Source organism: Rhineura floridana, chromosome 4 (assembly GCF_030035675.1).
Source record: "Rhineura floridana isolate rRhiFlo1 chromosome 4, rRhiFlo1.hap2, whole genome shotgun sequence".
NCBI lineage: Eukaryota > Metazoa > Chordata > Lepidosauria > Squamata > Rhineuridae > Rhineura > Rhineura floridana.
The window spans coordinates 130057166-130118113 of NC_084483.1; the positions used below are offsets into that span (position 1 = coordinate 130057166).

A 60948-nucleotide genomic window follows, 5' to 3' on the forward strand; every position below is an offset into this window, starting at 1 on the left:
AAATGTGATAATGGAGATTCATACTCTCTTAATGTTCTTACAGTGCTATCCTGCACACGAATAATCAGGAGTAAGTCCTACTGCGTTTAATGGCAATTACTCCCAGTACAATTGGTTTAGGATTGCACTGTTCGTCTCCATACCCTATTATTTCAATATAATATTCCATATACTTACTGCAGATAAATGCTTATGTCTAGGTCTGTTAAGAAGAACTTTGCTGGATCAGGCCAATGGCATATCTAGTCCAGCATCCTGTTTTCACAATGGCTGACCAGATGCCTTTGGGAAGTCCACAAGCAGGATTTGAGTGCAATAGCACTCTCCGCACTTGTGATTCCCAGCAACTGGCATCTAGAGGCATAAAGCTTCTGGCAGGGGAAGCAGAATATAGCCTTCATGGCTAGTGGCCATTGATAGCCTTATCCTCCACGAATTTGTCTAAATCCCTTTTAAAGTCATCGAAGCTGGTGGCCATTATGACATACTGTACTATGGCAGTGAATTTCATTTTAACTATGTGCTGTGTGAAGAAGTATTTTCTTTTGTCTGCCCCGAGACTTCCAACATCCAGCTTCATTGGATGACCCCAGACTGGATGGCTATAGACAAGTGCATGGAGGATAAGGCTATCAGTGGCTACTAGCCATGATGGCTGTGCTCTGCCTCCACAGTCAGAGGCAGTGTGCTTCTGAATACCAGTTGCTGGAAACCACAGGAGGGGAGAGTGGCCTTGCACTGAGGTCCTGCTTGCAGGCTTCCCATGGGCATCTGGTTGTCCGCTGTGAGAACAGGATATTGGACTAGATGGGCCTTTGGCATGATCCAGCAGGCTCTTCATCTGAAAATGGTGTCTTGCTGGTGCACATTCCATGAGACACACCCAATGTGGAGAAGGCAGGAACAGTTGAGTTTTCAGACTCTGTTTTCCCTTCACTTTTGAAACTTGTGTCCTCTAGAGAGCTGACAAAACCCAGTTACCCAAGAAAGCCAATCAAATGTTTAGAAAGGCAAGTGGTACAATCCCCCACATGACTGTACCACTCCAGAATGCACATGGTTTGGGAGGGGCATTTATTTAAAAGTGCAGTAATACACATTGAATACCAATGGGCCTTCAGTCAAGCATTCTTTTTGACATGTACGTGTTTTACAGGCAAAGAGACTTTGAAGTGGAAGTGCTTTCAAATAAGCAACTCCTTACATTGTGTGATAGGGATATTGTTCCATGAGCTGATTTGTATGATATAACAGAGAGATGAGCAGAGTTTTTCTTTTCTTTTCAGGAGGCTTTTGATGGAGGCTGTTGAATATCTGTTATTTTTGTTTTGTTTTAAATAATTAAATGATTCAGTGACCAATTTCTAATAAAGTTAAGTTTACTTGGTCTAGAGACCATACACATTAAATACAGTATAGGGTTATCAAGACAACCATATTGAAATCTATATACATATACATGCTCATAAATTGTGCCTTTTAAAATGAGAGTATAACAATTCCTAAATTGTTACATGCAGGAGCCCCCTAGGTATACGGTGGTTTAAAAATCCAAATCCATAAACATTTAAAACTGTCAATAAACTAGCAATGTAATTTTTAAAAAATTGTGCTGACTTTTAACACTAATTGTGCTGTTTTTGAACCCGCCCAGATAGCAACACTTTGTCTTATTAAAGTTTTAACAATGGGGAACCCACTTTAAAAGAGCAATCAGTCATGCAGACCCAATATAGGCAAGGGGTTAACTAAACATGCATAACAAGAAATTGCCCTTTTGTAATATAAAAAGAATTTCTGTTCCAAATTCCATTTAGTTAGTCCACTGCAATAAAACATCTTTATGGACAAAGTAAGACAAAGGATCTCTTTAATTCTTGTGTACTCTCCAGGGAAGACTTAAATTGTGGCTTGAGCAATTAACTTTTTCCTCTTCATGGTGCGGGCATCTTTCTTTCTTTCTTTCTTTCTTTCTTTCTTTCTTTCTTTCTTTCTTTCTTTCTTTCTTTCTTTCTTTCTTTCTTTCTTTCTTTCTTTCTTTCTTTCTTTCTTTCAAAAAAGCTGGGTCGTTAAGTTTTGGGTCACATGTTAGAACTCACGGTTAGCGTACATGTACATCAGCTCAGGGTCAAGGAAGGAGGTGACCTTGCTGGAAGGAGGTAGCAGCAAAACTTACTTTTCATATTCTTCAGCTTGATGGTGAGAAAAGGAAGTAAGCTAGTCACTGAGTGCTCAAGCTAAGGGCATCATGCTGAGCTTTGCATAATGATACTGACACTGTGATGTCTTGGTTGCTCTTCAAAGGTAAGGAGGCAATGAGAACTGCATGCACAGCATCACTCATCAAGCCATCCCGGATGTTCTAAGAAGACCGTGTGTTTTGTTCAAGATAGGGGTGGAATCTAGAACCATTGTTCTCCTTCCCCTTTAATGTTTTTATAAGGCTGAGATTCCATATGATGGGTAGGGAATTTCAGACCTGGCAGCTGAATGTGGCCCTCGAGGCCTCTCTTTCCAGCCCTTTGGGCTCTTCCCAGGCCATGTCCCCTCTTCCCAAGCATATTTCTCATGGACCCTGCTCCACACCTTTGCATGCTTTTGCCTGGCTGGAATGTGTCATTGAACTGTGATAACGATTCTTGCTTGCCTGGGTAGAGAGAGGTGTGTGTGTAGAAACCTTTGTGTGGCTGGAATGCCGCCTGCTATGGAAAGGCAAGAGTGATATCTGTTGATCTACCCCTTTTTGTCTCTGGACCCGCCCATGACTGGCATGCAGCTCCCAAAAGGTTCCCCATGAGGGAATGTGGCCCTTGGGCTCAAACAGTTTCACCACTTCTGCTATATAGGTGGTTTTGAAATAGGATTAGACAAACTCATTGAAAAGCCACAAGTAAAGTAGGTGTGATCCTGCTTCACCCCCATGCACGTTGCCTACACTCTTTCTGTCGGGGATTGCAATGCTGTTCTGCTTATGTTCTGCTTGTGGGCTTTCCATAGCCATCTGGCTGGAGAATGTGAGACCAGAATGCTGAGCTAGATGGGCTCTTGGTCTGATCCAGCAAGACTCTTCTTATTCTTTCTTTTTTTCAAATGAGACTGCTTAGAAAACAGCTCTGCTTAGGTATCTGTGAATTAGGACATTGCATACATACAGCCTTTTGTGTTTGCTAAAAAACATCTGCACACGCTGCTTGGATTCATCACAAACCCACAAATGAATCATTAGAGCAAATCCTCACACGGAGGAGAAGCCATGCTTTTGTTTCTGCAGATGGTGAACATAAACAGTCGATCCTGAATCCCCTTTCTCATTCTCTATCATTCCATCACCTCTCTATCGCTCTGATATACTGACAGTGACATGTAACTGGGCCAGCCTGATGGCTGATGTAACCTCACTGTCTCCAGCAATACTGAAGTTGGTTACTAGTTTCCAGTTCCTTATTTGCATGAAACTTTGAAACACACCTCAATCAGAAAAGAAGTGTATATGTTCCTGAACCCCAAAATAAGCTTTGGTATACTCCGTATCATGTCTCTCCATGATCCCTTCGAGATCCACAATCATTTGCTCTAGTCAAAATTGTTGTGTCTCTGCAACACTCACAAATAAGGAACTAAGAGTGTACATCTCACAGTAAGCTTTGAGCCACCCCAAATAACAAATCTACATTTCCAGGAGTGTATCTTCTATAAAATAGCATTGAATGGCCCAATGTTTTTCTTGGGTGCAAGCCAGTATCAAATATGGCACCCCTATGCCAATCATAGTCAAAACAGGTAGAAATGGGTAAGGAACTGGGGGTGTACACCACAAATATATTTTGGATCACCAGAGATCTTATACCTACACATCCAGGACAGTGTCTTTTATGAGATGGCCAAAAACTTTCTTTGGGTGTAAGACAGTGTCAATTATATCAACCCCACACTAATAATATTCAAAATAAGTAGAAACAAATAAGGTGTACACTCTAAATAAGTTTTGAGCCAACACAAATCAAACACTGACACATTTAGGACAGTGTCCTCTATGAGATGGCTTTCAATTGCACCTGACCCAATGTTTTCCTGGGGTGCAAGACACTGTCAAATATGACCCCCATGCCAATAATACTAAGTATATGTAGAAATAATAAGGAAATGGGGTTTATACACCAAAATAAGTTTTGGGCCACCATAAATCATACACCCACAGATCCAGGACAGTGTCCTCTGTGAGATGACATTGAGTTGTGCCTGTCTTGTAAAAAACAGTTACTAAAACTGCATTGAAAGGTGGATTTCTGCCTTCTAGGATCCCACCAGCCTGCCCATAACAACATACATGCATTTCAGAAGCAAGAGCAATCACTTTGAGTACAAGTAGGAGTTTTTGTGTGTTGACTTCACTAATGCTTGCTGATTTTATCTGTCTGGAAAGGACAAGGTTTGATCAAAGGTTCTCTGAAAGATTTGTTGAAAGTTTATTTTGGGATGCTCACCTATATGTCATATTAAAAATAAAATATACTATACATCTGCATATTTTGAATGGTAATGGTGTGGATATATATCTTGGACAGTGTCTTCAACTCAAAGAAAGGTTTTTTTTACCTGGACATAATTCATGTTCATTACACAGATAAACTGGCTTTGCTGTATATTTTTTTTACATTCCCTGTAGAAAAGTGGCATGTCAGAGAAAAGAGACCAGCCATAACATTCCTCTTCTTTTCTGCATGTTTTGGCTATTGTTGGCATGGGTAAACACCCTTGGCGCTGTCTTGTTCCAAAGGACGCATCTTCTGCTTGTATGGGTATTTGTGGGGGCCCAAAACTTTTTTGGAGTACAAACCCCTACTTCCTTATTGTATTCTGAAGATTTGGGCTATTATTGATGTGGATTTCGAAGCCATTGACAGTGTCTTGCACCAAAGGAAAGCACTGGAATGGGCATAATTCAGTGCCATCTCACTGAAGACAATGAAATGGATGTGTGGCTGTATGATTTGTGATGACCCAAAGCTCATTTTGAAGTGTACATCCTTTGTTCCTTATTCCTTCTTGGAATGTACACCCTTATTCATTTCTACCTATTTTGAGTATAATTAACATGATGGGGTATATTTGACAGTATTTGGCATCAAACAAAAGCTTTGAGCAGATGCAGTTCAATGCCTTCTCACAGAAGGCAGTGTCATGGTTTTACATGCTCAGCTCTTTATTCATTTCTACAAACAGTGACTACGATTGGTGTGAATCACCACACTTGATAGCATGTTGAGTTCGAGGAAAGCTTTGGGTGGAACGTGATTCAGTGCCACCTCGTAGAGGACTCTGCTGTGTGTATATTATTTATTTATTTATTCAATTTATATCCCTCACTTCCTCCAAGCCCAGGACAGCAAACCAAAACACTAAAACACTCTAAAACCTCTTAAAAACAAAAGACTTTAAAACATATTAAAACAAAACATCTTTAAAAACATAATTCAAAAATGTTTAAAAACATTTTTTTAAAAAATAGCTTTAAAAACATATTTAAAAAAAACAGGTTTTGAAAAGCAATTCCAACACAGATGCAGACTGGGATAAGGTCTCTACTTAAAAGGCTTGTTGAAAAGAAAAGTTCTTCAGTAAGTGCCAGAAAGATAACAGAGATGGCGCCTGTCTAATATTTAAGGAGAGGGAATTCCAAAGTCTCAGTGCTGCAACACTAAAAGTCCACTTCCTGTGTTGTCCAGACCTTTCTTTGTGCTGTTTTTCGGCAGCGCGCCAGCACGTGCATGTTTGCCATCAATCAAGATGGCAGCCAAGGTTTCCCTAAGGGGCTGAAGCCTCTGTCGCCATCTTGGTTGATGGCACGCACACATGGTAGAAGCGCGCATTGCTGCTGTCAATCAAGATGGCAGCAGAGGCTTCAGCCCCTTAGGGAAACCTCGGCCGCCATCTTGATGGCAAACCTGCATGCGCAGTGCACGTAGCCGCAAAAAACAGCAGAGAAAAAGGTAGGTGAAGCGGGGGAATGGCGGGCGGCTCTGAAGCTCCTGCCCTATCCGCGGCAGCAATCCTGCTGCAGATTGTATAAGGGGAGCGCAGGGGCCCCCAGGGGGCCCTGTAGCCTCAGGGGCCCTCAGCCAGTGCCCCACCTGGCTGCCCTTTAGAACCGGCCCTGGCAACTATTAGCTGACAGAGAAAAAAAGATACATGGACATTGAAAACAAACAGGGCTAGCGCCAGGCATGACTGAACCCTTGGGCCAGGGTCTGTGGCGCATGCCTGCACACCCCACCTACCACTCCCTTTGCTTCATGTCAGTGCCCTGTGCACTGTGTGCAGGGCTGCCATCAACCAAGATGGTGGCGGAGGCTTCCCTAAGAGGCTGATGCCCCCACCAGCATCTTGGTTTATGGCATGCATGCGTGCTACACTACACACACACATGCCTGCCATCAATCAAGTTGGCAGCAGCGGTGTCAGCATCTTAGGGAAGCCTCCACTGGCATCTTGGTTGATGGCAGGTATGTACGCAGAGTGCACACAGCATTCATGGCAATGGGAAAGGTAGGTGGGGTGTGTGGATGGGAGTCGCTGGCCCACACAGTCTGTATGTGTGTGGCCTGGGAGCTCCCTCTCTGCGATTTGTGGCAGGGTCGGGAGTTGATGCTGCCACAGATTCTGGAACAGGAGCACTACCCTATCACCCTAAGGAGAGGGCCGCAGGGCCTCAGCCAGGACCTGACCTGGGCGCGCTCTGGCACCAGGCCTGAAAATAAATCTGTATCACGTTCAGACTTGAGGGTTTATTGAATTCTGCTGGCAAATGTATTAGTAAGTTCTTTAAGATCCTTCAACATTAGATCTACTAAAAAAATAACAATACAGTAGCAACATTTTAAAGGGCTCTTTTTAAAAATAAAAATAAAAAAAGATTATGTTCCGTACCGCATTTTGTTGTATAGATACAGAAAGGTGCCACAAGACTCTTGTCACTTAATTATAGCCTTTTGAATGGAAAATGCATCAGAAGGTCAACATTTTATTTATAAGATGGAGATATTTTTATGGACTCATCATTCCAGTCATTTATTAGTTGTGACTTGGTTATTCTCTCTGTTTCTTTGAGGGACCTTTTCCTTTAGTATTTTGATGTACAGACATAACAGGAAATAATTCCACTCCCTCCTCCCCAGCCTTTTGTTCAAATGAGTTCAGGGAACAACCTTTATTGAAAGTCCGAGGCCAATCCATTTTGAGCAACAGGAGATCATTTATTTGAAGTCTCCCTTTGTACCTTTCAAGAAGAGCTTGTAGGGTACAGGTGGGGAACCTGTGGTGCTCCAGATGTTGCTGGACTACAGCTCCCATCATCCCTGACCTTTGGCTATGCTAGAGAGTCAGGAAGCTAAAACTCAACATGAGCTTTGGCTTGTCATAGATATTGGTAGGTTCTAGTAGCTGTCGTGTACCCTTGACAGAAGAATGGTACACTCCATCTGGGATGGTTGTCCTCTTCCACCAAGCATGAAATTTCAGGAGGGATACAGATGGAGCAGTGAAGGAGAAAGGGGGCACCCGCACCCGCCAGTCAGATCAGCTGAATCAATCCTGACAATCAATGGGGTGACAGATGTTGCAACCAGATTGCTCTCAGATCCATGAGAGATATTAAAAATAACAGAGATCCCCCCTCTTATATTCAGAGAAAGAGGAACAACAACGGAAGCCAGAAGCCCACTGCATGGAGATGATGGAGGTATGTTAGTGGTGATAGAGAAGGCAGAACTGCTCAACTCCTACTTGCCTCAGTCACTTTCCACAAGGGAAACTGTGCTTGACCTGGAAAAATATACCAAAGGGTGAAGGGAACGAGGTAAACCCCAAACAGGTAAAATAAATGGTAAGGGAGCACCTAGTCACTCTAAATGAATTCATGACTGGGTTGTCACATAAATGATGGATGTTTTGTGTCACTCCAGAGTTAGGGATCCAAATAAATGTGTTCAAACTACAAGAAAAGACATTTAATGAAATGTTTAAATAACTTCCTGATGCTACAAACTGTATTGCAGTGGAAAAGACTGCATTGGAAGGTGGTGGATTCTCTCTTAGGTTTTTAAGCAGAGCCTGGATGGTCTATCAGTGGAGTTCCTACACTGACAGGTTGGGCTGGATGACCTTTGAGGTACCTTCCAGCTCTATAACTCTATTATTGATCCTGGGTCATGCTGCACACAAAGCATGTACTCTGCCTCTGAGCTTCTGGCCCCTTGCCTCCTTTCATTCATTGCTGCCCTTTAGGCTGGCATTGTGAATATATTTCATGGATAACACCCACATGAGAAGCTTTGATTTGTATGCCACAGAGAGAAATATACAGTGCATTCTATTTATCTAGAATGATCATGGCCATAAACATATTGCCAAAACTGTCAAATTTCATAGTGCAATCCACTTGGCAGATTCCTCCTTAATTCCCTTGTACTTGTCTTTTCCTGTTTGCTCTCCTGGTAAAGTGTAAGCTTTTGTCTTCAGCAAAGGAAGCACTTAACTGCCTGATACATTTCAGTGATGGATGACCTTCGATGGTGTCTGGCAGATACAATAGATGTTTCCTCTTGCAATGGAATTGCAAGATAAAGTTATGCCTTTCATTGACATTTGGACTATATACTTGTTAATGAAATGGCTGGAGAAGTGGCATGTTTCTCACCTCTAAAATGTAGCTGGCTAGGTGCTAGACATAGAAGCGAAACACTAATTGCTCACTACATTTTCTAAACATCCTTTCAGGATACTCAAGTCCCTGGAAGTTTTTCCCTAGTGGCTGACAATTAAAGTACCTTTCTATTCCATCTGATTAAAAAGCTGCTTTGTTAGTGCATTTATACACACAGAGATCATTTCATTAAAATAAATTACTTTACTTATAAGACCATCCAATATATCAAGGAAAGAGTAGAAATTTAAACTTTGACCTGAAGCAGAACTTTGTTAAGTCAAGTTAATTGGATGTATGTTCCACTGAATCCATGGGAAAAAACCGAGTCTTAAAGACTAACAAATAATTGTAAACAAAGTCATTTCTCCCTGACCTCACCTTTTAAATTCCCCTTCACCAAACCATGTCTATATATATTTGTAACTCAGAATAATAGCTTCTGGTTGGGATTGTAGTTCATGAAAACTTAAGCCAAAAGAAATGTGTTAGTCTTTAAGGTGCCATAAGAACCTTTGTTCTTTTTACTGTGGCCACCCCTCTGAAATCTTTTCTTATTACTTTCAAGAAAGGTGTTCAGGATTGGTGCACCAGTCAAAAATAATCAAGACATTGTATTGCAGAGGCGCTGCAAAAAGATATGGGCAGATACAAGCTGTATATAGGCTGTAAGAAACCCTTTCTTGAGTTGCTTATGGCTTAGTTACTAGTATATACCCATCATGCTGAGTCAGAAGTGGACTTGAACTGAGAAGACCTGAGATCAAATCACTGCTATGAATCTTATTGATTAGTGTCAAGACACCCAATTTCTGACATGATGATGTGGGACTTAAGGAGAGGCAGGGCTCCCTTTCAGAAGCCATGCTGATTCAGCAAGTCATGTTGTTGGATTACAACTCCCATGATCCCTGACTATTGGCCATACTGGCTAGAGTTGGTGGGAGTTGAGTCCAACAACATCTGAAAGGCCACAGGATTCCCAGCCAAATTCTATATGCTTAGTCTTTCTGCCTTTAATAATGCTTTCCACCATTTTACACAGAACAAACGCTAACTTATCTATACCTGCAGGGCTAGATTGGGGAATATGTTTGTCTAACCTTTCCCCTTGCACCATTTCCCTAAGCAAGTAGCTGCAGCGCAGCCTGGAGGGGGACAATTTTGATTGGGAAACTAGGATGGGAGAAAAGGATTACGCATCCCCTTCCCCAGCACCACCACTGATAACAGATCTGCTGCATAACATGTAGTTTGGCCCTGATGCAGAACCAAAGAGCCACAATCAATTATCTGTTTCCTGACTTCAGACCAGAATGACCTTCTCCTAAATGTCCCAAGGCCTCTCTTCTCACCTGGAGGTATCTTTGTGCAAAGAAAGATTTTCAGTTCTCCACGTCAACTCTGCCTGCTCCTGCTATATTGTGTGTCACCTTTGATTATCATTGCTGTCCTAGCCATGTCGATGTTATGAAACAATCAGAATTGTGCTTTATATTATTTATTACTATTATTTTGCTTGTTGTATTTTTTTTAATTGCTTGTTGTACAGCACTTTGTTTTTTTAAAAAAACATGAAGCAAATAAATAAAATGAATCATATTGGTGTGCATGTGCACTCTTTTTAAGTTAGGGGTAGCAAACCGCAAGCCTCTCTATTTGGTCCTCAGGAGTCTCCCTAGCCACATCCCCTACCGGCCCTGCTTTGTAATTCTCCTTCAATGCTTTTCTTGGCTTGAACTCCGATAATGCCTCTTGGTTGCCTGGATGGAGCAGAGAAATGTCCGTGTCTGTGTAGAAACCAGCCTACTTCACAAAATTTACATTCATTGCTCTAACCACTTTTGCCCCACCCACATCTGGCATATGGCACCCGGAAGGAGGCAGAAAAAAGGTTCCCCACTCCTAGTTTAAGTTTTTAAAAAAATCATGGCTAGAACATAGAAGCAGCTGGCAGTGGCAATGGCAGCAGTGACACCAGTTAGCTATGGGCCAAGAGTTGTGGCTTGCCATACAGCCCCAAAATCATTTAATAATCTGTCACTTAGGCCACATTCACACCATATAATTCTTCCACAATCATTCCACTTTAAACAATCATGGCTTCCCCCAAAGAATCCTGGGAAGTGTGCTTTGTGAAAGGTGCTGGGAGGTGTTAGGAGACTCTTATTCTCCTCACAGAGCTACAGTTGCCAGAGTGGTTGAACAGTCAGCCCCTCTTCTCAGAGAACTCCGAGAGTTGTAGCTCTATGAGGGAAATAGGAGTCTTCTAACAATTCTCAGCACCCTTCACAAACTACACTTCCAAAGATTCTTGGGGGGAAGCCATGACTGTTTAAAATGGAATAAATGTATGGTGTGAATGTGGTTTTAAGAGTGAGTTTGTGTAGTGAAATACTGTAGGTCAAACAAGTTGTAATTAACAACAGGTGGCTTGGGGGAAAAGGACAGAGTAATTTTCCTTGGAAAACCATCACTTAAAATGTAATCTTAGACATGCCTACTCAGAAGTAAGCCTTATTTTAAAGAAGATGTACTCCCAGGTATGTATGTACAAAGGGTAACAGCCACAGTGACAAGAGGTCTAAGCAATCTTAGAAGAAAACACCGTAACACTCTCAAGAAAGCATTTCCTTTTAGATCATTTTAAAATAAATAAAAACTAAATAGCTAAATGACACCCAGTTTTAACACAACAAAATCAAACAGCTGTTTACAGTAGTAGATCACCATAACATTTATTGAGCCTGCAATAAATCAGAGTAGAGCCACTCCGCTCTCAGCCACAGCAGCTATTAATGCACGGTGACGCATTTGGAATGCAGTTGACCCTTTAAAAAAACAACACCCACATAAACATCTTCATATAAAAAGATTACAGATGTAATGGTCAGGGTTAGATTTTACTTAATCCCTTGAATTTGTAAGTGGGAAATAGTAATATTGGAGCGTTCCTCTGAGCTACGTACAATTGTCCTGACCCTGGCCCTCATATTTAAATGACATCTCTCAATGACAGCCAGCATGGTGTCTTCTAGATGTTGCTGGATTACAACTGTCATCAGATCAGTCACTGGTGAGGGATGATGGGAATTGTAGTCCAATACCATCTGGAGCACCACATTGGCAATCCCTGGCATATCCAGAGCCTGGAAAAGTTACTTTTTTGAACTACAGCTCCCATCAGCCCAATCCAGTGGCCATGCTGGCTGGCATTGATGGGAGTTGTAGTTCAAAAACATAACTTTTCCAAGCTCTGGGCATATCAAAGAAAAATGGATGGAACTAAGGAGCGAGCTTTATTGGATAAACTATACTAACAATGGATGACTGTGGGGGAAAAGCATGTGAGTTTCTAAGAGAGCTGTGACAGTGAAATCCAGCCTTCCCAGCAATGCACCCTCCTGATATTTTGGACTATAACTCCCATCAGACCAAGTAAGCATGGTCAATGGTTGGGGATAATGGTAGTTGTAGTCCAAAACATCTGGAGGGCATCATGTTGGGGAAGGCTGGTATAGCGAGTCCCTCTGAATATAATCTTCCAAAAAAAAGGGAGAAACTGCAATGTCATCTTTTGCAAGGAACTCCCCTTCCACCCTGGAAACTTTGGGAAATCTTCCATGCATTGCAGGCTGCACATCTACTTTCCAAAGTAACTATTAGACAGGACCTAGCTGAGTAGGGCACGTCATCTAAAGACTTCATACTTATCAGAATGGGGCAGGGGACGGGGAGGTATAAAGTTACATAAAGTCACATAAACATACACTTACAAAACAGAAAGAGGATATTAGTAACAGTGTCACTTATACAGGCATTAGCAAATGAGAAAAGATCCCTTGCCTTGAGACCTAGGGATTTCATTGCCTTTCATTTAACAGAATCCTTTTAGAGATCAATCCTCTTTTGTTTTGCACACTGAGGCAGCTGATTCTCACTCTCACTTTAAACCATGGTCATCACTTTCAGAGAGGCTGGTTGGAATCTCCTAATCTTCTTCTTGAGGGCCTTTGAAGCTTTGATACGACAGAGTTTGGGCACTGGTGGAAGAGGCTTGGATGAAGCTGTTGGCTGCCTGGCTGAAGAGTCTGGCCAGATCAGTTCATGCTCATTGCCCTCCCCATCATAGTCAAGAGTCAGGTTGTTGCCATTGCTGCTGTCCCCCAAATCACTTTCACTGGACTCGCTGTCCCCAAAGCGGTTGGCTGTATAGTCACTGACTTCTCCTTCACTGGTCTCAGCAATGGTGGAGTGGAAAAGGGAAGCACACTCTGCAGAGTATTCAGAGTGATCAGACTCACTTTTAGCATATGACCCAGGGCGAAAGGGGTGGTGGTTCTTTGAACGGGTCCTCATCATTACAGTACGCGTAATCCCAGCTCTCCTCACCTGCTGTCTTGGTGGCCCGAGGGCAAAGCCACTTGAAAGGGTGGCAACTTGGGTTTTTGCTGAGATTTCCACCGTGGACTGCCATTTGCGTTGCTTTTTCTTGGTTGTGTCTATATAGGCCGTTTCAAGAGAATACATGGCAGATGCCTGGTAGAGTTCAGGTTGAGAGGGTACTTGAGGGATTCTGAATGGTGCTGGGTACAGGCTGGATTCTGAGCAAGACCTCCCTGTAGCTTCCCCAGCAAAAGTCGGCCTCCTAATGAGGTTCCTTCCTCTGAGCTGTCTCTGAGGCAGATTCCACTCAGCAGGCAGCCTGGCAGGAACATGGTGAACTCCCCGTGGCTTCTCCACAAAAAGAGCTTGCTTCCCAGGCCTTGGCACCTTCTCGCTGTTCCTCCTTTTTACCTTCACAGGCTTCATTTTAGAGTTTGCAAACCTTACGCTGACTTGATGGGATTCTGCAGGGACAAACTTGGCATGAACAAAACCACCCTGAGGCATGGGTTCATGACTTCCTCCCTTGACAGGTTTCTTGTGCGATTTTTTGGCTGGGACAACATTTGTACTTGGGGGACTCAGACTGGAATCCTCAGTTCCTAGCTGTGAGCTGGAAGAGCTGCGTTCCAGGCTGCTTTCCCCGGCTTCAGTCAGAGGAGAATCCCGTACAGATGGCCTGGCAAGATAGCAGCCATTCACAGCCAATGAAGACTCTGCATGAAGCAAGGCAGCCGTCTGCTCGGTGCTCATACTGTGCGCAGACCCCTGCTGTTTGACACATTCCCCTTCAGCCATCTCCCTCTGCAGTTTCCCCTCAACTTTGTTACTATGCATTGAGCTCCCTTGTTTTTCCAGCTGGCTGCCACTGCTATTAATTTTCACTCCGCCAGGACTGGGGATTATAATGAGTCTCTGGAGCATTGTCAAAGGCTGGCTCTTTGTTGGACACCTCTCACTGGCGTCCGCCTGATTGTTTCCTCTAGAGCGTGTCAGCTGGAGCAGTTTGTTGATGTAACCTCCTGGCCTGGATTCTATGACTGGCCGAGTCCTAATCAAACTGGGCCCAACAGCATTAGGTGCAACCTTGTTAGGCAAGGGATGACCCTCTTTTTCTGCGGGAAGTCCTGTCAGGGAAAAAAGTGGACTTTGTAAAGCCACAGCGTGAAGAGGGCTGGGGTAAGGATACACATCATTCCCACTTTTAGAGACCAAGTCACTCTGGTATTTGGGATCAACACAGTAGAATGGGATTTCCCCTCCTGGAGAAAGCAGAGGAAAGGATTTCAGATCGGTTGCTTTAGGATATCCTGCTTCTGTCAGGGTGAGTCTTTCAAGGTCACCTGGTTAGAGCGTGGAATAAAAAAAAAAGGCAGTCAACAACATAAAAACATATGTTTGTCTCAGATGTCAAAGGCTAAATCCCTTCTCATTTTTCTCTGAGCATTTTTACTGAGCAATGAGAGGAAATGTTGAAATGTTATTGCACCAAAACCTTACAAGCATCACAGTGCTAAATTTTATTTCACTTATTGAACACTTCCTGCCATAAACCTCATTCCTGTGTCTTTAATAACGCATCCAAATAATTGCTCATGTACCTCACCTGTGGATCCATGTACTCAAGAGGACTTGTGGAGCTCATTACAGAATACACAATTACACACCAATAAGGTCTTTCAGAAATACATGGAACTGAGTATTAATCAACTTGCGCCTAAACCACACACACACACATGAAAATGAACTTTCCTTATTCTACAAGAAGAATTAAGATGAGACAAAAGAATTTAGACCAGTTAAGGGTTGGTTCACTAATAATGAAAAAAAAAAAAAAACTAGAGGGAGCCCCAGCTGACAAAGCGTCAAGGCGAGTTAAGCAGCAGAGCGAGTTTGGCAGCAGGGCGAGGAGGCCAGGGCCCCCCACTCTGCCCGTCTGTTCCCTGACCTCAACTAAACCACAGTCTCCAACCCATTGACGTAATAAACCTTAAACAAAACTATGCAGGTAAGAAGCCAGCAGGGGTGTGGGGGCTTTCCAGTGTTTTGCACTGCCTGCAGCATGTACGACTATCTGCCTGTTGGACAGAAGTCGTGGGTGTGCTCCCGGTGCAATGAGCTCCTGGCTCTCCGGGAACGACTTCATTTCCTTGAGGCCAAGGTGGCGGACCTGGAAAAGCTGAGAGAGGCAGAGAGGTGTGTGGAGGAGGCCTTCAGGGACGTTATAGCTGTGTCCCACTCCAACGATGATAGCTCTCCTGCTATCATGGAGAACGATGGTCTCGGGGAAGGAGAGCATCCAGCTGAGGAAGAGGGAAACGATCCCTTAGAGGGGACCCATTCCTTGGGGGATGAGCAGCTATCCTCTCGTGCCGAGGATATATCTCCAGGGGGTGGAGGGATCCTTGCAGTGGGTGATTCGATCATTAGGAACATAGACAGTGGGGTGTGTGATGGGCGTGTAGACCGCAAGGTGTTTTGCCTGCCTGGTGCGAAGGTTGCGGATATCGCCCGTCGTTTAGATAGTTTGGTAGACAGTGCTGGGAAGGAGTCAGTGGTCGTGGTGCACGTTGGCACCAACGACATGGGGAAATGCAGCTGTGAGGTCCTGGAAGCAAAATTTAGGTTGCTAGGTAGGATGCTGAAAGCCAGGACCTCCAAGGTGGCTTTCTCTGAAATGCTACCGGTTCCATGCGCAGGACCAGCCAGACAGGCCCAGCTTCGCAGTCTCAATGCGTGGATGAGACGATGGTGTCGGGTGGAAGGGTTTGGATTTGTTAGGCACTGGGGAACATTTTGGGACAAGCCGGGCCTGTACAAAAGGGACGGGCTCCACTTGAACCAGAATGGAACCAGACTGCTGGCACTTAAAATTAAAAAGGTAGCAGAGCAGCTTTTAAACTGACTGAGGGGGGAAACCTGACAGGAGCTGAGAAAGGTCCGGTTCGGAATAAACCTCCCCCCTGGGATAAAAACCAAAGAAATGATGAAATTTTAAAAGGGGTAGGCCTAGAAGTAGGCATTGTGAGAGCAGGGGCACAGGATATAAATTCAGAAGAGCAAAATTACCACAGGCCTAACCACAAGTGCCAAAGACACTTGAAGAGAGACACTGCTTACAAGTGCCTGTACGCTAATGCTAGGAGCCTCCGAACCAAGATGGGAGAACTGGAGTGCTTGGTCTTAGAGAAGAGCATTGATATAGTGAGCATAACCGAGACCTGGTGGAATGGAGAAAACCAGTGGGATACAGTTATCCCTGGATATAAACTATATCGGAAGGACAGGGAAGGACGTATTGGTGGCGGAGTCGCTCTATACGTGAAAGAAGGCATTGAATCCAGCAAGCTCGAAACCCCAAAAGAGGCAGACTCCTCCACAGAATCGTTGTGGGTGGTGATACCGTGCCCCAGGAGGGACTTAATACTGGGAACGATCTATCGTCCCCCTGATCAAAATGCTCAGGGAGACCTTGAGATGAGATATGAAATTGAGGAAGCATCCAAACTAGGAAAGGTGGTAGTAATGGGTGACTTCAACTACCCGGACATAGACTGGCCGCATATGTGTTCCAGTCATGACAAAGAAGCAAAGTTTCTAGATATTCTAAATGACTATTCCCTAGATCAGTTGGTCATGGAACCGACCAGAGGGACGGCAACCCTGGACTTAATCCTCAGTGGGGACCGGGACCTGGTGCGAGATGTAAGTGTTGTTGAACCGATTGGGAGCAGTGACCACAGTGCTATTAAATTAAACATACATGTAACTGGCCAATTGCCAAGAAAATCCAACACGGTCACATTTGACTTCAAAAGAGGAAACTTCACAAAAATGAGGGGATTGGTAAAAAGAAAGCTGAAAAACAAAGTCCAGAGGGTCACATCACTCGAAAATGCTTGGAAGTTGTTTAAAAACACTATATTAGAAGCTCAACTGGAGTGCATACCGCAGATCAGAAAAGGTACCGCCAGGGCCAAGAAGATGCCAGCATGGTTAACAAGCAAAGTCAAGGAAGCTCTTGTCCGAATGAAGAAAATAAAAAAGAACACAAACTCTGGCAAAAGAAATGCAAGAAGACAATAAGGGATGCTAAAAAAGATTTTGAGGAGCACATTGCTAAGAACATAAAAACCAGCAACAAAAAATTCTATAAATACATTCAAAGCAGGAGACCATCTAGGGAGACAATTGGACCCTTGGATGATAAGGGAGTCAAAGGTGTACTAAAGAACGATAAGGAGATTGCAGAGAAGCTAAATGAATTCTTTGCATCTGTCTTCACAGTGGAAGATATAGGGCAGATCCCTGAACCTGAACTAACATTTGCAGGAAGGGATTCTGAGGAACTAAGACAAATAGTGGTAACGAGAGAGGAAGTTCTAAGCTTAATGGACAATATAAAAACTGACAAATCACCGGGCCCGGATGGCATCCACCCGAGAGTTCTCAAAGAACTCAAAGGTGAAATTGCTGATCTGCTAACTAAAATATGTAACTTGTCCCTCGGGTCCTCCTCCGTGCCTGAGGACTGGAAAGTGGCAAATGTAACACCAATCTTCAAAAAGGGATCCAGAGGGGATCCCGGAAATTACAGGCCAGTTAGCTTAACTTCTGTCCCTGGAAAACTGGTAGAAAGTATTATTAAATTTAGATTAACCAAGCACATAGAAGAACAAGCCTTGCTGAAGCAGAGCCAGCATGGCTTCTGCAAGGGAAAGTCCTGTCTCAGTAACCTATTAGAATTCTTTGAGAGTGTCAACAAGCATATAGATAGAGGTGATCCAGTGGACATAGTGTACTTAGACTTTCAAAAAGCGTTTGACAAGGTACCTCACCAAAGGCTTCTGAGGAAGCTTAGCAGTCATGGAATAAGAGGAGAGGTCCTCTTGTGGATAAGGAATTGGTTAAGAAGCAGAAAGCAGAGAGTAGGAATAAATAGACAGTTCTCCCAATGGAGGGCTGTAGAAAGTGGAGTCCCTCAAGGATCGGTATTGGGACCTGTACTTTTCAACTTGTTCATTAATGACCTAGAATTAGGAGTGAGCAGTGAAGTGGCCAAGTTTGCTGACGACACTAAATTGTTCAGGGTTGTTAAAACAAAAAGGGATTGCGAAGAGCTCCAAAAAGACCTCTCCAAACTGAGTGAATGGGCGGAAAAATGGCAAATGCAATTCAATATAAACAAGTGTAAAATTATGCATATTGGAGCAAAAAATCTTAATTTCACATATACGCTCATGGGGTCTGAACTGGCGATGACCGACCAGGAGAGAGACCTCGGGGTTGTAGTGGACAGCACGATGAAAATGTCGACCCAGTGTGCAGCAGCTGTGAAAAAGGCAAATTCCATGCTAGCAATAATTAGGAAAGGTATTGAAAATAAAACAGCCGATATCATAATGCCGTTGTATAAATCTATGGTGCGGCCGCATTTGGAATACTGTGTACAGTTCTGGTCGCCTCATCTCAAAAAGGATATTCTAGAGTTGGAAAAGGTTCAGAAGAGGGCAACCAGAATGATCAAGGGGATGGAGCGACTCCCTTACGAGGAAAGGTTGCAGCATTTGGGGCTTTTTAGTTTAGAGAAAAGGCGGGTCAGAGGAGACATGATAGAAGTGTATAAAATTATGCATGGCACTGAGAAAGTGGATAGAGAAAAGTTCTTCTCCCTCTCTCATAATACTAGAACTCGTGGACATTCAAAGAAGCTGAATGTTGGAAGATTCAGGACAGACAAAAGGAAGTACTTCTTTACTCAGCGCATAGTTAAACTATGGAAAATGCTCCCACAAGATGCAGTAATGGCCACCAGCTTGGATGGCTTTAAAAGAAGATTAGACAAATTCATGGAGGACAGGGCTATCAATGGCTACTAGCCATGATGGCTGTGCTCTGCCACCCTAGTCAGAGGCAGCATGCTTCTGAAAACCAGTTGCCGGAAGCCTCAGGAGGGGAGAGTGTTCTTGCACTCGGGTCCTGCTTGCGGGCTTCCCCCAGGCACCTGGTTGGCCACTGTGAGAACAGGATGCTGGACTAGATGGGCCACTGGCCTGATCCAGCAGGCTCTTCTTATGTTCTTATGTTCTTATGTTCTAATGCTATACATTCCTTATTCTCTCAGTTCTTGTTAGGTCTCACATAAAGGCACAAACCAACTCTGTTGGCAAGCACTGTGTCTGAGGAGATGCAAGGTGGTATGATAGTTCTGTGTGTGGTTTTATCTGTGATGGTTTATTTGCATATGAAAATCACCAGTCAGTGCTGAAGTCATCAAGTGTGAAACAGCCCTGGTGACTAGGGGTACCTTGTGCAGCACTGGGACTAATCTGCAGCTCCATTCATGTGTAACACATGTAAATGGGACTCCATGTGTTGAAGAGGTGGCAAAGCCATGATGGAGGTTCCACCCAGAAGGTAATAGGAACATAGGAACCTTCTTTATACTGAGTCAGACCATCTAGCTCAGTACTGACTGTCTACACTGACTGGATTTTGGAGAAGTACCTCTCCCTACCTGGAGATATCAAGGATTAAACATGCAAAGCAGATGCTCTACAAGTGAGCTATGTCTTTTAAGCATGGGTGTCTGCATGGGAGAAGTCTTCATGCATAGCCCTCTGTGTGAGCTGGAAGACTGCACAACTGGCATTTCAGCTCACATAGAATTCTGTGCACATAGGTGTCCCCAATGCAGATGTCTGTGCTCAACATGTGGACACTGGAGGGCGGGAGCCATACAATGTTAGGGGCTGGTCCAGTGGTGCAAGTGGGCTTGGGTGTTATCAGAATGAACATGATCACAGTCTCCTCCTCCATTCTCTCTTCTACTCTAGACTGCAAACCAAAGGGCCTGTTCTGTCATTCTCCAAGTGGAGAAGTAGCCACCACAATACAGATCCTTTCTGTGCTACTTGGGTAACGTCAAAGGCTTCTGGCCACACAGAAGGAATTCACAATATAGCTTCTTCTCAAACCAGCTGTGCCCAGTTGTGGGAGGGCTGACACTGGTTTGGATAGATTCCATTTTATTCCTGCCACATAGGTCAGGACTTCTGACATTGTCCCAGCAGTTTGGGAAGGAGCCACATGCTCAAAAACTGGAAGAACTGGCCTTCAGACTGACTTTACCCTACTATGGACTCTTCTTAACACTAGAATAATTATCCAAATGGTTCAAGATGGCCATGACTGGTCTGAATTTCACACAAATCAAACACTCTGGTTTAACATAGAGGTGGAATGAATAGAAACTTTCCATTTCATAGAAACATAGGAAGAGCCTGCTAGATCAGTCCAATGGCCCATCTAGTCCAACATCCTGTTCACACAGTGGCCAACCAGATGCCCATGGGAAGCTCGCTAGCAGGACCTGAATGCAAGAGCACTCCCTCCTCCTGCATTTTCCAGCAACTGGCATTCAGAAGCATATTGCCGCTGACTATGGAGGAACAGCATAGCCATCATGGCTAGCAGCCATTGATACTCCATGAATTTGTCTAACCCTCTTTTAAAGCCATCCAAGTTGGTGGCCATCACTGTGCCTCTTGGAGGAGCAAATGCCATAGTTTAACTAGTTGTTCAATAAGAAAAGAACTTGGGGATAATTTCCCAAAGCAATTCATGGCACATATAGCCGCAGCTCCTCATTACTGAGCTCCACCAAAGGCTCTCCCACTGAGGCACTGCATCTAACAGGCAAACACCACCACAGTTTTATTCCTGTCAGTAGATTAGAGATAGTCAAGCTAAAAAGCAGACAACTAAAGAAGCAAAAAGTCCATGTTTCCTCCTCTGGTTCTTTCTACTCAGACCCCGTTGCATGCCTTCCCTTATTTCCTTGCACTCTTCCTAACTCTTGGGTAAACTGCCCCTTCAAAGATTGTTTACTGCCCACGGTTCAAACTGTACACCTCCCTTTGCTTTATCTGCTACTTCTTCTTCATCATCATCACCACCATCCTTTTTATTTGTATGCCACCTTTCTGCAAAAAAATTGTGCTCAAAGTGGCTTACAACAAAGTAAACAATTACAAAAACAGTTTCATAATAAAAATAATAAAACAGTAGTAATAAAACAGTAACATAACAAATATCACAGCAAACGTAAACCCCTTTTCAACACTATAGATATAACAGCATTATATGTTAGCAGGCAACTTTACACTTCTTGGTCCTCACTTCCCATAGATGCTCAACTACTTAATAATGCTTAATTTATTAAGTAAATAAATGGTGTAGTGGTTAGAGTGTTGGACAGGAACTTGGGAGACCAGGGTTCAAATCTCTGCTCGGCCATGAAGGTCACTGTTTCTCAGCCCAACCTACCTCACAAGTTTGTTGTTAGGATAAAATTAGGAGGGGGAGAACCATGTTTGTATGCCACTTTGAGCGCCTTGAAGGAAAGGTGGGATATAAATGTAATAAGAATAAGAATAACGTTTTCAGATACAGTATGCTTTTTTAATTTTGCTCTACAGCCATGAGGGTTACACACTGTGCTGTTACTTTATTCTAAGACCTTGTTCCAGAAACACTTGCTTCTTTCATGATAAGGCTGGAGAGAGATCCTACACATACTTACGTGGAACTAAATTCCACTGAAAAAAGCTGACTTTACTTCTGAGTGACCACGCATAGGATTCAGCTGCACATCACTTCCCAATGTCAGCAAGATAGCAGCTGGGGCCCCTCAGTCAAAAAGCTGGCATAGCATTATGCCTACAGGATTTACCACTTTTGCTACCACCATTAGCACTCCTGCATCAAGCCTTTTATAGATCTATGTCAGGCAGAAATTTAACAGGGCAGTTCACCAATGCTGCACAGCCATACTTTGAAAGGCTAAAACTGTTGCATCCAGTTGTGAAAGGCACAGAACCTTTATCAGGACAAAATATGTCCTCCTTACCTGCTATAAGTTTTACTGATCAGAAAATAAGTTTGCAGCCCTCACGCCACCCAATCTAGCATAGCCTTGGTATTATCCACTTATTCCTTCAGAAGGAGTGGCTAAAGGATTGCACCCGCAAGACAAAGTAGAGCCAGGCAATAAGCACTGCTATCAATGTTGCATACGTGCTATTTTTATTACTGATGCCATTGCGTTTTGCTCTTTGCTCCATATGTGATGCTAAGCAGACATACTTTCTTTCTTAATAAGTTTCAACAGGATAGATGTGCAAGTAGTTACCTGTGGAAACAGGCCTTGGCCTGGACCTGGTGGGAGTCCCTGAAATATCAGGGCAAACTTTGATATGACATTCATCACCAGTATAGGCTCCCTGCTGTTGGAACTGGTTGTGTACTGTGGTTTCATCTGCAGATTTGGGACGGTAATCAAAGATGGTGAGATGGGCCTTGGGGTGCTGTAAACTTGGCAACAGACTGGCATGGGAGGAGGAGATGGATTCACTGAAGACCGATGTACAGGAATTGGATAGGGAGCAAGAGCCACCATCACTCAGTTCATAAAAGCCTGTGAAGAGACATAGAAGACATTTTATGTGTTACAGAGAACAAATGTACTGGCTAGTGAAGTATTCCATTTGACAGAAAAGTTAGTCTTGTGGAAAATTTAGATACAGAGTGTTCCTTTAATTGCAATTATGTAGATGTTTCTCAACCATAAATCCTCAAATTACCTGAGCTGGGTCTGCTGTCACTGTCGAGATACTCAAGGGAGGTTTTGCCAACATCCAACTTCAGTTCACTAATTTGTTGGTCCAGCTGATCCAGGTGGCTTTTCAGTCCAACATCTTGTCTCCTCAGACGTGACTGTTAGCAATGGGAGAATGGGAGAGAGATAGTTTCAGATAAGTTCTAAGAGACCGGACCAGATGTTGTCATCTTTTGGGGTTAAACTGATCTTTGTAGGAATGACACATGTAAAAGGGCCATGTGAAGGATCTCATACCCAGAACAAACTAGGGGCACTAGAGTAAGCAACACAAAGGGAATCAAGCTAGACTGAAAGAAAGGGTTAGTTAGAACAGTGGTTCCCAATTTTTCTCCCCCAGGGGACCACTTGAAGATTGCTGAGGGCCTTGGTGGACCACTTAATGATTTTTCTGCCTGTTACGGCAATTGTAATATGTTGTGCTAGATGCTGGATGATTTTTCATTGTATTTCTTACAGATACACTGCAGACTGCCTGAATAAAGCTCGTGAACCACTTGTGGTCTACAGACCACAGTTTGGAAACCCCTGGATTAGAACACTTGTGAATGGAGCAAGAAACCAGCTTGGTTGGCAGGATGTATGGTGATCATCATCTTTGCAGTTCTGGAAGCAAATTTTATTTTGTATATTTATGTAAACCAGTATAAACTAATGTCATATTCCATCATATTGCAAAGATTTGGAGCAAGGAATGTTTAAAACTGGTAGAAACATTTTTTTTTACAAAGATACAATAGCCTATTATCTTCTAAGTCTCAGTGAGATTTACTGCTACATATATATACGCGTGTGCACACACACACATGGGTATGATTGCACTGTTATTTGCTTGAATTCTGGCCGAATGTCCTCTAAATGATAACTTTGAAAACACTGATCTGGTGTGAGTTCCTGGATCACACCAGGAGATTTTACATGTTCATAGGAGTTCTGAAGCCAGAATTAGATCTTTTTGGTGGATTTCAGCCAGCGAAAAAGGAGCAGTTGCCCTTCTCCTCTTCATCCCCTAACATCATTATAAATCAAGCTATCATGCAAAATGCATGATGCAAGGTAGTCAATGTTTTCCCACCCCGACCCCACTTAATTGTCTTAGTGGGAAAACTCCCTGAGGCATAAAGCATCACATCATGCATTTTACATTATCACATATTAAGGAGAGAGTGACAATGAGATACAGGCCTATTGTTTTTGAGCCTCCTTCTTAATAGCTTCTCTTTCTGTCTGGAGGGCCCCCTTACACCGTGTTGCCTAACAAACCACACTAGAAACTCAGACAGCAACCTGTAGCAGCAAAAAAAATCCTGGAATTTCGAAGGGGGAAGAAAGCAATGTCCTGATGTGTTTGCTTAAGAAGCACTTTGGATCTCAGCTTAGGCTGGAGAGCGCAGAGACTCAAATTCTTCAGAGACGTAAAACACAGTGCATACAATAAGCAACAACCCATTATTTGCCTCACTAAACATTCTGTTAATTCCACACTCATGGATTAAGTTTTCTTTTCCTCACCTGAACACTTGGAGCCCTTTTAATTTCCAGGAAAATGCAATGAGGAGGTTTTCAGCGACTTCAAAAGATCTAGGGCAGACCCATAAAGTCAATGGGCCTAAATGGCCTTACATACAATTATATACTGGCTTAAAACATTTCTAGATCAAAGACTTTTAAAAACAAAAATCCTGTTCCTGCCTTCTTGGAAAACAAATTAAGTTTTAAAACATAATTCCTGAGAAGGCTTTTCACTCCCAAACCATGTTCAAAAAAGGGACAATTTCTCAATTTACAGTTCAGGAATAAAATTATTAAAAGTGCTGCCATTTCGTGAGCACAATACTATTCTACAGAGCCTGCTGTTAAATTCAATGGGAAAAGAGTGGGCACTCAATCTGCTTACTCTCTCTCTCTCTCTCTCTCTGTGTGTGAGTGTGTGTGTGTGTGTGTGTGTGTGTGTGTGTGTGTGAGAGAGAGAGAGAGAGAGAGAGAGAGAGAGAGCGCTTACCTATGGGACATGGGTCTTGCCTGCCCCCCAAATGATTTGTGGTACTCCCCCTGCCAACAATTTGGGTGCTGTGTCAGCAATTTTTTCAAATTAAAATTTTAATTTCAATTCTGTTGTTGTTCCTGAGCATTAAGCGTTGTTGTTGCGCCTTCATCATGTTGGTCTGTGAATCATAGAATAATAGAGTTGGAAGGGGCCTATAAGGCCATCAAGTCCAACCCCCTGCTCAATGCAGGAATCCAAATCAAAGCGTTCCCGAAAGATGGCTGTCCAGCTGCCTCTTGAATGCCTCTAGTGTCGGACAGCCCACTACCTCTATAGGTAATATGTTCCACTCTCATATGGCTCTAACAGTTAGGAAGTTTTTCCTGATGTTCAGTTGAAATCTGGCTTCCTGCAACTTGAGCCCATTATTCTGTGTCCTGTAATCTGGGACAACTGAGAAGAGATCCTGGCCCTCCTCTGTGTGACAACCTTTCATGTACTTGAAGAGTGCTATCATATCTCTCCTCAGTCTTCTCTTCTCTAAGCTAAACATGTCCAGTTCTTTCAGTCTCTCCTTAGGGCTTTGTTTCCAGTCCCCTGATCATCCTTAATGCCCTCCTCTGAACCTGTTCCAGTTTGTCTGCATCCTTCTTGAAGTGTGGAGACCAGAACTGGATGCAGTACTCAAGATGAGGCCTAACCAGTGCTGAATAGAGGGGAACAATACTTCACGCAATTTGGAGACTATACTTCTGTTAATGCATCCTAATATAACATTTGCCTTTTTTGCAGCCACATCGCATTGTTGGCTCATATTCAGCTTGTGATCAATGACAATTCCAAGATCCTTCTCACATGTCATATTGCTGAGCCAAGTATCCCCCATCTTATAACTGTGCATTTGGTTTCTTTTTCCTAAGCATAGAACTTTGCATTTATCCCTGTTGAATTTCATTCTGTTGTTTTCAGCCCAATGCTCCAGCCTATCAAGGTCCCTTTGAATTTTGTTTCTGTCTTCCATGGTATTAGCTGAAAGAGGCTTAGAACTTAGAACATAAGAAGAGCCTGCTAGATCAGGCCAGTGGCCCAGCCAGCACTAGCCACTAGTCCAGCATTCTGTTCTCACAGTGGCCTACCACATGCCTATGGAAAGTCTGCCAGCAGGATGTAAGCACAAGAGCACTCTCCCCTCCTGCGTTTTTCAGCAACTGGTACTCAGAAGCAAACTGCCTCCAGCAGTAATGGTAGAACATAGCCATTGGTGCTAGTAGCCACTGATAGCCTTATCCTGCTTCAGCCTCTCCACTTTCGCCTCTTCCACCGGACCAGCACAATGGGGATATGTATCTTCCCTCCCCATAAGATCAATCTCATGAGCAGAAGAAAGGGAGATGTTGTCCTACTGTTGTGCTGGCATGAGCCCGGATCAGCCTAAATATGGAGACACAGATCTTCCCAACCCTCCTCAGATCAACCTGATGGGAAGGTGGCAATGTTGAGCTCCATTGTCATGCTGATGTCAGTGGAGTGGTTACCCTATATAGTAAAGGTGGGCTGAAACTCGCTTCCTAATTTTGCAGGTCCATTCATCCTCTGTGAACTTGGGTAATGAACTTCTGCAGCTTTCTTGGGGCATGGGAAAACTTGGAAGAGATTTTGGTTAGTTTTCTGCACTTTATCAACTGCATGAGGTGGCTGAGGGTTCTTTATTGCTGTTAATTTTTTAAAAAAAGGGATGTCATGTCCTTAAAGGCACATCCCAGGATGTGCTCCTGCACTGGAAGCCTGCATAGAGAGAGCGCCATACTGCTGCAAGCAATAAAGACCCCTTGGCCAACTAGTGCAATTAATAGGGTAAGCACAATCCTCTCCCACAAAATTTATTTGAAGTTTTTCTGCCCACCTTTGATTCCCTTCAAATTACTGGGGGAAAAGTTCAGCCAAAAGGACTTTCCCAGCAGTAACGTAGTCTCATCAGCATACACAGAATGCATTTCTATAACTTCAGTTCCCTGCTTAGTCAAATTAACTATGCTTAGAAATACAGGTTGGGTAACACACTTAGGATTCTCAACTCTTGTGTTTTTCAATAAATTAGAAGTGAAGAGGGAATATTTGCAGAATAGCAGCGGGTCAGTCCTTACCCCCATTTTCCTCTGCAACCTCTCCACTTTGACCAACCAACTGCAACTGGGAGATCAAATTCTTGGTAAAATTCATCCATGCACTTTTAGAACTTTTACCCCATTGTGCAGATTGATTTACACCGAAGTAACCCTCGGCATCAGCCTTCTCCAATGTGGTACCCTCCAGATATTTTGGACTACAACTCCCATCAGGCCCAACCAACCTAATGGTCGTGGATGATGGGACTTGTAGCCTCAAGAGCATCTGGAGGGCCCCAGGTTGGGTAAGGCTGAACTGCCCCTACCAAGAATGTGTAGCGGAGGGAACACAGCTGTATATGCTGGCCTTGCCCCCAGCATCCTCACCCCTGTGGGTCCCACCCCCACACTGTCACATGCCAGGCAGCTAAATGCATTCAGCTGAATCCGCACAGGGTCCTCCAAACTGTTGAGAGCCCAGTGCAATTTGGGTTCCCAATCACATGAATGAGCCTACATGCATTCAACTGAATGCACAACGGTTCCCACTTCAGACCTTCTGCCTGATGCACAACAGTCTGCAAAAGAAGTCAGAGGGTATGGGGATATTTGGGGTCAGTCCAATGCAAGCAGTCCCACTCCACTCACCATATATTCCAGAACATGAAGTAGAGCATAACTTCTGTGCAGGATTTGAGATTTCATCCAGATCACTAAAGTACCTCAGGGAGAGGCCTCACTGGTTCGCTCATCTGTACCCCTCCACCCAGCAGTAAGGAAGACCACCTATCTCGTGGGCTCTCCTTTCAGCAATCTCAGTTACAAAGATAAATGTGTAGTGAGGTTATATGTCTCTCAGCACCTGCATACCACTGTGCACAAGGAACAGCACCCTAAAGCTTCCTTACTACAGGGTATGGTGTCATTAGACCTGCTCCTAAAACTTTGTGATTTTTACATTTCAAACACAAAACTGTTATTGTTCACACTGGAAATAAGAAAGATGCCAATTTAATATTCTTGCATTACCTTTCTGAATTTCCTGCAATGGGGAGCTGGGGGGCAAAAGCACTTTATGCTCCCCTTAGTCTCACCCCTTCAGGAAGTCAGTTCTGTTTTCATGGCTGGAATTAATTGCTTAATGATTAATGTTTTGCTAGCCAATCCCTCCCTTTGTGGTTTCTGATTAATGACAGAGAGACCACAAAGCGTTCAGCAAAGCTCTCAGGTATTCAAAGATCATTTATTGCACCTCCAGGATCTGTTTGTAATTTTACAGCACTTTAACCAACATAAAATGATTTACATCAGCCTTGTTAACCCTTTCCTCTTCCCCCATTGTCTCCTACCATTGGGGGGAGGGTGGGTCTCATGTTGCTGGGAGACCCAATACTTCTCATCAACTCCTAACTGCTAAAGACCAAACTTTGCTTAAATCACTCATCTGAGTCTTAGATATTCTTCATGATGATTCCTGGAGTCAGTTAGCCCCAAATGGAATTTTGTTAAAGAGAACTTTGTGTGAATTACTTTACCTGGCTCATTTAAACAGTCAAAATGCAAAATCTATGGGATCCTTATGCAGCACAGAAAATGTAAGCCAATATCAGAAGAATCAAGCAAATATTTTGGAAATCCAATGACAGATTCACCACAAATCAATACCCCACCCCAAGTGGACTTAATTAGAAGTTCCATGACTGACACCTCTTTGTGCTATCACAAATTGTGCATCTCAAAGTTATTTACTCAAGTTTTACATTTTTAAGGTTTTTTTTTTTAGCATTTCCTGGCTGTCGGCTCCTACTGCATTCTTCAGTAAGAAATTCACAGAAATAACTAGAGGAGAGAATCCGCTGAAGGCTAAAGGAATTTCACAATAGCCTTGCTTTACATCTTCTGGATCAACCTCTCATCTCTAGGATTGGAAGAAGATTTCAGGAAGTGCAGCTTGTCCTGTCAGTGTTGTAGGGGTCTGCAAGTACCTACCCAAATACAAACAACTATTAAAGGTTTAGGCACGGCAGGCCCCAGGCATGCCGGGGCCCTTGGGCACCAGACTTCCCCCAGCCCCTCCGCTCCCCTTCTGCGATCCGCAGCAGCAGCCATGGATCGCAGGACAGGAGCTTCTGAGCTGCCTGCCATCCCCCCGCTTCACCTACCTTTCTCTCTGCTGTTTTTTGCGGCTGTGCGCACAGGGTTGCCATCAATCAAAATGGCAGCCGAGGTTTCCCTAAGGGGCTGAAGCCTCTGCCGCCATCTTGGTTGATGGCACGCATGCACACGCATTGATTGATGGCAACCCTGCGCCAGCAGAGAGAAAGGTAGGTGAAGTGGGGGGATGGCGGGCAGCTTGGAAGCTCCTCCTGTCCTGTGATCTGTGGCTGCTGCCACGGATCACAGAAGGGGAGCGGAGGGGCCCCTGTAGCTCCAGGGGCCCTCGGGCCAGTGCCCCACCTAGCTGCCCTTTAGAACCTGCCCTGGGTTTAGAAACCCAAACATTTGAAAGGTTGACAATTTTATTCTGGATGCTGCCTAGGGACAAACCGATTTCTAGTAGAGTTGACTTCTGTTCCTGCTCTTGCTGAATATTACCTATTGCCTAGTAATCTGCTTTTTCAGTTAAGTTTCCTATTTGTGGTGTTCTAACCCAAGGGTAGGTAACCTGTGGCCCTCCAGATGTTGTTGGAACCAACTCTGATCATCCCTGATCATTGGCTAGCGTGGCTGAGACCGATGGGAGGTATAGCCCAACAATGTCTTGGACGGCCACAGGTTCACCATCCCTGTCCTAAGCAATATTTCTATTCCCTGAAAATTCTACCCTTTATGCCATTATACTGATGTTTTTAAGGATTTTATGGATTTGCTTATGTATTTTTTTTGGTATGTTTTGTATTTTTAAATCTCTATGGTTTTATATATGCTTTCTGTTTTTAAAATCTATGTAATCCACCTCGGGACCTGCATTGTGGGTGAGAGCCAAATAACAAAAATAAATTTATTATTATTATTACCTATTCCCTGGTAAGGTTTGGATTGACTGTGATGGTACTCCCCTGCAGGAGTGAAAGACCTACTGATGTGGTCCGTTCCCAGAGACTAATGGAATGCTCCAGGAGCCGACAGACACAACTATTGAAGGGCTCTGGTTTTGCTCCGGAACAGTGAGATACACAAGGCCTTCAATGCAGCTGCTGTGGAGTGTCCTTGCTGTACCTGTCGAACACACAGAGCTTGCAGGTACACTTGGGGAGTTTCACAACATGAAACAGGATGGGTTAAACAAGTGCAAGTGGTACAAATCCCAAGGTGACACTGACTAGACACAGGCAAGAGTACATTATCATGCCTTCCACACAGTGATGGTGACAGCAAAAAAGGTGCACTTCCCTACCATTGTGTCCTCAGGCAACCGTCTAGCAGAGCTGCTATATCTGGCCAGCTGCGATACTCCTAGAAGCCTTGGCATCCTACTGTGACAATTGTGTAGGACACTTCAAAGATAAAATCATTGGCATTCACATGAAATTGGGCACTCAGATACAGCAACTCTGGAGGAGGTGTCCAGTGTACCGTCTGGTCCAGTTTTGTTGGGTTAGTTTCAGTTGTTGCAGCATGAGGCAGGCAAGCTGCTTGTAGGGGTTCAGCTGACCACACGTGCTCTTTTGGATTCTTTCCTATCATGGTTTATATAAAAAAAGTAGCTGGAAGGGACTGATGGGGTAGGTGCAAGGAGTGACTAATGCCTTCCTGCATAGGGGGAGGTACCATTTGTTTTGAAGGAGAGGTGGGGCACCCACTCCTTAAGGCTACCCCCTGAACCCAGAACCATTACATAACTACTGCCCAGTCACTAATATGGCCTTCTTGGGCAAGGGGTTCTAGAGTAGTGGTTCCCAAATTGCAGTCCATGGATGAGCAGTGGTCCGTGAGCTTCTTCCAGGTGAGCTGTGGTGTTCTATGGAATTCATTTTGCAATACAATATAAAAGAAATAAAAGAAGCAATACAAATACATTTAAAAATCATACAGCATCTAGCACAGTGCATAGCAACTGGTACAACAGGCAGAAAAACTATTCAGTAGTCTGCCAAGGTACTCAGCAATTTCCAAGTGGTCCACGGGAGAAAAAGTTTTGGAACTACTTTTCTAGAGCATGGCAGACCTAGTTGCAGGCATGCCTGGAGGAAGATTATCTAGATCCACTTAAACCAGCTTCATACCTGGATATGGAACCAAAACTTCATTGTTTGCCCTGACCTCTGCCAGGAGAAAGACAGGGGAGTGCAATTGTGTGGATTATCATCTACTTCTCTGCAGCTTTTGATACCATTAACCACATTGTTCTTCTGGACCAGCTCCACGGGTTGGGCGGGGGTTGGGTATGGATCCCTGTGGGACTCCACCAATTTCCATGGTGCCAAACAGTACCCCCCCAATTTTCACCTACTGGAACCTGTCCTGTAGGTAGGAGTAGAACCACCTTCAGTGTCCAATGTGGTGCCATCTTATCATCATCTGAATCTGGAGAGGCAGTTTAGGTTCTTGACTGATGCTTGGAGGTGGTAATGGGCTGAATAAGGGCCAATACATTGAAACTGAAACCAGATAAGATGGAGGTGTTATGTGTGCAATTTCTCAAGTTTGGGAGGTGGACAGGATCTTGGACAGGGTCACACTCCCCTAGAAATGGCAGATCCATAGCTCTGAGGTGCTTCTTGATCCACTTTGTCACTTGAGGCCCAGGAGTGCCTATTTCCAGTTATGGCTATTTGCCAGCTACAGCTCTTCCTAGAGAGTGAAGACTAAGCAACTGTGATGCATGCTCTGGTAACCTCTTGTATGGATTCATGTGCTCTACATGGACTGAGAAGCTGCAACTATTGCAGAATGCATTTGCAAGAGTGCTTACTGACGTGCCTGGGAAGGATCCTGTAACACACATTCTGAGAGAACTGCACCGATTACCTAATTGTTTCTGGGCCCAGTGCACAATGTGGTAATGGCCACCAATTTAGATGGTTTGAAAGGGGAATTAGACTAAATTATGGAGGAAAGGCTATCAATAAGTATTAGTCCTGATGGTTATCTGCTACTTGCAGAATCAGAGGCAACATGAATACCAGTTGCTGGGGAATAACAGCAGGATAAGATTATTGCCCTCATGTCCTGCATTTGGGCTTCCTATAAAAGATCTGGTTGGCCACTGTGGAAAAAAGGATGCTGGATTAAGTAGGTTTTGGGTCGGATCCAACAGGGCTCTTATTATGTTCTTAGGAAAAGACTCAGATCCATTGTCTGACTTGAGCTTCTGCACCTTAATATGTTGGCTTTTTAACATAAGGTATGGATATTATCTGAATAGATGGAAACTTGCTGCCAGTCCTAGGCATGTTTACTTGTATATTCATAGTTGTATATTGAGTTAGTAAGAGTGCTTAGGATTGTAGCCATAGTTTTACTATTTTTTTTCAGGGCAGGGCAGGGGAGGAAGTGGAGATTTATTTATTTATTTATTGTATTTATATACCGCCCCATAGCCAAAGCTCTCTGGGCGGTTTACAGTAACTAAAAACATGTTGTTTTCTATTTAAAAGCAACTGTCTTTGAACTGAGTGGGATTTACTCTGAGTACATATGCACAGGGTGGGTTGCATGCACGTTAGTGAAAGATGCCATTTAAACATCTGGGGTTCCAGATGTTGGCAGCTATGAATACATTTGACTGTCAAGAGTGTTTTGGAAGGCCAAGAACTCAGTGGTTTCCTCCCCAAACACCACATGTTACTATTCCTTTGCTGAAGTGAATGATTTCTTATGATCAAATCTCTTGTTTTTCCTAATAAAAGGGAAACCCCTGAACTCTATTTTTACCTTGCTTTTTACCGTGGTCAAGTGTCTACCATATCTTGGTATGACTTGAAAATGGAGGATTAGCTTATTCGGAACAAAATACACATACAAATGAGCTATTACAGCCCAAAGCACCGTGTGTCAAATAGGAATGGATTGCTTTGGTCAGAGGTCACTGGGTGTTTCCATTAACCTGCTGGCCTTGAGCAAGCAATAAATGCTTTAAATCATATTCTCTTTGGGGTTCAATAAAATGAAGTGGAGTCATTAGTTAAAATTATCAATGACAGGTAATCAAGGGGTTGGCAGTACACTTGTGCTGCCATTTTGACTCTAATCAAGATATGCTTGCTGCAATGTTTCACAAGTGGGGCTTAAGCATCCCCTGAAGGTTAAAGCCAATTTTCACTCTGAGATGCCTTCTGATAATGCTCCCTTCAGTTAGTGAATACCCTTTGTGTTTTCACACCTGATTGATAACTGATGGCCAAGTCTAACACCAATAAGAGGGAGGGGCAGGGGAGGTGGGAATTAACTTGAAGTTTACTGAAGTGTGTAATTGCCAGTACTAGAGAGATTAAAGTATATAACATTTTGATTGCACTCTCCCCACCCCATGAAGGAATTCCAATCATAAGATATATTTGCCATTCCACAAAAATGCACCGTGGGTTAAAAAGAAGAAGCTGATGTCACACAAATTATTGAATTCTCTTATTTTGATCATGTAATCTATTAAACAAAGTATGTAGAAGTTGCAAGGGTTTTTTCCCCATGATTTAACCATTTTGCACAATATACAGAAAACACACACACTGCTACAATATGTGTAGCAACAGTAACATGCCAGCTTTATGAAGACCAACTGAAAGGTCACAAAGTGAGTAAGCTCAGAGTTCATCAGAACACTTCATCAGGCTCCATATTCAGCAAAAAATAAAGCCCCAAAACAAAGTGTAGGGAGGGGAAAAAGAGAAATAGATGATGGGAGGGAAATTCTGCAATTTGTAATACTTTATGGTGGAATGGAGGAGGTGTTATGCAGACAAGCAAGGTTAAGTCATGCTTTGGTACAACGCTTTTGCACAAAGCTATGAGCAGAGAGAAACATGACTACTCTTCCAGCAGTTATTCACATTGGCTTCTACTTTCTAGCAAACAAATTACAATGGCATTATGCTACTTTTGGATCCCCAGCTCCCAAAAGGACCAACATGACTGATATTGGCTTAAGCATCTGGAGGGCACCTGGTTGGCAAAGTCTGCTGTATTCACTATATCCCACTGGCACATCACGCTGAAGAAATTCTCTGAGCTATTCTGGTATGTGTTGCTACAATACATAGTATATGTGCTACTTGTGATCAGAGTAGGCAGTGCTTGTTGCCAGTTTTTGCTCAACCTTACTGAATGGAAGAGCTCTGCTGGATGAGACAAAAGTCTCTCTATTCCTGCATCCCATATTTAACATTATCCAGCCACGTGCCTCCAGAAAGCCCACAAGCAGAACCTGAAGGCAGCAACCCTCTCTGGTTTCTCCCCAGTCTCTACTACCCAGAGATATACTCCTTCTGAATATGGAGGCTCCATTTTTGTCATAACTAATAGCTGGGAATAGACCAATCCCTCCTTAATTTTGTCTAATTGCCTTTAAAAGTCATCTGAGCCAATGACCATCATCACATCTTGTTGCAGTGAATTCCATACAGTACTTATACATTGAGTGAAGAAGTACATTTGTGTGTGTGTGTGTCTGTCCTGAACCTATTGCCAATCAATTTCACTGGGTGACCCCAGCTTTTGAAATATAAAGATGTTCTTTATCCATTCTCTTCACAACATTCCCAGCTAGACTACAGCTTAAATGTGCATTGTTTAAATCAACAGGAATGTAAATTGGTAATTGTGTTGTGTTGTTTTTCTTCTTCCTTTGAATGAGTTGGTCCCCCTCTGGGATGCAGGATGTTGTCCAACTCCAGCTCTAATCAGTCCCAGCCAACATAGCCAATGGTAACGGAGGATGGGCCCTAGCCCTAGATGATTCTATATGTCATGGTCTAAATGGCTACTAAGATCCTCCATGGCGCAGAGTGGTAAGTGGTGGTAACACAGCCGAAGCTCTGCTCATGGCCGGAGTTCGATTCCAACGGAAGGAGGAAGTCGGAAGGAGGAAGTCGAATCTCTGGTAAAAGGGGTCGAGGTCCACTCAGCCTTCCATTCATCCGTGGTCAGTAAAATGAGTACCCGGCATATGCTGGGGGGTAAACAAAGGCCGGGGATGGAACTGGCAATCCCACCCCATATATATGGTCTGCCTAGTAAATGTCGCAAGACGTCACCCTAAGAGTCGGAAACGACTCGCACTACAGGTGTGGGGACACCTTTATCTTTACCTTTAAATGGCTACTAATTCTCTTCCTGCTTTACACACTGCAGATCATCACTGTATGTTTAGTATTTTGTAATATGTTCAAGTGGACTGAAATATATAGGTCCCTTCCAGCTCTACCATTCTATGATTCTATTTGAAGTGTGCAGCATCCAATCACCCTGTCAAATGATACTTCCGGTGGTAAAGTTTTCAACATAATTTTGCCCCCTTTTCTTTCAAAGAGAGAGCCAGTGTGGTGTAGTGGTTAAGATGTTGGACTATGACCTGGGAGACTAGGGTTCGAATCCCCACATAGCCATGAAGCTCACTGGGTGACCTTGGGCCAGGCACTGCCTCTCAGCCTCATGAAAACCCTATCGACTTGAAGGCAGTACATTTACATTTTTTTATTTCAAAAGGAAGGCAAAGGATGCAATTTACAGGTGTTAATTAGATGACTTCCGTATAATGTGAATTGCTCTCTTCATTTCCAGTTACAGTTAACAACAAAACATGCTCTTGAACGTCTTCAAATACTTATTTTAAGACGCTTGGGAATATGTTTCTTAAAAATCAAGCCAAACCTCAAATCAAAAGTCATTAGCAGTGCAATCCCATACATGTCAAAAGTAAGCCCTGCTGTGTTCAGTGGAACTCATTCCCGCTGGTAATTGAGTATAGGACTACTGCCTCAGAGTGAATTTACTATGTCTCAAAAGAGGAATATTTGAAGATAAAGCCTCATTATTAATTAATATACAGGTTTACATAGGGTTACAGTTACTGTAAGTATTCTATGAAACATTTTACAATCTTACATGATTAATTTGAATAGAGAAAGAAAAAAATCACAGGTCATATGGAAAGAGTTTGGAGGCTGTTAGAGCAGATGATTCATAAAATTGGTTTTATTTATAAAACCTATTTTCATGGAATGGAGAACAGGCTCATATACTGTACATACACATTAAAAATATGCACTTGCTAAAACTCTTTCTGAAGTCATCCCATCATCTTCTGTGTGCTAGCCATAACAATTTAATGAAAAAGGGATGGTGGGGGACCTTATCATTCTTTCCTGGTGTCTACAAACTATATTTTATTTGTTTTTATTTATTAAATGATTTCTAACCCACCTTTCCGGGCACAGCCCTCCCAAAGTGATTCACAAACAACTTCCATACAACCACGTGGGGTAACAAAGAACAAAACTACCATCCGAACCTTTGATAACAACTTCTATACTGTCTACGCCTTCCAGATGTTATGGACTACAGTTCCCATCATCTTTGATCATTGGCCATGCTGGGTGTGGCTGATAAGTTGTAATCCAAAATATCTGGAGGGGACAAGGTTGGGGAAGGCTTGTCTAAATTCATGGATATGGATATTAAAATTAAAGTCATAGGCACATGGTATAAAGCTCCAATATGCCCCAAATGTGGAAACTGCCAGGATATCCCAATATGAGAGGTGTTACTTGCAACCCAGTCTTAATGCATGTTTACTCAGAAGTAAGCCATGCTAAGTTCTGTTAGATAGCTTCCAGTATGGCTATAATCATCTGCAAACTTATTTGAAACAAATCCCCAAGTCAATGGTATTTTAAATGCACAGGGTCATGCATGTTTAAGATTTCAGCCCTGTTTCATCAGTGACATCAAAACAAAATATCTCCCCCCTCTGTTTTAGCGATCCATTCTCCATGAATTTCATGAGATTTCACAGGATTTCAGTGAATTTATTCACTGAGATCTGGCAACTGATGTAGCAAAGTCTCATTTTTTAGGACTGTAGAATAATCTGCTTACTCAGAAGTAAATTCCACTAAGTTTGATATGTCTGACTCCCATGGACTGGGAGATTGAGAGATTTAAAAAACAAAATAACAAAACATCAAGTAATGGGTGGAGTAGATCAAAGGTAATTCAGTTTCCAAGTGCACTTACCCAAAAGAACTTTCTCACTGACAAGAATGTACAAGATCCTAGTCAAAACATGTAACTGCTAATGGAAATGTGTTACTACACGGATTTAGAGCCACTTGAAACGTTATATCTGAAAAAGCATAGAAGATTGTCATTTGTGATAATCACACATGGTGACTGTATCACTACGAATGTAACTGATAAAGTGCCAAATCTGAAGCACCTCTTAGATTAAGGCAGAAGATACAGCTTTGTTACATGTCTGTAATTTAAGAAACTGGTTCCACCCTTCATATATTCTATAGTGGACACTAAAGATTAAAGAGGGAAAAACCTTAATTTGGAGGTCGATTACAGAATTGTGTCTCGGAGATAAATGTCCTTTGCGCAACACATGCTGTCAGTAAAAAATAGTATGTCTAAACATGAAATAATAATAAATTAATAATACATTCTGCCATCGTGGACTCGATGATAGCTATATAACTGTCATTGAGCCATTTAGGGAAAATAAATCATCAGATGATTTAAATATAACAAATCTCAGTCCGATAACCTGAGCAGAGAGGAATAGGAAACAACAGAGTCAGACCACTGGTCCAGCTGACCTAGCATCACCTACTCTGACTGGCAGCAGCTCTCTCGGCTTTCAGGTACAGCCTTTCCCAGCCCTAGGTGGAAATGCCGGCGATCGAAACGGAGATCCTTTGCATGCCAAGCATGCGCTCCACCGCTGAGCCACGGCCCTTCTGAAGAAACCCCGTGCCCATACACGCCGAGAGCCGACATACCCGGCACAAGAGAGACCCGCTTTACTTCGGCCCGCATCCCGTTCCCCGCCCCAAAAGGCAGCTGTACGGCTAGCAGCGACGGGGGCTGGCGTGACGGGCGCCCGCCCTGCCTGCGCCTCTGCAGCGGCTCCCTTACCAGTTGCTCCTTCAAGGCGGTCAGGGTGGCTTCCAGACGCTGCTCCTTGTTTGGCGGGTCCTGCATGGCCAAGGCGCCGCTCACCAGAGCCCGCTGCTTCTCCCGCAGCACCTGGAGTTCCTGGAGGCCAGCCAGGGCGGCTTGCAGCCTCTCGCTGACCCTGCAGCGGTCCCAGCCGCCCGGCCGCTGCTGCCTCCCCAAGAGCATCTTCACACGCCGTTCAAGCCCGGGCCATGCCGGAGCGAGGGGGCTGCGGAAGGAGTGAGACGGAGCCGGCGCCAAGGCAAGAGCTGCCCTCACCGTTCGCCTCCCCCAGAGGGAATGGAGCCGAGGAGCTGCTGCGGCTGGGGACGGGAGGAGGGCGGCGGCGGGAGCCGAGGCTGCAGTTCGACGCCCTCCCCAGCACGGGGCAGCCCCTGGGCCGCCCCTGAGGCGCGCAGACGGAGCCGGCGACGGCTAGCCAATCGCAGCTCGGCCTCATTCATTCCCTCCCGGTATCCCCGCCCCCCTCGCTCGGAAGGTTCAGCCACGGGACTAGTGGCCCGGGTGATAAGTAGCCACTTTTCTCGGGGAGTGTGTGAGTCCAAAGGCACCACACGGCCGTTAAAAGTCAGGCTGCGATCCTAAGACAGGAACACATACTAGGAAAGATTGGAAGCGCCTTTGGACTCAGTGGGACTTTCTTCCGAAACAACCCGCTTACAGAGACGGTCGCGCTGGGCAGACACCGCATCGACAGTAACAACCAGTGTGCCTCCAGATGTTGTTGGACCACAATTCCCATCTTTCCTGACCATTGGCAATGCTGGCTGAGGCTGATGGGAGTTGTGGTCCAACAACATCTGGAGGCACACTGGTTGGGAAAGGCTGGATGCACTTGCAACTTCAGAGGCCGATCCTAAATGAGAAGAACGGAATATTTTACACGTGATCTCACCTTTCCTCCAAGGGGATCAGCTCGGAAGCTAGGTTCTTCGAAACTGATCTCCATGAAACTGACTTCTGAGAGTGTGCTTAGCGCGGGGCTGTTGGCAAGCTTAGGATTCAGCGGTTATTTGAATCCCTTCCCCCCCATTTCAGTATTATTTATTTATTTATTGTATTTATATACCGCCTCATAGCCGAAGCTCTCTGGGCAGTTTACAATAACTAAAAACATTAAAAACAAATATACAAATTTAAAAACACATCTTTTAAAAATTATTTAAAACACAATTTAAAACACATGCTAAAATGAGGAAAGTCTTGACCTGGCGCCGAAAAGATAACAGTGTTGGCACCAGGCGCACCTTGTCAGACAGACCGTTCCATAATTTGGGGGCCACCACTGAGAAGGCCCTCTCCCTTGTGGCCAGACTCCCAGCTTCCTTCGGAGTAGGCACCCGGAGGAGGGCCTTGGATGTTGAGTGTAGTGTATGGGTGGGTTCGTGTCAGGAGAGGCGTTCCATCAGGTATTGTGGTCCCAGGCTGTGTAAGGCGTTATAGGTTAAAACCAACACCTTGAATCGGTAACATAGAGGCAGCCAATGCAAGCGGGCCAGAATCGGTTTTATATGTTCAGACCGTCTGGTCCCTGTTACCAATCTGGTCGCTGCATTTTGCACAACCTGCAGTCTCCGAACTGTCTTCAAAGGCAGCCCCATGTAGAGTGCATTGCAGTAATCTAGCTTGGAGGTTACCAGAGCATGGACAACTGAAGCCAGGTTAACCCTGTCCAGATAGGGGTGCAGCTGGGCCACCAACCGAAGTTGGTAGAAAGCACTCCGTGCCACTGAGGCTACCTGAGCCTCAAGTGACAGAGATGGTTCTAGGAGAACCCCCAAGCTACGAACCTGATCCTTCAGGGGGAGTGCAACCCCATCCAGGACAGGTTGGACATCCACCATCCGGTCAGAAGAACCACCCGCTAGCAGCATCTCAGTCTTGTGTGGATTGAGCCTCAGTTTATTAGCCCACATCCAGTCCATTGTTGCAGACAGGCATCAGTTCAGCACATTGACAGCCTCACCTGAAGAAGATGAAAAGGAGAAATAGAGCTGCGTGTCATCAGCATACTGATGGCAATGCACTCCAAAGCTCTGGATGACCGCACCCAACGGTTTCATGTAGATGTTGAACAGCATGGGGGACAGAAATTACACCTGCGGAACCCCATACTGGATAGTCCAGGGTGCCAAGCAATGTTCCCCAAGCACCACCTTCTGGAGCCGACCCACCAAGTAGGAGCGGAACCACCGCCATGCAGTCCCTCCCACTCCCAACTCAGCCAGTCTTCCCAGAACGATACCATGGTCAATGGTATCAAAAGCCGCTGAGAGATCAAGAAGAATCAATAGAGTCACACTCCCCCTCTCTCCCGACAAAGGTCATCATACAGAGCTACCAAGGCTGTTTCCATGCCAAAACCAGGCCTGAAACCCGACTGAAATGGATCCAGATAATCAGTCTCATCCAAGAGTGTCTGGAGCTGGCCCGCATAATTCCCACTAAAGAATGAATTAATAGTGTGTTTAAGACTAAAGTCTGGTTGTTGGAAATGAGGGAAGGGAGAGTGGCAGGTCCCAAGTATGTCATCGAAGGATCTCAAAGCTATGCATGTTCTCCCGCTCTCTCCCCTTATCCAACACACTTTTGGTGACTTTTGACACTTTTGAACAGACTACAAAATGTCATTAGTTTGAGAGATCATGCCTGCATCGCTTTCCTATAACAAGACAAAGATAGCCCCTTCTCTCAGAATGCAAAACTAGACCTAAAGAGAAGGGACAGCACAGCTCCCTAATACAGGATGTACATTTCATATTCTGTTCACTTTATCTGTATTTTGATAATTTATTTATGTATACTTGTTTGTAAATGTTAGTAATTCATCTGAATTTTTGATAAGTATGTAAGCTGCTTAGAAATCTTCCTATTTTGATTAAGCAGTCTATACATTTTGTTAAAAAAACATTCAAATACATAAGAACATAAGAAGAGCCTGCTGGATCAGGCCAGTGGCCCATCTAGTCCACACAGTGGCCAACCAGATGCCTCTCCCCTCCTGCAGTTTCCAGCAACTAGTATTCAGAAGCATACTGCCTTCAACTATGGCTAGTTTAACTATGACTAGTCGCTCTGGCATAGTGAAATTGGCTTGTAGCCATTGATAGCCTCATCCTCCATGAATTTATCTAATCCTCTTTTAAAACCATCCAAGTTAGTGACCATCACTGCCTCATGGGGCAGCGAATTCCTTCATTTATGCAGTGTGTGAAGAAGTACTTTCTTTATCTGTCCTAAATCTTCCAAGATTAAGCTTCATTGGATGTCTACAAGTTCTAGTGTTCTTATGAGAAAGGGAAAAAACTTTTGCAGCTGCACCATAGATTTATATAACGGCATTATGATATTGTCAGTTTGATTTCCAATACCTTTCCTAACGATCCCTAGCACGGAATTTGATTTTTTCACAGCTGCCACACACTGGGTCAACATCTCCACTGAGCTATCTGCTATGACACCAAGGTCTCATTCCTGGTCAGTTATTGTTAATTCAGACCCCATGAGTGTCTATGTGAAATTAAGATTTTTCTCCCAACGTGCATCATTTGTTTACATTGAATTGTGTTTGCCATTCACTCAACTTGGAGAGATCCTTTGGGAGCTCTTCAGAATCCCTTTTTATTTTAACAACCCTGAACAATTTAGTATCATCAGCAAATTTGGCCACCTCACTGCTCACCCCAACCCTAGATCAGCCTTTCCCAACCATTGGATCTCCAGATGTTGTTGGACTACAACTCCCATCAACCCCAGCCAGCATGGCCAGAAATGACAGGAATTGTAGTCCAGCAACATTTGGGTATCCAAAGATTGGAAAACGCTGCTCTAGATCATTTATGACAAGTTAAAAGCACAGATCCCAATACCAATCTTTGGGAGACTCTACTTTCTACAGCACTCCATTGGGAGAACGGTCCATAATGATCCCTAGTGTGGAATTTGCCTTTTTCACAGTGGCAGCACACTGGATTGCCATCTTCATTGAGCTATCGCACTACAACCCCAAGGTCTCGTTCCTAGGCAGTCACTACCAGTTCAGACCCCATGAGCATATCTGTGAAATTAAAATATTTTTTTGCCTGACACGCCTCACTTTACAGTTCCTCACATCAAATTGCATTTTCAATTTTACCGCCCATTCACTCAGCTTGAAGAGGTCCTTTTGGAGTTCTTTACAATCTCTTTTTGTTTTAACAACCCTGAACAATTTAGTATCATCAGTACACTTGTCCACCTCACTACTCACCCCTAATTCTTGATAATCCATGAACAAGTTAAAAAGAACAGGCCCCAATACGATCCTTGGGGGACTCCGGTTTCCATTGGGAGAACTGTCAATTTATTCCTGTTTTCTGCTTCCTGTTTCCTAGCCAGTTCCTGATCCACAAGAGGATCTCTCCTCTTATTCGATGACTGCTAAGCTAACTCAGGAGCTTTTGGTGAGATACCTTGTCAAAAGCTTTTGGAAAGTCCCAGTACACTTATGTTCACTGGATCACCTCTATCTATATTCTTGTTGACACTCTCAACTAACTAGGTTAATGAGAATCCATGCTGGTTCAATTTCAGCAAGGCTTGTTCTACTATATGTTTGGTTATTTTATATTTATCAGTACTTTAAGCTAACCGGCCTGTAATTTCCAGGATCCCTCCTGGATACCTTTTTAAAAATGGATGTTGCATTGGCTACTTTCTAGTCTCCAGGTGGATCTGAGGGACAAGTTACATATTCTTGTTAGAAGATCAGCAATCTCACATTGGGTTGTATACAACCAAGTCCTACTCAGAGCAAACCCACTGAAATTAATGAATGTAAGTTGATCATCTCCATTAACTTCAGTGGGTCTACTCTGAGAAGGACTACCACTGAATACAAACCATTTTGTTTTTTGAGGGGTAGGTTTTTTTTAAGCAGACTTTAAAAAAGTATACTTGTGCAATTGGACAATAGTGTGGTCTTAATCGTGCATACACACCTATTACAGAGCAATGATGAAATTCTTCACACCTGATTCCAGCAGATTGCAAGGTGGAGAGAGCCATTTTCCAGTCTCTAATGCAGATCTCTGCCTGGGACAGGTGGGGGGCGGGAGGGAGAACTCCAGCTGAGAACAGGAGACACTTTTTGCTTTTGTTTTGCTTCGGTTTTTGAAAAAAGCCTAAGGCCAGGGCTGGCATCATAGCCCTTGGTCACCAGCCTCCTACGGCAGCCACCTATGCACCCCACCTATCTCATCTCATGTCATGTCACGTGAATGACATGTGTGTATAGTAAGTATGCCTGCCATCAGGCAGATCGTATCTCCCTACATGAACCTGCCCGGGATTTGAGATCTTCAGGTGAGGCCCTTCTTGTGCTCCCCACACCTTCACAAGTACATATGATGGGGACACGAGATAGGGCCTTTTTGGTGGCCACCCCTAGGCTATGGAACTCCCTCCCGAGTGAGGTGCGATTGGCTCCCTCCTTGCCGTCTTTCTGGTGACAAGTAAAGACTCTTTTATTTCAACGGGCATTTGGGATAGAGAACGACTAGGATTAAATGTCCTAGGATTGGTGACTACATTATATGGTCTTGTTATTTTAAATTGCCTGCTGTTTTTAACATATGTTTTATGGTTTTAATTTTTCTCAAAGTTTAATTCTATTTTTAATTGTATACTTTGTATGTTTTAATGGTGTGTTGTTTTTAGTTGTAAGCCGCTCTGAGTCCTATTGGAAAAAGGGCGGGGTAGAAATAAAGTTTATTATTTATTATCAACCAAGTTGGTGGCAGGGGTGGCAGTCCCTAAGGGAGGCTCCTGCCACCATCTTAGTTGATGGCAGGCATGCACTCACGGTATTCTCAGGGATGGGAGAGGTTGGTGGGACATTCATGCAGCCTTATTATAGCCTGTGCTGTCTGTGTGTGTGTGGGGGGGGGTGCCTGGGAGCTTCATGATCTGTGATCCATGGCAGGGTAGGGAGCCGATGCTGTGGATGGCGGAACGGAAGCACTACTCTCCCACCAAGGGCCCCTCTGGGCAGCAGTGGCCTTCGGCCAGGGCTTGACCTGGCTGCCCTCTGGTGCTGGCCCTGTCTAAGGTTGTCACCATACAATTTCATAGAATCATAGAGCTGGAAGGGGCCTATAAGGCCATTGAGTCCAACCCCTTGCTAAGTGCAGGAATATCTGTTCAGAAATAAATCCAAATGTCTTGACACCTCCCCCCCCCCAAATCCAACAGGAGGGAGCAACAAGGTATTTTTGGATTGTGGTAAAATCACTGAAAGCCAACTTCTGAGCAAGGTATTCGATTTTGACAGGATGAACAAATCTTCTGAATGCCACATCTTATGTCAAGATTGCAACTTGAGCACCTATCAGCCTCACACAAGAGTGATTTCCTGCACTGATGAAATCTCTTCTGTGTATGATAAATGCACATGTTTCTCATGTGTCCAAGCATGATTTGAGTTGTTTCCCACACCAAAACAACATTTGCAAAGCAAGTATTTTGCATGAGGTGGCTCTTAGTCTGAGGAAGGATTCACACATGCATGGGTATCACTTGATGATTTATCAACTGAAGACTTGTAGCTGAACATGTGAACTGTTTCTACTGAAAAAATATGTTTAAGGTGAGGTAATAGGAAAGCTCAGTCTGGTGGAAAATTGAGGAACCTGCGGCTCTTTTTTGTTGCTGGACCACTGGCCGCATTGGCTTGCCCTGTTAGGTGTTGGAGTGCAGCAGCATCTGTTGGGCCACAGCTTCCTCACCCCTGGTATCACTGGAGGCTGTTCCCTTAGGTGAATGGGGCACTGCCCCACCAACCTCCGTCTGCCTTCCGCCAGCCCCCCACCTGCCTGCCTTTTTACTTACAATCAGCCTAGGAAGTGCACTGGCTATCAGTTTCCTCCTCCTTAGTTTCAGTGTTGCCTCTGTAGGGAGGAGGATGGGGACAAAACTAGAATTAATTGGCTCTGTCTGTCATTGGCTCTGGCTCCACCTACTCTTGGCCTCCCTGCCTTCCTCCATACTGGCCCCAGTGGTCGCCAGCCACCACTGCCTGGAATAAGGTGATGGATTGCTCTTTCACACATGGAAATTATTCCTTGATGTTGCAGTTGCCAAGGACACCCTAAACAAAGAGTTTACTGGGTAGACTTATACCACTGTAATTTTTCTTTATCCTCCCGCCCAAACCCCAAACCTAGGCTGGAATCATAGCAGCCAGTTTATGAAACTCTTCAGGATACCAGTACATCAGTGTCTCTTCCTTCTCAAATGTTGATCTGGGAGCCTTAACCAACCCTCTTTTCTTTTTCCTTCTCCTGGAGGGGAAGGGGGAGGGAGGGAGAAAGTTTATTACTTTTCCACAAAAGAAACATGTCTAGGCTGAATAAATCCGGTAGAAAAAGTGATTACAGGAGGCTTCAGCGGCTTTAATCTCTGGGAGTTTTCATTTAAAATACAGTAAAAGCCTGCAGTATGGAAGCGAAGGGGGAAAGGAGGGGCCGTGATCTATGAGGTTCATATGTTCTCAATTTGATGGTTGCAGCTTTTTAGATTAGCCAATATTTTCTGGGTTGGGAATTTTGAGAGTAGCCAAAAATGAAACAGTAGCATAAAGGACATCAATACAGTCAGCGGGCCATACACCATTCTTATTTAAACAGTAGTTAAATCTAATTTTAAAAAACCTTGTTTTGGATTTCAACCAGTCCAATGGAGACTATAGTTTAGCCCAGGATAGGTTGAAGAATATAGTTTTGGGGTGAACTGCAGAGCTAACCTCACCATAAAGCATAACATTTGTGACTCAAACATGTCAACCATGTATGTATTTTCTGAGCTCCTGTCTTAGTGCATGCTTAGGAGTTGAGGCTGCTGCTCCTGAAACTAGGGAGTTGTCCAGCAGGCCCAAGAACCTGGCTGGGGGTTAGCTTAGTGGGTCGCACTCCATCCTAACCCCTCCACTTCACTCATGTGCCTGACTTTGGAAGAGATGTTCTGGTTTCTTGAATCACAGCCTCCCCATGATGTTTTTGTGGACTAGTCCCTTTTGTAGCTTTCTTTGCAAGGGTGTAAAGACACATGGGACCAGTTTAAAATAAGGGCTCCTGAATTGCTACCTCTAGAGAATGAAGATGTTAGAAGCGCAGTACTTGGGGAGAAGCCTAGAAGAGCATCCCCCAAAGACTGTGAAATTTATTTTCAAATTACAACTAAGCCATGTTGAGAGTTTGCAGGTGTCCTTGTGCGCACAGCAAGTTTATCCATCTTCTGTGAAAAGCTTAAAGCAGGGGTAGATAACCTGTTTCAGGCCAAAGGCCACATTGACCCATGGTCAACCTCAAGAGGGCAGGTACATAGAGTGGGTGTGGTCAAAGTGTCAAAGTGGGTGTGGTCAATTCTTTTAAAGGACACATTGTATGGCGTATCGGGGTCATAAAATCCTTTTGGCAATTACAACAGAGGACCAGAGAGAGTATTTAGGTTTGGTTTTTTTTTAATTAAGCAATAATGAACAAATTTTGGAGCCTTAGCTTGAAAGGCCACAAAAAACCTTTGGGCATCACAGTACCTGTCATTGATGCCAAGGAGAACCTTTGGCAAAATTAAGCACATGGAGAGTGGGTTGCAGATATTGGGGAAGGGGCTAGGGAAATCCTGGGTGAGACACTCCCAGAAGCCTCTGGCAATTCTGAGTTTAGTGAGGTTAATGTAGCCCATCTTCCCCCCAATGTCTGACAACTGGTGAGTTTCCCTCACTGGCATCCAGCCCAGACCTAGCCTTGGAACAGACAGACTCTAGTGTAACAGCTAGAGGAAACAATGATGAGGATAGTTTTTCTGAGCTTGAGCTTATCCTTTTGCCAAGGCCACAAAGATTAGAAAAGAGACAGCTTCAGAAAATGCTCTCTGCTCCTAGAAGAAGCTTTCACCTTGCAGCCAAAGCTGGAAAATACAAGAGAATGCTTGGGTACGTATGTGCCTGTCCACCTTTCTTATATTTAAGATGAGTTGACATAATTAGGTCATTGCAACAATAGACTGCTGTTGCTTCCAATTGCCTAGTTTGTATCCTGAGATATGCCTAGCCTGTTCTTGAGAGGTGCCTAGCCTACTTCTGTCTGATACTGTGTTCCTATACTGACTTCTGGAATAAAGCTCATCAAAAAACCAAGTCTTGAAATCCTGATACTGCTTTTCTATTTGGGAGCCAGGATAATACCACTGTGAGCACCCATGTGAGGAGTCTTAAAAACAATTTTAAAAATAATTTTTAAATGGACGAATGTTGGGGAGGGCATAGAGGGCCACAAAAAATGGTTGGTATGACAGTATCACAGTGGGGGCCCTATGGGAGCCACCAGTAAAACATTTTTTAAAAAAGAATAATTTTTTTTTCCAATGGGAGGCTTTTAGCATCATAGTACCACAGTGCAGGATCTACTGGAGCAGACTGTAAAAATGTTTTAATTTTTTTTAAAAAAGGAATCAACTTGAGGGGGCCTTGGGGAGGCACACACAAAAAACATTTGGCATCATGGCATTACAGTGGCAGACCCACAGAATAAGCAATTAAAATACTTTTTTTTAAAGTCAAATGGGGGAGTGTTGGGGGCTCCAAAATACCTCTTGGGGGGCATGTGGCCCATGAGCTGCAGATGAGTCACCCCTGGCTTAAAGGTTTTTCTGGGTGTACAGATTCACTGTTGTACAGCATCCTAAAAAAGAATGGGCTGTGTGAAATGGGGTAAATGATCCTGTTTTGTCTCACAGCTGGCTAGGACTGCAGCCAGCAGACAGGCAATGGACTTTGTTATTTTGCATTCCAAGGTTAGAGAAATTCCAAATATCTACATCTGATAGACAAGGGGGAATTGAATATAACAGAGAAAGGAAGTTCTGAGAAGATATTTCAAACATTAGGGACATTTTCAGAGTGTCCATATTCTTTGTTAGAGAGAAAAATTGTGCCAGCTTGGACTATCTTAGTAGCATCCTCCCAGAAGGGAGGGAAAAGTATGTTTTATAAAGGACAGATGTATTTATTGAAGGTGATGATAACTATGTCTGATGCAGAGAGAATAACCAATCAAATACACTATTCAGAAAAGCTAAAGCTTTCACTATGAAGGTGCTGATGCCAAAGACAGACAGAATTACACATACACAAATGGTTAGATTCTTAGATTAGGATTGGGAACACCTGGCTTCAGATACCCACTTAGCCACACTTAGCTATCACTACTTTGCTGGCACCATCCATGCATTGGGGTAGATGGCCTGAAGCAGGGAGTTTCCTCTACATGTGTAGGCATCTTCTACATCATCTTGGGTGGGAGTAGGGTTGCCAGGTCAGAAGCATCCCAAACCCTGAGATTTCAGGGACGGGCCCTAGTGATGTCATGGGGGCAGGCCCCAGTGATGTCACAAGGGCAGACCCCAGTGATGTTATGGAGCTGGCCCCAGTGATGTCATTAATCATCAACCATAGTTGCTTGGAGCATACCACTCAAACAAAAAAATTCTCTGATTGGAAATTAAGATAGAAATCTTAGCTTAAGGACTGTGTTCCCAGGTTCAGCTGAAGTGACGGGATCGTTCCTTCTCTCCTGCTTAGGGAGCCTGGATAGGGAACATTTAATCTAGCCTACTTGCTTCTGGCAAGAAGGGTTTAAGTGCCCTCAGGCCAGGCCAGTTTCAAGAAGGCCATTATTTGAAGAAAGGAGCTAATGTTGTGGAGGTTAGATGGGTGCACTCAGGAGTAAAGATGGATGCCCCTGAAGGCTTCAGTTCTAAACACACTTATTAAGGGACTAAGCCTCATAGAATTCAACAGGACTTACTTCTGAGTAAATATGGTTAGGTTTGTGGTGTTGGTAAGGCTTGACTCTGCAAAGATATTGATATCAAAGCAGGGTTGGCAACCCCCTTCTGAAATGCCCTGCCTACCTTCTAATGTGCTGCTCCAAATGTCTCTACAGACTTGACCCTTCACTGCAGAGAGAGGTTTGAGAAATTAGTAAGAGTTAAGAAAATTCTGTACCCTTTCCTGCCTACCCTGTGGGCTGCTATAAATTTACTTTGTCAGCCAACCCTATTCCAGTGAATAATAACTGACAGAATAATAACTGACAGACACTTCCTAGTATGTGAATTCTCTTTTACCACTATTGGGCAAAAAACAAACCATCATGCAAACAACGTGCATCATCAGCGGGTTTAAGGGGGTTCAGTTGACCACATGGAACCACTGTTGTTGCTTCTATGAATGTAAGGGAGTAAGGTCAGAGGTAAATGAAATGCAAATAGAAAAAGAAAAGATAGTGATGATTTCCTAAATGCAATACCATACCAACTACAACAAGATTCCTATGAGTAAGGCAGAAAACTCAGCATCCCACAACCAATCAGGGTTCCTAACCAAAACTAATTAAATCCTGACAGCCAGTCAGCCATGGTCATAGAAATCCTCATGCAGCACAACCTAACCCGGGAGCTGCAGTTAGTGCAAAATGCTGTGGCATGATTGCTGACATTCATTTATTCATTCATTTATTAGATTTATATCTCACCCTTCCTCCCAGTAGGACCCCAGGGTGGCCAGACCCTATCAGCACATAATACCTCTGATCTGAAATACATACTGGTTGCCAATTTGCTACCAGGCCAAGTTCAAGGTGTGCTTTCCATGTTATGGATAACACATAGTACTTGTTCTGCTTTATAAGAAATCAGTCCTTTCGTGTGGCAGCACCTATGCTTCGGAACCCCCTGCCTATTGACACTAGGCAGGCGCCTTCATTGTACTCTTTTTGGCACCTGCTGTAAACTGTTTGAGGTTTTTTACAATAAAGCGGTATATAAACGTTGTAAATAAAATATATAAATAAATTTTAGAGTCACTGTGGCCCTCGATTTCCTTCCTCTTTTAAGAACAAAGGAATCTGCCTTATATAGACACAGGCCATTTGGTACCATCTACCTCAGTACTGATGACATGGACTAGCATTTGCTCTCCAGGACTCCAGACAATAGTCTCCTCCAGAAATGGAGTTTTGGACCTTTGCATGCAAAGCATGTGTCCTACCAATGAGATACAGCCCTGTTTAAAAAAGTATCTTTTAAAATTGTTATTTTCAATTCACTAATGAATGCACAGCATACCTAGGGCAGATGCACACAATTCATTTAAAGCACATTCAACATACATTTGGAGCACTTGAATCCCACCACAGGATCATGGGAACTGTAGTTTGTTAAGGGTGGTGGGGACTATAACTGTAAAGGAGAAACTACACTTCCCAGGATTCTTTAGGGCAAGTCATGCACTTTAAATGTGAGTTGGATGTACTTTAAATGTATTATGTAGATCTGCATTATTTCGTAAGCTTTTCCTGCATACAAATAATTTTTAATTTATTAATCTTATTTTAATTTTTTAAATGGAAATCAGCTACAAAGTTTACTGGGTGACCATGGGCTACTCACCATCACTTAGCCTAATCTTCCCCTCAGTGAAAACAACAGTTTTCTTGCCTTGCAATGGGTTCTAGCTATTGCCTGGAGGTCTACAAATCCCTTGTCAATCACAACCCTGACTTCACTTGTTGGCTACAGAGCTGAAAGGGCAGGGTTAAGGCAGCCAGCTACCAGCTCATTTAACAGAAGTTGTGCGGGAGAGCTCACGTTTTGGTTTATATCTCTTGAACCAGACCACCAAGAAACTTAATTTTTTTAAAAATGAAAGCTGAGAATCCAGAGATTAAAGTGATTCACCCAGAGAGGATCTCTTTTTTTTTTACAATAATTTTTATTCAAATTTTCATAAAACAAACAAAACAAAATCATAAAACATTCAAAGACAAAAAACAAAACAAAACAAAAATGATTAAACAAAAAAATAAAATGTTGACTTCCCATTTATCGCAGATCAGTTATAGGTCTACAATATATAACAATCCTGTCTCTTAAATTATATTATAAAATCACTTTCCTCCAGTAGTTGTCTTAATTAATCATCAAATCTCATAGACATTACTTTATTCTTTCCACAAAAAGTCAAAGAGAGGTTTCAATTCTTTAAGAAATATATCTATCAATTTTTCTCCAAATAAACATGTCGATTAATCCATCTCGTTAATAATAATAATAATCTTATTGTCATAACCATAGTCCAAATAAACATATCGATTAATCCATCTCATCAAAATCTGTTAGGTCCAATAATTTCAATAGCCATTATTCCATTATCCATATTAATTCCATTTTCCCTCTTCAATAGTCCTGTTAAGTCCAGTAATTTCAGTGTCCAATCTTCCATTATCAGTATTCCATAATAATCTTGCTGTCATAGCCATAGTCATATAATAAGAGTCTGATGGGAATTTCCTCTATCCCAAATATTTTCTTGCCATCGATTCTGAATAAGTTGCTGAAATATTGTTGTAAAGTCATATCTCTGTTCTTCTTTTTTACAAAATGCACTGGCTCATCTCTTGAGAGTTTTTCCATTGTCACATGGCTGCAGTTAATTCCATAGATTTTCTCTATATCAAGCTCCATCACGTCATTCCAGTCCAGAAAATTATCCAAGCCATTGATAACTTTATCTCTAATATCTTCATTAATTTCTTCAGAGATAACGTTAAATTCCAAACAGTAGATTTTATTTCTAATATCCATAAACTCCAGATCTTTTTCCAATTCCACATTTGTTCCAATCTCCAGGGCTTGTATCTTCCCTTTATTTTTTCTTTTCTCATCTCTGATCTCATTCTCCTCTCTCACAGGATCCCCTATTTCTTTAAGCTCCTGCATCATTTTGCTCAGTTCAATTTTCAGCTCCTTACTGCCCTGTCGCAGGGTTTGTTTCGTTATCTCAATCTCATCCATTATTTTCTGAAACATAATTACTTCCAGATTGTCAGCCACTTTCTTGATTGCCATTTTTAAAACCACGAAAACAAAACAAAACAAAAATAAAGAAGAACCACTTCTTATTTCAGCAACAATTGGGTTAATATTCCAGGCTTGATGACATCACAGTATAAACAGAGCAGCCTGCCTTATCTCTCTATGTTCAAGAATACAAAACAAATTTAGTTCCCAGCATCAAAACAGTTAGTGGCGTCGTGAAGAAGCAGATTCGTCAAAATAAAATAGACCAAAAAGAGAATAGTCCCAGAAAATATAATGTTCCAAAGTTCATATTTTTTATTTTTTTCTCCTCGGAATAGAAATCCCTCTTCTGTTTATATCTTTAGAATGCACTTCCAGGACAGCTTTTTGCAATAGAAACAGAGATAAGCTGTTAATTTCATGAATAACAGAGAAGAGTTATAGCTCACCCAGAAGTTCTTTAAAGCTGATTCATTTGACAAATCTCTTTTTGCTGCAACAATTTAAACCAAGTGAAAAAAAGAATAGAAAGAAGGGTGCTTGCCTGTTAGTCCGTTTTCTCTTTGAAGAAAAGATAAACGTGTTGCATTAATCAGATAGAGCTTGTTCAGAAGTCCGTCCGGCATTGCTGGCTGGACCTTTTCTCATAAATTAATGAAATCCAGTCCTCCCAACAAAAACAGGCTTTTGAGGTTGATCTCTACGTTTCTCCCTGCCCAGGAGAAATTTCTTCAGTCAAAAAAAAAATAATGTTCTGACTGATTTATATCTGAATAAGTTTCTTCTGAGGCGGGAGCCCGTCTCAAAAGCAGGCACAAGGGAAGTCACCCTTCCCGGAAGTCGAGAGGATCTCAAAAATCTGGAGTCGCTGGACAAAAACTGAAGACCTGGCTACCCTAGGGGGAGACTACATGCTTACAGCGGGGTCCCCCCTTCAGATTTATCCCCCAACACAGGGGCAGTGAGGATGCGACAATGGAGGCAGGCCAGTGATGGCAGCGGGCCAGTGATGAGAGGAGAATGCCCAAGAGAATACTGGCAGACAAGTTGCTTAGGTGGAGGAGCTAATACTGAGGACAATGGGCCGATGGGGTCATCTCACTGAGTGCTCAGGATGGGCTGACGGTAGTCTCTCTTCCTGGCACTGCTGTTGCTTACCTGGGCAGGGCTGGGGAAGGGCGTGTGCACTGGTGAGAATGCTGGATTGGCATTACTTCCCACCTGTATACTCGTCCCACTACGACCTCACTGCCACCCCATCCCATCCAAGTAAACAGCAGTGACGCTGGTGTTGGGAGAATAGCTTCACTGCTCTGCCCCATCACAGGCACCACCACTGAGGGCAGCTGGTTCCCTGGCAGTACAGAGCCCAGTTTTCTAGGCCTGCAGTAGATACAGTGTGCAGGTGGCAAAATGCTGGAACCTGAAACCCCTCCCCCCACATCTTGTAACAAGCCAGCTCATCTTATGCTGCTTATTATGTTCATGCATCTCATAGACAAGTCCACATTTCCATACACATTCTCATCATATGATGGGAATGATGTATTAATATATGTATTAATTTATGTATTTTGCCACCACCAAAACCTTCTCCTCTGCCCTGCAATGTATTCTAACCATTGTCCCCAACCCTGAATAAGCCTGTGGTACCTTCCTAGACTTTAATTAGTAAACATACTCGCGATCTACTGGTTGCTACAATTGGTGTTGAAAGGAATCAGACTGGATGATGCATTTCCTTCCACAGGGATATGCTTGAGGCATCTGGACATGCTTTGTTACATTGACTGGGTACAGAATATTCCCCCTCACCTCCAACCCAGGGTTAGGGGATTGGATGTGATGAGTTTTGTGAGATCTATTTTCAACCCTACAGTTTTATCAGTCTATGAGTTTGCAAATACAGATTTTGAGGTCAGCTAGGATGATTTTATACTGTGGAAAGGAATTCAATGGGGAAAAAATGTAGATGATGCACCTTCAAGTAATAAACATAAAGAACAAGCTATTAGAAGAAGTCACTGATGCAAAGATGAGAAAATTTAATTATTGTAAACCACCCAGTGAGATTTGGTTATGGGGCGGTATATAAATGCAATAAATAAATAAATAAATAAATAAATAAATAAGTGTACTGTGTCCAGTCCAAAAATTAAAATGACCTTGAGACAAGCATGAAACCGAATATAAAAGCAACTGCAAGTTTCAAGTTTTGTTAAGGCTGATCTATACTACCATTTATGCTGACTTCCAGATTCTGCAGAAGCTTGAATACTGCTGGATTCAGAACAGACTTTACAAACTGAAGCAGTTTATGAAAAGTTAGCCAATCTGAGTAAATAAAAATGTATATGCATAGTTTCTTTTGAGCACTAAATTTTTGCTTTTGTTCTGTGGGTTTGTTGCTGCTTTGTGCAATGGAAATATCTTGAACATCCTTCCAGCTTGTCTTGAAATGTCAGCATAGAACACTATTCTCACGAATAAATACTGGTGCTATTATATGACCTCCTGTACTTGACTTGTAGAAACCTTAGTCATTAAAGAAGTTAAACAAACAAATAAATGGAACTTTATTATGATGTATTATTTATTTCCAATGTTTATAGACAGCTTTTCACCATAAATGGTCACAAAGGAGTTTACACAACAATAAATAAAACAATCCTTCAACCAAAGAAATATGGTGTTTAAAACAAACAAAAACCACAGGTAAAAACATAAGCAATGAATTAGGCATATTTACTACTTACTTCAAATGCCTGCTGCAGTAGAACTACCTGAAGTTCAACAGGAGGGGCGGGCCCCTGTCTGATCTCAGCTGGGAGGGAGTTCCACAGAACCAGGCCCACAATACTGACTGCACAGCTCCCGGTGGCTACGAGCATCCAAACCATGGGCGACCACAAACAGATTTTAAAAAATCACAAAATGTTGACTTCCGGGAAGGGTGACTTCGCTTGTGCCTGCTTTTGAGACGGGCTCCCGCCTCAAAAGAAGCTTATTCAGATATAAATCAGTCAGAACATTTTTTTTTGATTGATGAAATTTCTCCCGGGCAGGGAGAAACGTAGAGATCAACCTCAAAAGCCTGTTTTTGTTGGGAGGACTGGATTTCATTAATTTATGAGAAAAGGTCCAGCCAGCAATGCCGGATGGACTTCCGAACAAGCTCTATCTGATTAATGCGATACGTTTATCTTTTCTTCAAAGAGAAAACGGACTAACAGGCAAGCACCCTTCTTTCTATCTTTTTTTTTACTTGGTTTAAATTGTTGCAGCAAAAAGAGATTTGTCAAATGAATCAGCTTTAAAGAACTTCTGGGTGAGCTATAACTCTTCTCTGTTATTCATGAAATTAACAGCTTATCTCTGTTTCTATTGCAAAAAGCTGTCCTGGAAGTGCATTCTAAAGATATAAACAGAAGAGGGATTTCTATTCCGAGGAGAAAAAAATAAAAATATGAACTTTGGAACATTATATTGTCTGGGACTATTCTCTTTTTGGTCTATTTTATTTTGACGAATCTGCTTCTTCACGACGCCACTAATTGTTTTGATGCTGGGAACTAAATTTGTTTTGTATTCTTGAACATAGAGAGATAAGGCAGGCTGCTCTGTTTATACTGTGATGTCATCAAGCCTGGAATATTAACCCAATTGTTGCTGAAATAAGAAGTGGTTCTTCTTTATTTTTGTTTTGTTTTGTTTTCGTGGTTTTAAAAATGGCAATCAAGAAAGTGGCTGAGAATCTGGAAGTAATTATGTTTCAGAAAATAATGGATGAGATTGAGATAACGAAACAAACCCTGCGACAGGGCAGTAAGGAGCTGAAAATTGAACTGAGCAAAATGATGCAGGAGCTTAAAGAAATAGGGGATCCTGTGAGAGAGGAGAATGAGATCAGAGATGAGAAAAGAAAAAATAAAGGGAAGATACAAGCCCTGGAGATTGGAACAAATGTGGAATTGGAAAAAGATCTGGAGTTTATGGATATTAGAAATAAAATCTACTGTTTGGAATTTGACATTATCTCTGAAGAAATTAATGAAGATATTAGAGATAAAGTTATCAATGGCTTGGATAATTTTCTGGATTGGAATGACGTGATGGAGCTTGATATAGAGAAAATCTATGGAATTAACTGCAGCCATGTGACAATGGAAAAACTCTCAAGAAATGAGCCAGTGCATTTTATAAAAAAGAAGAACAGAGATATGACTTTACAACAATATTTCAGCAACTTATTCAGAATCGATGGCAAGAAAATATTTGGGATAGAGGAAATTCCCATCAGACTCTTATTATATGACTATGGCTATGACAGCAAGATTATTATGGAATACTGATAATGGAAGATTGGACACTGAAATTACTGGACTTAACAGGACTATTGAAGATGGAAAATGGAATTAATATGGATAATGGAATAATGGCTATTGAAATTATTGGACTTAACAGATTTGATGAGATGGATTAATCGATATGTTTATTTGGACTATGGTTATGACAATAAGATTATTATTATTATTAACGAGATGGATTAATCGACATGTTTATTTGGAGAAAAATTGATAGATATATTTCTTAAAGAATTGAAACCTCTCTTTGACTTTTTGTGGAAAGAATAAAGTAATGTCTATGAGATTTGATGATTAATTAAGATAACTACTGGAGGAAAGTGATTTTATAATATAATTTAAGAGACAGGATTGTTATATATTGTAGACCTATAACTGATCTGCGATAAATGGGAAGTCAACATTTTATTTTTTTTGTTTAACCATTTTTGTTTTGTTTTGTTTTTTGTCTTTGAATGTTTTATGATTTTGTTTTGTTTGTTTTATGAAAATTTGAATAAAAATTATTGTAAAAAAAAAAATCACAAAATGTTGTCATCCTAGAAAAGGAAGAACTTGTGCTTCTCACAGCAATGCCACACTCACGGGCACTAGCCAGCAGCGTTCTATGAAAGCAGATTCCACACAGCACAATAGCAGCTGACATACTGGCTGTGCGTGTCTTCAGCGGTGGTACATGCAGAGGTCTGTTGACTGATTTCCAGCTTCCAAGTGCCTCTCGGAATGAAGGAATGGGATGCAAAGCCCTTTCTGGCAGTTGTGGAATCACTGGGGCTGCAATTTCAGCACTATGATGTTGGGTAGAGAGCAGTGCCTGGTATGGGCCACTGATGTCATCACCTGTGACCGCATTGGGTGCTGCCATCCACCCTGCAGTCACACGCTTAGACCAAGGGTGGGAACCTCAGGCCTTGGGGGGGGGGGAATGCATCCCTCCAGGCCTTTTTATTTGGCCCTCAGACCTCTTCACAAGCCACACCCCCTCTCCACAGGCACACCCCTCGATGGCCCTGCTTTACTGCAAAAGTGTTTTTTACTGGCTGAAATGTGTCCTTGAACTCTGACTAATGCCTCTTGTTTGTATGGATGGAGGACAGAAAGGGATGCATGAATATGTGTAGAAACTAGTCTACTGAACAAAGGTAACATTTGCATTTGTGACTCCATCAACCACTGGCATGTGGCCCTTGGAAGGTTGCTCAGAAAGAAATGTGCTATCACGCTGAAAAAGTTTCTCAGCTCCTGACAAGTTGGCCACATCTGCACCATACATTAAAAAAACTATTATACCACTTTGACAGTCATGGCTTTCCCCCTCAAAGTATCCTGGGAACTGTAGTTTGTTAAGGGTGGTGAAAATTGTTAGGAGACTCCCTATTCCCTTCACAGTGCAACAATTCCCTGGGAAGAAGGATTGATTGTTAAACCACTCTAGGAATTGTAGCTCTGTGAGGGGAACAGAGGTCTTCTAACAACTCTCAGCACGCTTAACAAACTACAGTTCCCAGGATTCTTGGAGGAAAGCCATGACTGTTAGAGTGATATCATAATGCTTTAAATGTATGGTGCTGATGCGGCCTTACACAATGTTGAATTCACAGCATTGATAGTATTTTCTCCGCTGCCTTCTCATGCTCATTGGTAGGGCACTGGGTCCTCCACCCTGTTCAGCAGCATGCAGAGGCAGAAGCTGATAATCTGGCAGTGAACAACAGCTGCACGAGCAAATGCTATGTTTGTGTGTGTCATTTTTTCCTGATGACAAAATGTCATGACTTTTGCGCTGTACAAACATATGCACTGCCTTGAGAAGAGATGTGTGCCTATCCCAAATGTATAACCACTATGTACCTATTGGATGCAAATTCATCTGTAGGAAAACCCTGGGATACCACAAATGCATTTTAAAGCCCTTCCTTTGAAATATTGGGGCTAAAGGATTATTTCCCTGTTGGAGATAAGAGAATAACATGTGCTCTCATTCTGAATGTCCTCTGAAGCTGCAAAGGGGACTTTTCGAGCAGAGCTTATATGGTATATTAATGGAAAAGAAATGAGGAGATCTGCAAATAGTTGTCACAGCTATAGCTTCTGTTAGGGAAACATATTTTACTTGATAAGAGTATTTGGATAGACAACTCTTCTAAAAACATGAGCAAAATAATCTCCTTCACTAGTGGGGATTAGAAGGATGTCCATCTGCTTTTCTGAACATTTCCATTTATTTTTCACAGGCTTACAGTTTGATAAGTTACTCACAGAACAAACATATGGGATACATTTCCTATGCAGCTGTGACTTAGTTAGCATGATAGCACTCATTTTACCCTTTTCCCCACCACTACCGCAGTGTAAACACAAATGTGACTAGTAATAGCAGCAGCAGTAAAAGTAATAATAGTAATAATCAGAAACAGTTCTAATAAATGAGATATAAATTTCTTTTATATCATAGCAAAGCAGCAATTGGAAGATTTTACTGGTTGGTTATATGACAGCAGCAGCAACAACAACAACAACAACAACATTAAATAGAAACATTTAACAATGGCTGGATCTAATTCTCCCTAATATGTTTAATGTGTATTACTACTGCTATGATGATAATGATGTTCAGTTGTCCTCTTCCCTGATAACTTTTAAATGTCAATTAAAGACATTTGGCAGATAGTTTGAGAAATGCATCTACATGTATCTGTCTATAAAAATATTTGTATACCGCTATATCATTAAAAAAAAGACAGTTTACAATAACTATACATATATACAATACTAGGGGCTGTGCCCCTGCTCACTTCATTCACCAACCCTGCCTACCCCTACCAATCACTTCTTGCCACCTATCCCTCCCTTTACCCCTCTCCAAAACTTCCCACCCCCTTTACTCCTGCCTGCTTCCTTTCCCATCTCTGTTTCTCTCCTCCACTAAAGTTTCCCAGCCCTCCTTCTCCATTTCCCTCCTTCACCACGCTGTAGTTTGCAGTACCACCTCTTGACAGCCATGCAAACTGCAGCTGTATGACAACAACTTTACATTTTTATGAATGTAGGAAAAACCATGTAAACATTTAAAACCAGAGATCATCCACTAAATATTACAGAAATATGTTTTCTTAGTTGCCTGCATAAACATGGTGGCATAGAAAAGTTTTCAGCAGACATTCAAAGTTTAAAACAGAAGGTGCCTGCTATGCCAGATCTACTCAGGTCTCCTAGCTGCTGCATGTCTGCTTTTATGCTGTGTACTTTGTTATAGGTTTTTAAAATTAGTGTTTGATGGTTTTATTGTGATTATATTTTTTGATATATTTGTTGGCCATTCTGAGTTCCTGCAGGAAGGGCAGATAAAAATCAATAAAAACATTAGGAAGGGGAGGAGTGTAGGTTTATACTTGCCTTTCCACAAATCAGTGACTACAGGATTGAATAACTTGCACCTTCTTCTTTCAACAAGCCTTATAAAATCTTTGTTCCAGTTGGCATCTGTCTTTGAGTTGATTTGATTTTATGTATGTGCTGTTGTTGCTTTAAACTGTTTTGCTATTTATAATTGTTTTTTAAAAATTGTTTTATATATGCAGTTGTTTTAACTGTTTTTATATATGTAACTGTTCTATATATGTTGTTATATTATAAATCACTTCAGGGGGCTACATGGAAAGTTATTCATACATGAAATAAATAATAATAATGTACGACTGAACCATCACAGATCAAACACCAGAGAGAGAACTTTCATATCGCCTGGAATGACCTCAAATGAAATGCTTTCCAATCCAGCTAGTTCACATTTCAACCTGGAAGCTATCAAGTGCTAAGTAATCAAGGAATAAAAAGGCAGATATGAATCACACTAGATATGTTTGGTGGATTTGTGAATGGATCACATGAAAGACTTGGTAGAATCCTAAAAGAATGAAGGAGCCAGAGAAATGTGAATTGCCCCTTCCCTGCCAAATAAAACCTCTGTGTGGCAAGGAGTGGGACCAGTGCCATAAATACAAAGGACACAAATGGCAGAGACTAGTGCCATAAACACACTGGGCACAATATATAACATGTTTGTATATAATATGGCCAACCGCAAGTGTAGATGCATTTGATTGTTTTTCTTCCCATATTAAAGGTGGAAATGTAGTGGTTTTAGCAATCTAAAGAATTTAGCTTTTAACTGGTTTTTGTCTTTTCAGATTTAACTGTTGGTTTTCTTATTATTCATGTTTGAAAGTATGCACACTTGATTAATGATATCTCCTTTTTATTTACATTTTGTGAACAGTATCATGGCACATGACTAAGTGCTCTCTTTGCTTGACTTACCTAACAGATGAGACTAGGGTCTCATCTAGACCATACTAAAAATCCATGTTTTCCTTATTGGAATTGTCTGCTGGTAGTCCAAACCTGACTGCTTTGCACTTTCTTATACTCCAGTCAAACTATTTTCTCATCCATACTTGTAGGTGTGCTCTTCTTTGTTTAGAAACTTCCCCCTCCTTCCGCCTCCTCTCTCAGCACAGTCAGGGAGTATTGCTGATTGGCTCAGATCAGAAGGGAAAGGGGCGAGGGCAGGGCCGGATTATCCATTAGGCTTAGTAGGCTGAAGCCTAGGGGCCTGGAGCTCTTGGGGCCCCGCGATCCGCGGAAGCAGGACAGGAGCTGCGGATTGCAGGACGAGAGCTTCCAAACCGCCCGCCATCCCC

General features: G+C 42.8%; 1 protein-coding gene across 1 annotated transcript; it reads right to left on the reverse strand.

Annotated features, from left to right (window-relative positions):
• Positions 1–11413: 11413 nt before the first annotated feature.
• DACT2 (dishevelled binding antagonist of beta catenin 2) lies at positions 11414–38389 on the reverse strand. Its single transcript, XM_061624409.1, has 4 exons — positions 37941–38389; positions 22732–22864; positions 22281–22565; positions 11414–14430 (listed from the first exon to the last, which is right to left on the reverse strand). Exons 1-4 carry the CDS (start codon positions 38145–38147, stop codon positions 12650–12652), a joined length of 2406 nt encoding a protein of 801 aa, XP_061480393.1. The 5' UTR covers positions 38148–38389; the 3' UTR covers positions 11414–12649.
• Positions 38390–60948: the final 22559 nt, after the last annotated feature.

Coding starts and splice junctions, on each gene's coding strand:
- DACT2 (XM_061624409.1), bottom strand. CDS start 38,147: ATGCTCTTGGGGAGGCAGCAGCGGCCGGGCGGCTGGGACCGCTGCAGG. Junction 22,865..37,940: donor CCGCCTTGAAGGAGCAACTG/GTAAGGGAGCCG, acceptor CATTGCTAACAG/TCACGTCTGAGGAGACAAGA. Junction 14,431..22,280: donor GCCAAGGCCTGTTTCCACAG/GTAACTACTTGC, acceptor CGCTCTAACCAG/GTGACCTTGAAAGACTCACC.